This window comes from Perca flavescens, chromosome 4 (genome assembly GCF_004354835.1).
Source record: "Perca flavescens isolate YP-PL-M2 chromosome 4, PFLA_1.0, whole genome shotgun sequence".
NCBI lineage: Eukaryota > Metazoa > Chordata > Actinopteri > Perciformes > Percidae > Perca > Perca flavescens.
This window is the reverse complement of record NC_041334.1, coordinates 33,241,966-33,301,923: the sequence shown is the minus strand read 5'-3', so window position 1 is coordinate 33,301,923 and position 59,958 is coordinate 33,241,966. Positions and strand designations below refer to the sequence as shown.

The 59,958-nt window shown below is 40.3% G+C and overlaps 1 protein-coding gene across 1 annotated transcript; it reads left to right on the top strand.

The window, feature by feature from the left end:
• The first annotated feature begins 9,519 nt into the window (after positions 1-9,519).
• Positions 9,520-29,931, top strand: LOC114554966 (protein FAM19A4). Its single transcript, XM_075447422.1, is given in 6 exon segments — positions 9,520-9,634; positions 18,328-18,483; positions 29,547-29,696; positions 29,699-29,790; positions 29,793-29,854; positions 29,856-29,931. Coding segments are annotated over 6 exon segments (651 nt in total).
• Positions 29,932-59,958: the final 30,027 nt, after the last annotated feature.

Below are 59,958 nucleotides of genomic sequence, written 5' to 3'. Positions count from 1 at the left end.
AAATTGTCCTTCCTGTTACAAACATTGAGATAATGAAATTGCTAAATTTTGTTTTCTCAAAAATAATCATTATAATCCCAGTCCTAATAAGAAAGTCTGATATTGTTACTTTGGTACAGGTAACAAATAGTAAAGCCAGGATGTGAGAGACAACTTTACATTTGTATTTGTGCATGATCAGGGGCGGTTCTGGGGTGGGGGGGAGGGGAATAGTGGTCAAGGGTAGCCAGTGCCTCCATAACATTAAGCCCCCCTAACTCTGGCAAAAATTTCATTCATTTTTAACCCCACCTTTATCCCTAGAGAGGGGATATTATTCATGTGCAGTGATAAATACGATGTAGGTTACCCCTGAATGAGTATTCTTGTGTTTTTTGGTATATGTGTATCTTCAGTCTTTTGCAGAACCACATCTATGGAGGGTTGGTGATATGTAACACTTCAGTTTAACATATTTGGTACCCCGAAAATTGCATGTGGCCCCAGCCTGGCACCTCCATTTGAAATGGTCTAGAACTGCCACTGTGCATGATGCATAGTGTGAATAAAATGTGGGCTGGTATAAAGTCATTGTAATTGGAAATGTTGCAGTAGTCACAGGGAGGAAGACAGATCAGTTGTGGAGACAGATAGCATAACAGTACATAAAGATTGCGCTTCACCATTCTAAATCCCGGTGTTTACTTAGGTTGTTTTTTAAAGCGAGCCACAGCCAAGAAGGATAAAAGAGGTGTAACAATAGGAGAAAGGCATCAATATTGCAGATACCCAGTTTGTCTCGAGCAGAGAGGGCAGGAAAACCTGCCAAAATGTGTGGGGGTGTGAACAGCCATCTAAAAGTGTCTCCTTTACTTTCCACCTTTCCATCCATCTTCCAGTGCTGAGGGACACTGACTTTTAATGGCCTTTTATTGCTTTATTAGAGTGTGCCGGATTTACAGCCCGTGCCCTGCCTCTGTGTGTCAGTGGCTCTGAGGAGGGTTACTCTGATCTATGCTGGCCCAATGCTGGCTGTTTAGGATTTAAACAACTAACTGGGCCGCGGGCGCACTTGTTGTGTTAGCGAGCTAATGTTTATTAGCCTGTTAGTGTCTGTGTTGTTTCCCCCTCCATACAACAATTAACAGCCTACATCTGCCTCTCCCCCTCCTCTGCTTTAGTGGGAGAGGTTGTTAAAAGACTTTAATGAGGCTAGCAATGTGTGTGGCAGGTACATTAAGCAAAAACCCGGCTTTGAAACAAACTGTGTATAAACTGTGTAAGAGGAGTGATCTGTAGAGGTGTGTGTGTGTTTATGTGGAAATGTGTGTATGGGGGTGTTTGTCAGTTCACAGGTAGATAAGATGTGTACGTGTGAACTGTATGGGTTTACGTGTGGGTTTGTAAATTAGTCAGAAGGAGGGCAAAGACCAACCTTGGAAAATAGCAACATTTTCTGAGCACTTTGACAAACACGCACACAAACACATATATTTCGTGGTCATTGGATCGTGACACAATGGCTTGTGCAACAAGGTGGGATTTGGACTTAAGTGCAGGCCGATCAATTGAGCTGTAATGGTACCTTAGTGCCAAGGCCATTTTCTGAACTCTGCAGTCAATACCAGAGTCAGGCAGTGGTCCTGAATTCAAACCTTCCCCGCAAAACTTTCTCCCTTTTCTTTCTCCCAAACTGGCCATTTCACCAAACAGAGGATCCTCCATTTAATTGCTTGTTGGTTTATTGGAGAAAACAATACAGTGGTGGAGGTGTAGCGCTGAGGATGGATGGCAGTAAAAATGTGCGATGTTATTATGTGTCCCTCAGATGACTTATAACCTCTTCCTATATAAAACAAAACTATAGAATAATTATATACAATGATATAAATGTACAATTGCTGTGGACCTTAAAGAGGAACACAATGTAGTTTTTTATCACACACTTTATCACAACGGTATTTCATACAGGTGCTTTAGAAGATTGTGTCTGCTAATTTAAAATGACATTTATGACATGTGTGTCATAAACAGAACTATTATAATGCAACCAAACTACCAATGCAAAATATTGCAGTGTGTTAAAAGTATTGTATGTGACTGGTAATAAGTATTAGTATAGGGTTGTATAATATGTCAGCAAAAACATTGTCATTAACATGTTTGTACATACATGGCACTTAGAGAAATGTATTATAATTATATTTGAATTATAATTTAAACATATACAGTGAGGGTATATAAGAGTACATGCTGTATATTTTACAACTTACAGAGTAGTCCCGTGTGTCTGACTCACAATATGTCCACGATTTCTACTTCACGGCCTCTGTCTAATGCCAGAGTCACATGCATGTTCTGACACCGTTTTACATTGACTTTGTAGCCTACAGAAAACAGTGGGAGAGGAGAACGCAGAGATTTACATCTGCACACTGATAAAGGGAGGAGAGAAACAGCGAGACAGAGAGAGATAGACACACACGCACACACACACACACACACACACACACACACACACACAGAGGCATGGATACTGAAGAGAGCCATAAGGGCATAAGAAGAAACAAACAAGAACCAGTAAAATTGCATGCCGTGGTGGCTGACCATAAGGGTACGGAAAAATGGGGCTCTGGCACTGGTGTGTTAATTTAAGTTTGTGTGTCTGTGTGTGTGGGCACACACCCGTTCTATCTGCCCAGTGACCCGGAGGAAATGGTGAGAAGCTGCATGCTGTAATGGTTTAGAGTCGGAGGCAGACAAATATATAGAAACAGAACATTACACACCCTAACTGAATGTTAATACTCTGCAATTTTGGCAGAAATCTGAAACGCTTCACATAAGATTCCATTGGGCTTTGTGCTTTCGCCCGTTTCATTTTCAATATCTTTCCGCCTTAGGGAGATGCACTTTGTTTTACACTGATATGCTTTTTGTCTGCTTGGTCTGTGTCTGGGCACAGAATCAGCATACAGAGACAGTGGTGTGATGCTTGTGTGGTCTGCATTCTCACTGCCTTTCTATTTCTTACACATGCACATTGGAGTTCAACCAAAGCCCATGTGACAAAACCCATACTGAATTGTGTGTTCCTGTATTTGAGATTTTTACATTTTTATTACTTTATTTCATTTTGTATTATTATGCAAATCATTTAAAATACCAAACCAGCGTCATTGTAGCATTACCAAACTGAACTGCTGAAAATTCATAAAGTCAATGTAAAGAGAAAATTAAATTGCAGGTTGACTGTTTTTTGTTTATGTAACTGTGGTCAGGTAAAAGCCTTACCCTCAGAACAGGACCCAGCTGGCCGTATGTGTTAGTGTTACGTATCTGACATTTCATTAAGGTCCATTATTGTTCATTGAATCAGCCAGCAAATATATAAGTTTAACGTTAAAGCTCACTAAAGTGTGTGATAATAAGACAAAAAAATAATCAAGACTAAAGGACTATGGTGTGACACAGACAAACAGTACAGGATGTTTTTCTTAGAGCTGTATCAGTAATGGAACTAGAAATGCCAAGAAGGGCAACAGCATAATTCAAGTTTAAAAGAGTTGATTCTAATGAGAGTTATTAAATATGCTCAGTTTCTTTCCTGCTCATTTAGAGTTTGTTATTTCAGCTTTACAGCTGTGAAGTAGACAATGAGAAAGCTCAGGGAGTCACCAAAGTGTTTTGTCAAATACAGTATCATGCGAACTATCACACATTTCCAAGCAGCAGTTTTTCCTTTTTTTTCAACCTCGATACTGGTCAAAATCTTAAAATGTTGACATATTCATGTGTTAGACAAAAGATCAAAGGTCACCAAAGTCATCATCCTGAAGATCGTGAATGTCCATAAGAAATATGAGAATTTGGCCAGTAAACAGATCTTGCTCTGGACCAAAGTGTTGAATGGATCAACCTAATGCCCAACGTCATCACTTGGAGGCATCTAGTGAGGCAAAAATCAATCATAGTTTGATGACAAGACTATCTTGTCACAAAATCCGAAACAGACTTTTACGAATCATTCCATGTTTTTTCAGTGGAGTCTGATAAACAGCACTTTAGGAAATGCAATTACTCCAACAAGAGATAACATATCGATATAAGAAAGATAAAACAGAGACACAAAACTGGTGACACAGAGGTTATCAAGTAATGATGCTGTTTCTATTCTTCGCTCAGTTCTATTGAACAGGAACTTCCTGTACTGTCCTGACAAATGATACAATCTACGTGACTGACAAACAGCAGTGAGTTGGTAACATCCCCATCTTGCAGACTGTGTCTCACTCTTTGTTTTTTTGATACATGTTTCCTGGTTTTATGGATAAGGTTGCCGAGATGTTATGTAGAAGAAGGCTTTCATTTTGCAAATCCATGTGCGTACGTTTGTGATTGTGCATGTGTGCTTGGAGAGTGCTGGCAGATGATGGTGTTTGGATGCAGGGCACACAGATATATTTGTGGCCGAGGTGAGATTGTTTCATTGCATGTCAATGAGCCCCTGTGTCACTCCTGTGTGATTACTGCAAGAAATGACACAAATCAGCCCTTCAGCCCACAGAGACACAGAGTGAGAGAGATGAGGTTGGAGGGTGATATAGGAGGAGGGATGATTTTAGAAAGAGCAAGACTTGATGTTCTCAGATAATAATTAAGTTTGTTAATGTGTGTGTGCATGTGTGTGTGTGTGTGTGTGTGTGTGTGTGTGTGTGTGTGTGTGCGTGAGAGAGAGACCAAGTAGAGGTGACTGATGGGACATTTTGTCCCTGAAGTCCTGACGAGACTGAGCTGCATCTGGAGACCACACACACACACACACACACACACACACACACACACACACACACACACACACACACACACACACATATGCACTGTTGTGCTCTTTTAATGAGTGTATCAGAGAACAAAGCTGATAAAAAATGCGAGCCATGGCCCAGCCTTTAAAAAGAGAATAAGAAATGGGCTACAGTGCTGCCATGCAGCATGCCTAATCACACAGCACACACAGCACATGCACATTGCGTACTCTCCCATACTGTATGGGAATGAAAACTACACAAACAAATAAACACACAAATGCAAATTTCAAATGCACAAATTACAATTACAATTACAAATACAATTAAAAGGACATTCTTTATTAGGAATAAACCCTTGAGATGTAGCATCTCGTTTTCAAGGGGGTCCTTAAAGGCAAACATATACAATACATTCACAATTAGACAAAACAGTTAACAAAACAACTTGAGGAGACCTCAAGAAAAACATATATCAGTCATACATACTGACAAACAAAAGCAAGGCTCTCCTTTACACCAAAACCACCCATATCCTCCCCATTCAAACCATTACAGTTTTTTCCGATTGCTAAACGACAGTGGGCACAACTGGAGTCGTGTGCAAAACTCAAACTACAGTCTGCACTACCAAGAGTCACCTGAGCTAAACAGTTCACATCACCTGCAAAACTCATTCAAAGCAACACAACTCTTAACACACGTCTCAAAACAGGCTCAGTGCAGCCAAACACTATGCACAATCCTCACTGAGATAACACACACTGTCACTCAGAACACACTGAGAGTAAAAACACTAGCGTCAAACACCAATACAGAAATTACAAACTTTTTCATCTTTACAGTTTGAACAATTTGAGTGACTTGACACTACTCAACAGTTTATTTAAGGAAAAAATATAGATTGTATAGCATACCAATTTTTACATAAGGTAAACAAGAAGCAATGAAAATCAGCAGTTTTCTTCAATAAAGTATTTTGTCTCTAGTAATTTATGGAATTACTGGGGAAAAAAAACTAAAGGTACATACGTAACAGTACCAAAGAATAGTGTGACTAATCCTGCCTCTCTCCAGCATCATGTGGCAAGTTTTCTTCATCACATTGGATGTCTGCATCATCTCTAAATACAAATGAATGTGGTGTTTCTATTGCTTTCACCGCCATTACTTTCTGAAAAACAGTAAGAACACAGTTTTACTATTGTAAAGATATAGTGTTTTTCACTTTTTTTATAGCTGTGTACATAACCTCAGACATCTTACCTGGACATATTGGTATCTTTGCTCTTTTACCTGTTTTTCTCAAACGGTACAGTGTATAATTGTTTCATTCTTATTTGGTGTTTGTATATAAAAAAAGGCTTTCTGAGCTTTCTCTATATAAATACCGTATATGTTCACTAACTAGTCTAAAACAAGACAACTGCTTAGGCTTTCAGCTAAAATTGCAATCAGCAGTGTTTGATAGGCACCAGACTGAAATCTATTCTGTTTTGAATGCGTGGTTAACAGTTTTGACAGCAGTGTGTTAGCATTTGAACAAAGTGCTGTAAATCTACAGTGTTGTGTACGTTGTGGTTAAAGTCATGGGATAAGTGTGTAGAGTTTTGAAAACTGTGTTCAAGCAATGAAAAACGAACTAGAGTTTGGTCCACGTGAACTGCTGCTGTGCAGACTGGAGTTAGAGTTTTACACATGTGACTCCAGTTGTGCCCACTGTCGTTTAGCAATCGAAAAAAACTGTAAATATTAGACAATAAACAGTGAAGGTCATTCATATACAGTTGAAAATAAAAATAATAATAATAAAAATAAATAAAATAAAGTAAATAAATAAATAGATGAATAAATAAAAATGTCAAGCATGAGGAAAACAGTTGTATGCAAATAATTAAGAAGAGCCATCCTAAACTGGTGAAAAGAGGAGATAGATCTAAAACTAGACCTGGGTAAACCTTTCCAATCGGAAGGGGCTTTACATTTAAAGGCTCTCCTCCCAATTTTTTTGGATATATGTGGTACAGAGAAAAAAAAGGTGGTCAGTATCTCTTAAACTATATGATGATTGATATTATAAATCACATTCAAAGGTTTAAGATTGATTTTGGCTGTGTACTGATAAACAACATCCGCATTATCAATTATAGGCAATAATAGTTGAGTAATAATTTTTCATCTACTCTGTTTTGTTTTGTAATTAACAAACATGTTAGTGTGGGTACAACACTTCACTCCACTGTACAGTATGGCTTTGACATCTGCATTTCCATTTCACCTCTTCTGCAGGAGTGGCACTCAGAATACACAATCAAACACGTCCCCTACGTTTTGCAGTGTGTGTGTGTGTGTGTGTGTTTGTGCAACACAACATTAAATATTTTCCAGTATATGTTTAAAATGTTGTACATGTCCCCACTGCTTTTTTATTTCCCATAGTCTTACTCCACTCTGCATTTTCTGCCCTCTCATTATCTCCCATTATTTTTTCCCCTCCTTATGTCACTCCTTCATATTGTTTTGAAAGGTAATTTCTCTTTATAAATAGACACAAACCGTGCCCATGAACTTTGTCTCACTTTCGTTGCCCTGTTAGCTTTTCACTCTCAAATATGTGCTTGTTCCTGAGGAGTCTCTTCTCGATCTTTGACTCGTTCTTGGCTGTTGCTGTTGGTTTGTTCCCCACCAGGGGGCAGTGGCACTACACCGATGGCTCAGCGGAGGTATCAGGCTTGGATGGAGCTGACACATTCCCAGAAAGTTTCTGAACATAGCAGCAGACTGAGCTGCATATCAATGAGTCATGATGAATAATGAAGGTTCAAAGAGGAGAACATTTTGTTATTAATGTGAATCTGTTGTCTTTCATTTAGATTGCAGAATTAGTTCCTTTGTAAAGAGAGGTGTGTTGACACACTCTTATAGCAGGATGGTAATTTACTCTGTATGTATGTGTGTGTGTGTGTGTGTGTGTGTGTGTGTGTGTGTGTGTGTGTGTGTGTGTGTCTAGGAGTCCAAACGCATCAGAAGCTGTCACTCAGCTGTAATTAGGAAGAGTCTCTCCTGCTGACCTCCTGTGTGTGTGTGTGTGTGTGTGTGTGTGTGTGTGTGTGTGTGTGTGTGTGTGTGTTTGTAGAATGTCAACTTGTGTTTCTGACTTGTTTGATCATCTGATTTGCTGCCAGTGAATGTTTGAGCTATTCTATTTTACTTAGGTACACCCATTTTGGAATCAAAGTTGTATTGCATTATGTACACTGTTTTAGTGTGTCCATCTGTGTGTGTATGCTCATGACAGAGTATGAGGAAGCGTGTGTGTGTGTGTGTGTGTGTGTGTGTGTGAGTGTTGTGAGAGAGAGGGAGAGCTGTGTGATCTAGAGTGGGGATCACATTCAGCCTGGGGGTAGGTGAACCTTTTGTAAACAATGGATCTAACAGAATCTAGGCTTTCACATCTCTACCCTTGTGTGTATGTGTGTGTGCGTGTTTGTGTATAGACCTTCACACAAGGCCATTGAGAAACCTCAGGGTAGGCGGACCACTCTGACCGAGTGTCTTTGTACCTTCCTTTCTCCAGGGGCTTCTTCTGTTTGAGGTGAGGAAGAGGAGAAGCAGGAGGAAGAGGAAGTAGAAGAAGAGGAGGAAGAGAGGGTGAGGGCTGAGGTGTGAGTGAATGCAGCCATGGCCTGTACACCCTGTCCATAGAGAAGCTACTAAGCGGAAGACAGATCAAAGAAGATAGAGACGACCAACAGGTGACACCACATCCTGCTCAGATGCACAAGAAGGCAGGAAAAAAAACAAAAACATCTCGTGCTGCAACTAGTGATTATTTTCATTATCGGTTCATCTTTATTTTTAGTCATTAAATGATTCATTGCTTAGTCTATTAGAAATTCTTAAATGATGAATCCATTATCACAAAATATGAACTAGTCGTTTCAGCAAAAAACTGCAATACAGCTGAAATTACAGTACTTGTTGATCAACAGAAAATGAATCAGCAATTATTTTTGGTAATTGGTAATTAATTGTTTCACTTATTTTCCTAGCAAAATATGCAAACTCTTCACTTGTTCCAACTGCTCACATTACTTGCTTTCGTCTTCTTTTAGTTTTGACGGTTGGTCGACACAAAACAAGCAATTTAAAGACATCACCTTGGGCTCTGGGAAAGTGGAAGTTTGATATAAAATCATATATAATCAATTAATCAAGGAAACAATTTACAGAATTACCAATGAGGAAAAATACCAATTACTTTCTGCCCTAATCCAAATATTATATTGCTGAGCTTAGCCTCATGTTTCTTTGTAAATTTTCATGACTCCTAAAGTCAACTTTTTGTAATTATCTGCTGCCAGAATAAATTGGAAGAGTTTATCCTAATGTGATACTAATAGGCACGAAAGGATGCTGGTAGCATTCTGTAGTGGTACCTGTAGTTAGCTATACCCACATTATGTGTGTCTGTGCTGGAAGAATATTTTTCTTCCAGAAGGTTTATTCATTTATTCTGTTCTCGAGGTTATCATTTTTTCCTTTGACCTTTGCCAGCTCGCCTCTCACATTGTTTCTGCTCTTTTATAAAGCAATATTTTTGCTCTCCTGCCTCCTGTCTTCTTTTGCTTTTTTGGGGGGAGGGAGTTCTAACCTCTTCTCATGCTCTCTTCCTCCTCCTCTCCCCCCTTTTGCTTGCTCTTTGCCCCTCTCTGTCCTCTATCCCTCTCTCAGGATGAAACTGTGGGGGAGGTCAGCTTGGCCTGTGCAGGTGGCCTTCCTCGTTGCCTTGGTGATGCTCTGCGTTGACCCAGTGTCTGCTGGCAGCCGTAACCATCGGGGACCGACAGGTACACCAGGTCTTGCTCTGAACCCCTCCTTCCAACACCACAAGAGGTTAATTACACTGTCACTGCCAAGGTACAACACAGGTTCCCTGAGCCTGTCGCTGACTGAGGGGGCTGAGCGATGTGCTCTGTCCCTCAGTATGACATTATGTAATCTAGACGAGACCTTGTTTTGGGCTTGGATGCAAACACACCCCTGTTTGAATGATCGAGCCCATTCAGATTCAAATGGCACTTAAGCTGTCAGGAGCTGTCAACACAAATATATCAGTGTGGGTGTGATCTGATCTCTTCTGAGTGGTTGCAGACTTCCAGCAGTTCAGGACTGATGCTGTAGTTTTTAAGATAGTTTTAAAATAGGGGGTATGTCTCGTGCAGAAGAGGCCATATATAGGCTTGTGACTTCTAATCCACAGGCTCCTAATTGCCAGTGCCTACATTAAAATGCATAGCTGTGCAGTATCCCCTTTAACCAAAGCACCACTTCACTTCTTCCCTGAGAAATCCATGAAAAAAGATAGAAACCATAGCCAGTGCTGACTTAATTTAGGCCCCCGAGCTAAATCTATTCTCTATCCTTAATTTCCATAAGTCATGGAGACAGGCCTCCACTCAAGCAAAAATGACCAACACAGTCTTATTATTATTAATATTTTACAGGGGCTGGCTGAAGGGACAGTTGTGCTGAGTCACACCGCATCTTACTCCTCAACTTGTTTGGGACAACCTCCCAAGTCACCTCCTCCTCACACTTAATTAGGACAATTTCCTTAATTATCTCTTGGTCCCTACGCTCTCACTGCTTGTGTTTTGCAAGGTGACCTTTATGTGCCACAGGAATGCTACCAGCATTCAGTCTGTGCACTGAGTGATGGTATTAGTTTCCTTTTGGTGGAGAGGAGGCAGCCTGCTTACGGCAGGGACATTACTAATTGCAGGCCCTGTGTGTTGTGAAGGTCAGCATGGGTGCCCGCCCCCTTCTTATTTCACTCTTGCTGTAAAACAAGACGACTCGCTCCCAAACCGACTGGTGCCTTTTATTACGCTAATTGGTGGAAGTTAGGAATTGTGAATACCAACACGACACACACACACACACACACACACACACACACACAGGTTTTGAGGCTGAGAAATAATTGGCTGTACGTTATGACTGCTAGATACGTTTTCTGTGTTTTCTACTTAAGTGTTTTTACTGCTGTTCAGCTGGCAGGTCAATGAGAAATTGTTTGATCTTTGTTTCAGGGGATGTGCTGTTTGCTGCCACATGGGGGCTCTAGAGGTCAAAAAATGCTCCTTAAGAAAATTGTATTTCTTTTTTAGTCTCATGTCATTCTCAGAGGCAATCTGTCGTTTTACAGAAACTCACCTAAAAACAAATCTATAATGGGAATGGATGGAATGAATGTCAACTAACTATCAGACATGATATGACTGACAGCTGTCACTTTAAATAAATGTAGAAAAACAACATCTGTTTTTTTGTTTTGTTGCACATGACATGCATTTGGCAAGTACTGGATACATCTTAAAAATATATATATAAATAAAAACAATGAACTTAAACAAAACACATTCTGAGAAATCTCACAGGAGATAGCTTTCCCCTCAGGTCCATAGCTTAACACTGAAACATTCAGCACACACAAATGATCAACTAAGTATTCATTACCCATCCTCCTCTCACAGTGACCCCTCTCACAAATAGAACAATATGAAACCTATTGCCAAACATGCAGCAACACATTTAGCACTTCAGTACATCATAATATATTTAATTCTGTTCATTTAGCCTTTTATATCAATTACATAGATCAATTTATAAGCAGGTCACACAATATATTGCATTCCAAGAGCTGTCAAGGTAATACAACACCAACAATTATGCACTCTGAACATATGTGTCAGTGTGTAACTTTCTTTGCTGGTAAATTGATTGATTGTGCTCGTACCGTTCCAACCAACATTCTCCTGTATTTTGACAATGAAATCTACTCATGTACCGTTTTTCTTTTCTTGTTTGTATGCTTAAAATTTAATAATCTGAGACCAGCAGTTAAATCACAAGCTTGCTGAACTAATAGTGGGTATGGCCACAGCTTGTTATAGCATGCAACAATTTATTTTAGCTTCTAGGACCAATTGCTAATCTCTGTTTCAACGTATCGTTGATCACAAATGAAATCTTAAATTCCCAGAAAGATACATTTCTTCGTGATTTCATGAAGTGTTAGTGGGACCTCCTATTCTCTCCTTGGTTCTTTATACATGAAAAGGGCTACTTTCATGTGCACTTTAAAAGCAAGTTTGTTGTACGCACAACTGTGTGCATGTTCGTCCTTGCACTTCTATATTTGAGCATTCTGTACACCAGTCTGTGAGTCCTTATCTGAGGCTTCTTATAAGATGTCTACTTAGTGAGCAGGTTTTATCCAGGTTGTTCTCATGAATCATTCGTACGTATATAGCTACGAAAAGTTGTTTGTGTATTCAATGTACAGTACAGGCCAAAAGTTTGGACACACCTTCTCATTCAATGTGTTTCTTTATTTTCATGACTATTTACATTGTAGATTCTCACTGAAAGCATCAAAACTATGAATGAACACATATGGAATTATGTACTTAACAAAAAAGTGTGAAATAACTTTTTTGTTTGATTCTTCAAAGTAGCCACCCTTTGCTTTTTTTGATAACTCTTCAAACCCTTGGTGTTCTCTCAATGAGCTTCATGAGGTAGTCACCTGAAATGGTTTTCACTTCACAGGTGTGCTTTGTCAGGGTTAATTAGTGGAATTCTTTCCCTTATTAATAAAAAAGCAAAGGGTGGCTACTTTGAAGAATCTAAAATATAAGACATGTTTTCAGTTATTTCACACTTTTTTGTTAAGTACATAATTCCATATGTGTTCATTCATAGTTTTGATGCCTTCAGTGAGAATCTACAATGTAAATAGTCATGAAAATAAAAAGGAAACGCATTGAATGAGAAGGTGTGTCCAAACTTTTGGCCTGTACTGTATATATTACTGTATGCAGCACCATGCCTGCTGATGTATAAATGCAAAGCACAGGGCTTTCAAGTAGAAGAGCGGAGTTCGTGTCCCGGAAGAAGTAAAGGGGAAAACACAAGACTTTCACCCAGGAAATGGGTGTTCGTGTCCCGGGAACTGTCGCCGTCACATGACATTAACCTTTTGTCGTTTAAACTTAACTGCAATGGCTGCTTAAACGACCGGGGCCTCGCGGTCCTCCGTAGCTGGCAAACAGTTGCCTTTTGTCGGCTATATGACCAGTCGTCACGTGACCGGCCGGAGAGATCAGATATAAGTTTGTAGGATGTCATACGAATTGTTCATACGGAATTTTTTGGTGCGATATCATACTGTCATGGCTTAACCACAACCCTAGGGAAACTTCATACTATCGTTACTTCTCTAGGGGCTAGGGGCTTCCAGAGTTTTGGCCACCCGTGCTTATGAAAAGCTGAACACGTGGCTGCCAGGCTACAGGTAAAATGAATCGGCCTACCTGTCATCTCTTTGGCTCGGTGTTGCTTCGCTCCGTCACCCGACCAGCCCTCTCTCTGGTGGTCCGGTGCATGGTCGGCATCGGTACTCCCTTGATAGTTTATTTGTAGACATTTGAGACGCGGACAATAACATTAACACAACTTGATGGGGAAAAAAAGGATTCTCCGTCTCGACACTCAACAACAACAGCAGCTCTTCTTGAACTCCGAAGTCTCCTCTTTTCCAGCTGCTCACAATCTCCCCACTTTGTAAACTCCCAGCTCCCTTGCGAGCATGTGACCCACACTCACCTAGCTTGGCAACAGGCAGAACAGGGGTACTAAGTACTAACCTTTACGCGATTAGCATAAAGCCGGTGGGCCAGTTAAACACTGATAATGTCAGGAGGATTGATGGGCTGAGTTAGACCAGGGTGAGGAGGCGTTCGAGCCATTGAGTAAAAGGGTAATGAGTGAAATAAGAGGGCAAATGAAAAAAAAAGGAAAAAGGGTTGGAAATAAAAAAAATAGTGTTAGCAACTAGGTAATATGCAAATATGTTTATTGTAGTAAAAAGGTTATGGGAAGATGTTTGACATGGTTTCCAACCTTGTTCCACACGACTGATCACCATAATCTTGCTCTGTGTTCCTACAGATATGTGTAGTATTTCATCTCTACATTGACTTTGCTGCCTCTGACACATTTTCTAGATATCTGGCCTTTCATAGCCATGGACATGCTTGTCAGGTATTGACGGGGGAAAGACACAGCTTTTTGATAAATTGCATGATGCTCCTGCTTGCCTGTGTCTGTCAGAATACATCAATCGCCTGGCTAACCCATCAGTTCAAGGTAGCTTGGTTTGTTGGCTGCCCAGCTTCTGCTGCCACCCCCCACCACCTTACCTCCCACCCCACCTCCCTTTTGCCTGCTGCGGGAATAAAAGCATTTAGCCATGCTTGAAAAGTCTTTTCATCTCAGCGAGTGCTGGGCTCTATTACATTGAGATGGCCATAACAGAATAGTTTAAAGGCAACATTGAGACATTAGATACACTGTTATTATGTGTATATAGCTAGAGGCTGACTGCTCAACACATGAATCTTAAGCAGATGAGGGGTGAGAGGCAGCAGTGCTCTAAACAGGGGCTGGTGGAGGGAAGACAAATCTGAGAGTGCTCACAGTCAAGCTGCAGTACTTCAGTCTGCACTTTTTCTGATGTTTGTACTATTTCGATTTAGACTTCTTGGTTTTGGTCAAAGCTAGATATTGACCCAGCTTTATGCTGGTAACTCCTGGAACTCTGAGGATCTCCTGAAAACACACGTTTGTTTTAAATGAAACACACAGATCTAATCTGCGCAGCAATCTGAAAACTGAGACCATTTTTGACAACTTCCATTTTTAGTCACACATTTTTAGTGACTGTAGGGATAGTCTGTCTGTCTGTCTGTCTGTGCGTCGACCCACCACTTTGGTCCAGCTAAACATCAGCATTTTAGCATTGTCAGTGTTAGCATGCTTTGCTTACGTACAGACCGTACAGTCTATGATACAGACTTATATAGCTGCTGGCGTGGCTTCATGCTCCTAGTCTTGTTAAATTGAATGTGAAATGCTCCAGCCACATCTGTGTACTGTAATTAACAGAAAACAATACATGGAAAAATATGTTCATTGTGCACTAAAGTTGTCACTTACACAGTTCATTATGAAAGTCTTACAGGAGTGTTTTCTATAAAGACAATACATTGCTTTACACCTCTTGTTTCTGGCCAACAAGAGTGGGTGGTTTTGAGTTTATTTCTTCCACATCAAATAGATTTTGGCTGTAAACTCTTATCACAAATTGTATTTTCCAGCACATTATCATTGGTGCAGTATGATTAAACCTTTCTCTGCATGGGAGAAAATGCCAGCTGTCCATTATTAAAGCAAAAAAGTGATACGATTACAGGATTACAGGATGCCTGATGATTGATGTTCAACACTAATGTATCTAAGACCTTTATTACTGCTCACACCATGGTTTTATTCTTTACTCACATTTCTGTAACACCACACAGCAATTGTGCCACCTCATCACTGCACTGATGGCAGTTTTTCACTGTCAGATAGTTGACTTTGGTCTTGATACAGAAGCTGAGAGCAAAACCACAAACTAAACATACTTAACATAGTTAACATAATATTTCATTTCCTGAGGTTAAAGAAATCATCATAAAATAAAATAAAATATAATTAATACAATATTTTGAGATATTATGTAATTTTATAGTTGAAAGTAAGCTTGCACGTCTGAAGAAATTAATCATTTGTTGTTGCTTTAACATGCACACTCTGTTAGTGATCATGTCCGCACTCACACTTGAAAAGGCAACTGGCCTCTTTCACAGCCTTTTTATCTGCATGATATAATTTATGTGAACTTTTCAGGCTGATTAACTTCTTCACTAAATTGTCGTATGAATGTGTTCATCATCCATCATGTGTGAAGTGATGTGATAACATTATTTTGTAAACAATATTTTGTAAACTGCAAAAAGAACCACACCTTTTTCTTTTCTTTTTTTCATCATGATTTTATTCCAGTTAATGATAGTTACAATGTAACGAATTATCATCAATGCAGAAAATGTGTTTTTGCATGAGATTTGTTGTGCTGCTCCCTGAGTACACAGGCAACATCTGTACACACTGAAGTTGTTTTAGAATAGGCTTTTAGAATATTTGCTTAAAGAGCACCTTGGGCTCTCTTTTCTCATTAAGCTGCGACTGTAACCCACAAGAAAACCCAACAGCAGCCCTCCTCATATACATTAGAGTTCATATAGTTTTAAAATACAAACAGCCCTGGTCCAGGTCTGATGTAGGCAAAAATAAGAGGAGACCTGTGAACCTTCTGACCTCATTATGCCAGCAGAAGAGGAGCTGCTCTTTGTTCTCTCTGCCTGTGACATCACTTCTCCTCCTCCTGTATGACTCCTTCTCTCTCTCTCCTTCTTTCTCACTAACAAGCTGTCTATTTCTGAGATGGGGGCAGCCGATTGACCAGCATTACCCAGTCAGTGAAATACATTTTCAGTACAGAGTAATAAAATTGAGAGCACAAGTCTGATTACAGTAAAACTAAGGCAATTTGATTGTGTTTGAATCTGACTTTGTAACTCTGTGCTTTAATTGTGATTATTACAGTTATAATCACGGCTGCACTCATAGTTCTTGTTCCATTGAATTCAGTTCAATTTTATTATATTCCATATTTTTATCAGTAGATATGGGCTATATGTGTGTGTGCGTGTGTGTGTGTGTGTGTGTGTGTGTGTGTGTGAGTGTGTGTGTATCTGGCACCTGCTCCAGCCTCAGGAGAGCCTGAGACAGAAAAGTGAGGGAAATGAAAGTGGAGGGATGATAGCGGAGGGGCGCCCTCAGAGAGCCTGGGATCATTGATGGGGCTCTCTGGAGAAGAGAACAAACAAACTTTAAATCAGAAAGGATGAGAGGGGCCATGGCCTGCAGAAATGGAACCCTCTACAGAGTGTGTTTGTGCTCTGTGTGTACTGTGTTTGTGTGTTTGCTGCTACTGTGTGTGTGTGTGTGTGTGTGTGTGTGTGTGTGTGTGTGTGTGTGTGTGTGTGTGTGTGCGTGCGCGTGCCTGCATGCTTTTGTGTTTGCCTGCAAAGCTCATTCAGCTGAGCATGAAAAGTTTTGGAGTCTGGGTAAAGTCACGTACATAAATGAAATCTGGGCTTATGACCAAGGTTTTTCCAGGGCTGTAAAGAGGCTTATAGGTAGTAATGTCGCCAGCAGGGTCTGCTCTGTTCGTTAAACAGTGCCAGTGACTCTCAGGAGTGCACAACAAGCTTTGAGAGGGAAGATAAGGCGTCTGGAATCTGTTCGGAAGCCATAAGCAAAGATTAGATTTACTAAACATTTTCCCCAACATTTGTGGTCGGCACATTCTCCTTCAGGTGGCAAAACTCAAAACACGCCCCCCCCGACCCCCCCAAGAGATTCATATGTTTACTGTAATGTGCTGACTGAAATGTAACATTAGCATCGACATTGTACAGAGCACACTTCTAAACATTACCATACAACACAAGCCTATTCAGACATTATCCTCGCAGCATCCTCATGCTGTTGTATTGTATGTGAACAGACCATACATAAATACATGTGGCAGAAATAATAATGTGAAGATTTGAACTGCTACACACACCACTGTCCCTGCCTATTGTTTCAGTAACACACGCATGCACAAAGCTTTGGATTAAAATTTACTTTAAATTAAGCGTGCCCTTCTGTCCCATTACCGTCAAGAGAATGTTATAATTAACCGGACCAAGGTCCCCCGGGAAGTGTGAAGATAATCAAGGGAGATTAGACGCTGTGTGTATGTGTGTGTGTGTGTGTGTGTGTGTGTGTGTGTGTGTCGGAGGTGTCAGGTGAAAAGCAATTATCGTCATATAAAGTATGGCTTTCAGGATCACACAGACACAAATGGAGAGAAGAACACACACATGGAGATATAAACATAAAATGTGAAGATGTGTAAATACAGGTGCACACGTGCAGCCTTGCAGCCGTCACACACAAACACACACACACACACACACACACACACACACACACACACACACACACACATGATATTTGTACATACACACCCCCACTTGTGTATATTTAGACATGTACAGTGATGGCCAGAACCCAGACATACCCTACCAGTGGGTTGCTCTACCTCATAAAATGTGCATGTCTGTTCAACACTCAAGTGGTTTATTATGTCTGAAAGGAGTCAAAAGAAAAGATAATTTTTACAACATTACTTGCACTGTATTTTTCAACAGAGCCACTGTGTCTCAGTTAATGAGGGCACTGTGCTAAGAATAAAAGCAAAGTATCATTAAAGAGCGTTTACTTATGAATCAAAGAGTGTGAGACTGGAATAAATTGAGGAGTTTATACAAAAGTAAATAATTCGACAGATGTGTTTAATCCTCAGAGAAGCTGATGTGGTGTATATTTGATTGTTATTTGCAGCACACATTTATTTGAATTTAAACTCAATTTTATCGCTGCAACAAACCGTCAAAACACCAATAAGTCGTTTTACAAAAGTCTATGAATTTCTATCAAATAATCCCCCTCTCCCCTTTCTTTCTCTCTCTCTCAGTCTCATACCAGGTGAAGCAGGGGACATGTGAGGTGGTGGCCATCCATCGCTGCTGTAATAAGAATAAGATTGAGGAGCGCTCTCAAACCGTCAAGTGTTCCTGTTTCCCTGGGCAGGTCGCTGGCACCACAAGAGCCAGACCCTCCTGTGTGGAAGGTAAAAACTCCACAATCCTGTGTGTGTGTGTGTGTGGGGGTGGGGGGGTTGTGTGTGTGTGTGTGTGTGTGTGTGTGTGTGTGTGTGTGTGTGTGTATATTCATATATCTCAGTGACATATTGTTTTTACAACCCCACAATCCAGATAATTTCCCAAGGGTGCAAATGTATCCACTCAATATCACCATTTAAAGTATAGGGTTCCAACATGTGTGTTCATTTCTTGTAAAAATACTGTATATATTTGTATATGTGTGAGGAAAATCAGAAGTTTTTTGATCATATACTGACACTGTGTTATGAAAACAACAGTATATTACTGTAGAGGGAAACTTTTCCCTTGAGCAAATCACCTACATGGCAATGATTCTAGTAGAGCTGCTCATTGACCAACAGTCTACTGTAAGTCTGGTTCTACTGGCCAGCAAAGAGAAAGAATCAAGGTGTCTTGTTGCTTTTTATACACATTTCCCCACAATTCTTCAAAATTCTGCCGAACACGTTTGATATTTTTTAGAATCCTTATAGGAACATGCTTAAATGTCTTTATTTATTAATTTTTGTTTTATATGCTTGGCTGCACAACATGTTTTTGTAATGATCGACGCACTGCTGAATCTTACAGGGTCAAAGAGGCTAAAAATGTTTTTAATTATCCTGCATCATTAAATTGGCTACATGAATCACCTCACACAAAACAAATCATTACCAGATTCATTACAAGATAAATAAATGAGTCCATTGCAGGAAAGATGCTGCCAGGTTAGATTCCTGTGTGGTAATTGATTTTCTTATGGCACAAAACAGGACATCGCTTTTCTTCGAGCACACACAGAGCTAAACCTTTTAAAGGTGTTTGAAAACATGAAAAGTTGTAATAAAAAAATGACACCTGGCATTTCTATCCCTCTTAGCAAGGCCACACAGTAAAGAAACCCACAAGGGCTGAGACAGAGAGAAGATCAACAAATAACAAAAGGAAGAAACAATACAATGTTGTGACTGAGAACTAAGAAAATGAATAAATGTCCACTATGGTCTATTTTGTCTATGGTAGTTATACCTATAAGTCACCGTTAATTTGAAAGTTGTTTTAATACACATGTACCACACTTTTGAAAAGGGGTTAAATAGTATGTTTTACAGTGTTAGGATGACGAAAAACTGTATATCTCTGTCATTCTAGTCCAACAGTTTGTGGTTCATTATCTTTCAATGAGATCATGTAGCATATGCCACTAATGCAGGTAATAGAAGCCCATCCACCAGTGTCTCCTTGCCTCCTCATTCCCCTGTGCTGTATGAAAGGAGAAGCAAATACACGCTGTCAGCCAAGACTGCCTCGGCTTCAAGACTGGAAATTTAAACTGCTTTTTAAAAGGCCTGATTTTATTTGGAACAGCATTCCATTTCCTATCTAGATGGGCCCCTTGAGTAAACGACAGATGGTGATAGAGGAAATATTTTTTTCTGATTTCTTCTATATGTCAAGACAAGAAATTGACCTCAGGAAGCAACCATTCTGTGGTAACTAATGGGTATCCAACTAAAGAATAATACAAAATAAATAACATACCATTTGGGTGATAACCCAAGGATTGGCAAGAGGGATGTTTTGGGGGGGAAATATGGGTAAAATCATAACATCAAATCATTACGTCGTTCATGATGAGTTGAGTCAATAATTAAAAAAATACACGTTGAATGTATTTGGAAGCGAAAAGACGTAGAGGAAATAGATTATCCAAGGAATTCTGCTCACACATACACAGCAAACATATGCACGTTTGTGTCTGCTACTGCGTGCTGTGTATGTGTGTAGTGATGATAGACAGATGACAGCTGCAGGTTGTTTTCATAGACCTTTGTTCCACCCGTTTGTCTGCTCTGTGAGCTCCTGCCCAGCAAGAAACAAGCAGTGTCATTGACCCCTATCATCCACAGACGCTCTGCTGAGATCACAAACATACACATAGTGTCGGCCAACCCGAGCCAATCACGCTGTATTAGCCCCCTACCAGAGGAAAATACATTGTTGTCTCATACAAGAGTAGAGCCAGTGAATCTCCAAAGCACACGGGTTATTCAAACTGTTAAGGTCAGCCGGTGGGTGGGGGAGGGGGGGGTGGACACTGAATCCACGCTCACACAGAGCTGACTGTATTTTCTCAGACTTGGAACTTGATCAGCATTGCAGTTTTTGGTTGTTTTATTTCCAATGAAAAAAAGAGTATCAGCCCATTATCATGCTAATGCAGTAAACCAATGATATGGTAATTATGAAGAGGTATTGAAAACAAGGCAAGGCAAGGCAATTTTATTTATATAGCACATTTCAGCAACAGGGCAAGTCAAAGTGCTTTACATAAAACATTAAACATTAAAAAGCAAAAAACGAGTACAAAATTTAAAACAGATAAAATACGAGAATAAAATTCACAGCGCAGTGTAAGAAATTAAAGACAGGCAACATCAAAAAGAAGAAGAAGAGAGTTGCGGCGAACCTGCAGTTTTCTGGGAGTTTGTTCCAGATATGCGGAGCATAAAAACTGAACGCTGCTTCCCCCTGTTTAGTTCTGACTCTGGGGACAGAAAGCAGACCTGTCCCAGACGACCTGAGAGGTCTGGGTGGTTTGTAGCGCAGTAGCAGATCAGAAATATATTTTGGCCCTTAACCATTTAGGGATTTATAAACCAGCAGAAGTATTATGAAATCAACCTTTTGAGGCACAGGAAGCCACTGTAAATACTTCAGAACTGGAGTGATGTGAAACAAGACAAAAAGACCTCATTTACCCACCCAAGCTTTAGTTCCTTCACTCCTCTTGACAGACTCAATATAGTACGGTAACAAGAAGAAATTCAATTTATTTAGCTTGATAAATAAAAACTTATTTTACTTGAGGAAATGTAAAAAAACAACTACTAAGCATTCATGTTTCCTTTTTGTGTATTTGGCTAATGATTTAACTGTTGTGTTTTGTTGACATTAGCTTTACTTCCTCATTGTTAAAGGTCCCACAGACTCTAAAAAATATGACTAAAAATAATAAGAATTATTGCAAGATTTTTTGCATCATTTGTTTGCTTTTCTTCTGACCTTATTAAACACAATATGTAGAAAGGTATTTAGTGGTAACCTTTCTCTTTGGCCTACACATTTAATGAAGGTGACAAAATACAGAAATAACCAGAAAATATTGTTATTACACCGAACATATACAGTATATTTGTTGTTTTATATGTTACATGGTCTATTCTTCGTTTTGACATTTAGACTATGCTATCTATATAGGGACATTGCTTATGTTTGGGGGTCAATTAGACCACTAGAGAGGTCTAACTCTAGAGCTTTTATTAAAAACTCTAATAGAAATCCAAATAGACTTATTTTGGAATTTGGGAGAGGTATTGCTGTGTGAAAGGTACTGTCAACACCAATCCCAGATATAGAGAACATAGAATCTGTTGTATTTAACCATGTTTTATTTCTGGGGTTCAAAGCACAGCAACTATTATTTATTCTTCTTTTTCATTTCTTGTTTTTATTTCATTCATTTATACCCTAAACTGCACACTTTCACTTTTGCTTTTTGGTGAGTCATTTCATTCCTTTCAAAAGAAACAAGCAAAGCAAATCTCATGTATGTGAATTTCAGTGTGAATCACTTCTGACTTCCTGTACTGCAGGCGTGTACTCTAATTGTCCAAGCACCTTCTATATTTAGTATACTATCCATACAGCACCCCGACTTACCGCCTCCATCCACCATGTTGCCATTCCTGCATGTGGCCAGTAGACGGTGCTTTTCCCATTCAAATGACTCTGTCCCAAACATACCTGCTAGATCATTTCAGCACTATTTTCACCCAATAAAAAGTAGATTTGTTGTTTAACCTCTTTGATGAGTTCCTAGATGAGAACAATTGCTTGATAATGATAAAATCAGGCAACCATAGCACAGATGATTGGCTTTGTAATGAAAGTTGGGATAAATAAGGAATCATGTGAAGCTTTGCTAACCTCTCAGAATAGGCATTGCCCTGATGCTTTGCTTTTGTTTGTTCACTTCTCCTTAAATACGTGGTAGAGTTTACTCAGAGGAAGGCGTGACACTGATGAGAAGCTAATAGACTGACGGTTATATCTGTCACTGACAGTCATCCAATGATAAATTCCTTTTGATGGTCTAAATCATTTGTCCTCATTCTCCCTCACAGTTTCACACATACACACACACACACACACACGCACACTCACACAAACAGCGTAGTTCCTCCATCACATTAGTCATGAGGTTTTCTAATTTCCTATTCAGATCTCACCTCCGAGTCTCACCACCTCTCACTTCCAAACCCAGTGCTCAGCAGCACTTATCTCATGAGTCATGCTTGACCTCTGAGTTCACAGTAACAAAAGATCTCACCTTGTCTAACACTACACACTCACACATGCACACAAACATACACACACACACACACACACACACACACACACACACACACATGCATGCTACTATCACCTTTTAGGCTTGAGCACTGATGGAAAGAGACATACCCCTCTCAGTAGCCAGCCTTTGTAGCAAAGCCTAAGTGTAAATGGAGTTACATTATTGATGCTGGTTGAAAGAGGAGTAAATGGCAGCAGGTCCCATTACTGGCTGCTGCATGGTGTGAATAATAATAAAATAATAATAAAAAAATAATAATTTCTGTGAAACTAACCATTCCTCACAATATTTTTTTTTAATCATAAGATACACACGTCTTTTTGTTTTTATTTTCTAGAGTGTGAAGAGTTTTCAGAGGTAGAATTGATAATAGCTGATAGAGGTCAAGAGATTACTGTAATCCGTCTGTTGTTTTTTTTTAAGATCAATTTTTTATTTATTTTTTCATTTTAAACAACAACAGAACAGACAAACACACTTGAACCAGAACTACCACCCTCTCCCACCCCTCCACCCTCCGCGTTCTCGAGGAAAAGAAAGAAAAAACAAACAGACAAACAAATAAACAAAAACAGAAATCACACCTTGCCTAGTCGCTCTCCTCTAAACTGTCTGTTGTCTGAACTGGGTCCACTTGTATGTCTGCGTTTCATAGATTTCACATTTGGAGACACATTTTGGAGAAGAAAATAGCTTGTCTGAGTGCAGACAAAATGTGTGTCCAATGTTTTGGTTTTTACTGCAGTAGCATTCAGGATAAGTGAAATGTTTTGTGTCTCAATTGGGGTTCTGCCAAATTTAGTTAAGCTCACATGGCTGGTTAGGAATGTGTTGGTAAAGGCCTGGGCGTGTGTGCACCTCTACGGAATGAATGTCTGAATGAAGTCTGCGCAAAGTCCAAAAAGAAAGCTATCCTCACATAAAGTATGAGGGTTCTTACCTCTTGCTTATTTGTTGTGTAGTAGTTGAAGAAATACTAATATTTACGTACATATTCTTTACTAAATGTCATAATCAGTAAAACTATGTATACACATCTCTATTAGAAGACCTGCATTCAAAGTAGGCTAAGTAAGTTCGGAAGTTCTGTTCACATTCTTATTCTTTCTTTTTGTACCGAAGCGCGTAAGTGTATTTCTATTGTGATGTAAGCATTTTGTCCTCCTGGACTTTAAATCTGAGATGTGCTACCTTTTTAAATTTTTTTTGGAACATGCCAATTGGATTTTGGGTCCAGCACTCCACTGAGAAATCCATTGTTGAAGCGCAACCTCCTTCTTTTACATAGGCTGTGTAAGTATTAGCATCAAATGTAGTGTGCCAAATGTAAAAGTTCTCATTATGAGGAATGACCCCTTTCATTGTGTCAAATTATCAACGCATTACTGTAATATGTAAGGAGCATTTAATGTTGTAGATGATACATGCAGAGCTAAATGGAAGCACTTCATATACTGCTTAGTCGTTTAATCTTTAACGATGTGTGACATTAAATGAACCTCTAGGCTTTTGTCTGAAAAGTAGTAAATGCAACCGTTAGATAAATGTACAAAGGGTACAAGATTATTAAAATTTGCACTTAATGGAAATACTCAAAATTGCACTTACCAGGGAAGTACAGTACAGTACTTGAATAAGAGTAACGTGCCAGCTATGCATTTATGTGTGTCTGGGAGTTTTCTAAATATCAGCAAAACTTACTTGAAATCTTTCCAAAGACACTGTCATCAATAAAATGTGTTTGATGGTGGCGAAAGACAGAGAGCACAGCGACCTGATGAAAACGACAAATTAGTGGATTCAGTTTGGTGTGTTATTTGCTGAACTCCGCAACAGACAAACTATGTTTCATTACTTAGCAAAGAAATCTAGTTTAGTGTTTCAGCACACATCAACATGGTGTTGTTTACTGTAATTACTGCTCCATATCATGCTTTTGTCATTTTGACAGTCTGTTCCAGTCTGTGTGTCTGTGTGTAATTCTTTTCAGTGTATCTTTTGCTGACAGTTTTTTCCACTCCACTTTCCACTTGTATTTTCTCGTCATGCATACCTGGGTGTGCTGGCATGGCTGTGTGAGCCCTGGCAACAGAGATGCAGTGTGTTAGTAAATCATTGTAGAAAAAGATGGATGCCTCTCTACAACTGCTCCTGCACTCCAGGATCACTGAGTGGAACATTTACAATGCCTGAGGGTATCCATACCTCTGGGTCCATCCTTAACTTCCCATTTGTGTGTGTGTGTGTGTGTGTGTGTGTGTGTGTGTGTGTGTGTGTGTGTGTCACATTCCCTTTAAATAGTAATGCAGTACACACAACAGGAACGTGCGCACATGCAAATGCACACACACAAAGTAAAAGTAAACTCCTCATTGCAGTTTGTGTTGCTCCATAGAGTGAGTTCAGGCAGTGCCTTCATAAAGTATTAATGGGCACTCTAACAGACATACGCCTGACTGCACACATTGTATTAGTATGCCCTGCCTTACATCAAACAGGCTACATCGGAATGATACAATGGAATACGTAGTCAGTACAAATGTTTTAGATCCAGGTTATTCTATTATTCTTTATCATGGGATTTGACATGAAAGGGTTAGAGGTGAAGGAAGTCCCTTTGAACTTGCATATTTGGTGGCACATTCAATTAGGTCACATAAAATATATTCTCCATATTTTTGTTGGATGGTAGAGTAAGTTGGCTGATCCGATTCAACATTTAGGTGTGTTATTACATTATGTGTACTCACAGATGATATATTGTCATTAACATAAATTGTGAGCTATAACAGATTGGTTTAAGCCTGTTTTTTTTGTGTCTTTGACGCTATATATCAAGTTTAAAGTATTTAAGTGTATATAAGCTGAATTCCTGCAGTGGTGGAACACGTCACACATTCTCAAAGTGCTAATTGACCAATAAGGCAGTACATACGCAAATGTGTAACAATAATTTGGCATACAGGCATTATATTTGGTCACAGGAGTCTGAACATTCCATCAATTATGTGTTCATATGAAGTCACATGAGGGAACCTGTAATTTCAACTTTGTCCACTTGATGTCACAAACATTACAATGACAATTCAGGCGGCATTGCAGGAGAAAATGAGCAGAGGCTCTGGATGCTCATCTAGCTGACGTACTTGTTAACACACACACACACACACACACACACACACACACACACACACACACACACACACACACACACACACACACACACTACGATGAGTGACATTTATCAGGTGTAGATTGACGAGATCAGTAGGAGGAGAGACAGAGCTGTAGGCAGCCTCATAGTGTGAAACCTCCGCAAAACGTATTGAGAGAACCCCAGAGACTAGGTGAGAACCTGAGGAATAACATAGCCTCAGTCTCTTGTGTTGCCTAATCACCTGCACCTTAAGCACTGTCTAGACATTTGCCCTCAGCTGATCCTGCTCTGAAAATTTGAGGGAGAACTTAAAAGGGAGCCATTTTGATTGCAGATTCCATTGTAATGAGCTGATAGTAACTGTGTGTGCCTGAGCTCTAAACCTTTTGTACTTAGCATATGCACCTTTTGTGAATATAAATGTAGACTCTTAATAAGACCGATGCAATTAGAGTAGGTAGGCTGTGAGGTACTTCTACACATTTTTTTTCCTGGAGAATACACATCCTCTTTCTATTTCAAGAACTTGGCAATGATTAATTTTCACCTTTATGCGTTATTTCATGCATTTTAGTGGACATTTTTACAGGAAAGTGTGAAGCCAACAATATCAACTTAGCTCAAAAGCTTTAAAAACAGCTGAGCTAATAATGCTTTTCAAGTATTTTATATATGCTTTAAAAAGTATTTATTAACCATTAACAAGGTATTGTAATTAACAAGGTATTATAATTATCATTTGCAACTTTATAGTTACCAATATGCTCTCTGAAAGGATTAGAAGATTGATACCACTTTAATCATGTTTGTACAGTAAATCTGAAGCTAGCATAGCTTAGCATTAAGTCTGGAAACAGTGGGAAACAGTCTGTCCAAATGTAACAAAACCCACCTACCAGCATCTCTAAAGCTCACCAATTAACATGTTATATCTAGTTTGTTAATTCGTACAAAAATCCAAGTATAAATAAATTCTATTTTCCCAAAATGGTGAAGTATCCTTTGAAATAGAATTCAAGATGCCCTCAGAGTGGGAATCAAATGCTATAATTTCAAAAAGAGTCATGCAAAAACAGACTTTTGAAGGCCATCTTTAAGGTAGCTGATCTTAAAGGCATCACAGGGCTGAATCCAACTGGCTACTTACAGAAGAAATATGGTCCCAGAGGTGATGATCTCAGTATTAAGTCCTGAACACACTAAGTACCTCTGTAATCTTTTTATCATTGACCTGTTGAGGCCTGTCTGTGAGTGCTGTCCAACATCTGAACTATCCATGACATCACAGGCCTTTTACCGGCTCCTGTTCATATTCTGACATGACAGGCAGGTGCTTATGTGTCATGCCCACCCCGCCCTCCCAGTATAGCATGAGATAAGCGGCAGTGAACGTTTACTCCATAACACTCACAGGCCATGCCCATTAGCTCTAAATATCGCTCTTGCAGTGCAAATCACCGATGTCGACACCATAATGGCCACATTAACGAGCATTACACAGCCATTGGTTTTTCGAACCGCTTACTGCCACTAAGCTCATGCATCATAACAGTGTGTACAACATTACGTCCCGTGATAGCTGTAATTTCATTTTTGCGTCGACTCTGCAACTTGGCATTGGCTTCCTTCTTCTCCCTACATGTCTTCCTGTCTCTGTAGTTGCATTTGTGCTGACTATTTTCCACTCTGCTTCAGTCAGTTCCTCACCTTGTCTCTGTTCTATTTGTTTAATGTGTTCCTTTCTCTCTTGGACTCTGTGATAGTCATCCTCAAACAGCGTCTCTCCTCCCCACCCTTCACTCTCTGCCTCTCTCACTTCCCCTCGCTGCTTATGTCCACACTACAAAGATGTGCTCTTGGTAAAGACCTATTATTTTGCTTTGTCTTCCTCCCTCTCTTCCCTCTTCTCCCTCTTTCTCTCAGTCACAGTGTTTTTTCTTATTACATGATGCTTGAGAGGTTTTGTCCTCTGTTCTTTTGCATTATGCAGCCAAAAGCCAATTTTTCTGCCAATACCACCTCATCTCCTCCTTTTGTTGGAAAGAATAGTCACTAGAGATCAAAATCTCTTTCTGAACGCCAACAATCCAACAGTTTAATGAAGTTGGAGAAATGGGTGCACTCTTTTATCCCTCCTTGCGTGCAAATTTGAGACAGGAGGATGGATGGATGATGAGTTAGGAGAGAGGGAATTGAGTTATTCTCAGCTGTCGGGCTGTCTCCTGTCTAGACAGTGGGTCAGATGATCTCGAAGATTTGAGTGTCAGCTGCTAAGGCATGAGAAAACTTTAGGTTTTAACACTGGATTAACTGTAGGCCAAGTTCCCAAGCTGTGTTTTATCCATTTTCTTGCACGTGGATATACTGCAAATCATCACTTCATTTTAATTAGGGAAATTGGTTTTCAATGACTGGTTTTCAAAACTCTAGACTTCCCTTTTCATATTTTGCATTGCATGGAATGTAAAAGAAATGAGTGTGAGAAAGGGCTTTTATGCCTGCAAAAATGATACAATAGATCACAAACATTACTGTCTCTTTTCTCAAATACTCGAGAGAAGAAGTTTTAATATATAGAATTGCTTCATCATAATCGGGTTCTTGCTCTCTGTATTATGCAATTTGAATATTACTGATTGTCTCATTGTCTAAATGTGCCTTGTGCTTTGCTGATTAAACCAAAAACAAAAGTTTGAGGATAAGCAGTCAATACATTTAAATTATAGGAAGTTACTCACACATCTGCACAATGCAAAAATACACACAAATTCAGTGACAATACAGTATCTTATTCAAATACATCTTCCCTGTTAGAACATCAGCATTATAGGGTAGCCACATCTAATTGGTTACATCCAGTATAGTTTAAGGACTTTTATTAGTCATTGCTAGTGAAATATTGTGTCATATTTCCCGTCTTTCACTTTTGTCTCCTGTGGGTGCCAGAACTCCCCATCCACGTAGGCTTTAAGATCCCATGTTGAGGGATTATATTAATCTGATGAAAATGAAAAAAAGGTAACTGCTATACATTTTAGCTCCTCAGAGTAAATATATTACAGATGAAAAAGCACACATCTGCTCAGAGATACTGGTGGATTGAAAAGAACCAGTCAGAAGTGCTATCCATGGTGCTGATCCTTCTGCAGTCCAAGCTGTAGGATCAGCACCATGGACAGTGCTCATCGCATTTACATTGTAAAAAAAAAAGCTATGGGTGCCTGCATTATTATTATTTTGGCCAATAACAGTTCATGTTGGCTGTGTATATACAGTAAATCAGAACTGTGGAGCGTTACTAAGTTATTGTGTAGGTAATGGCTGGTGTGTTTGTGTTGTAAATACCACACTATTATGCTTTTTTGTTATTAATTCAGTGCTCTTCTTCATATCATAGTATCCATTTAGTAACCTGCAGTCCTTCTTTTCCTCTAAACCTGCATTTACTGCTCCAGCCTCCATCGTAGCCCAGAAGTGGTGGTGCCAGATGCATCCATGTATGGACGGAGAGGAGTGTAAGGTCTTGCCTGACCTGACTGGGTGGTCCTGCAGCACTGGCAACAAAGTCAAAACCACCAAGGTGAGAAGAATGTCTTTCTGTGTTTGTATTTTGTTTACATGTGCAGGTGTGGGCCTGTTTGCATGCCTGTCTTTCTTTCTGCCTGTCTCTCTTTCTCCCGACGTCCGTCTAAGTGTAATTACTGACACTGATCAATTGTATGTACATTTTATGCATATGTCATCTCACACATTCTGCTCTCTTTATGTGTTGCCTGTGCTATTTGCACAGTGTCACCTACATGTGTACCTAGCCAACTCCAATTATTGCAGAGTCTTTAATAACTTCCAATTTGTAAGCAACATCAAACCTTATCAGTGTTTACATTTAAAAATGTCCCCTGAGATATGATATAATGTCCAGAAAGAATAATACAATATACTACTGAGCATCTTCCAGCTTGAGTAAAGTTGATGTAGCTCAAATTGATCTTGATCTTCAATTGATTTTTCTTTCTGTGAATCATCTTGCATCAATTAGTGTGTAATGTTTTTCATACTGTATATAACTGTATATGAAAAGAAAGAACTCCAAGTGAAGTGAAGTGAATACCAAGCAAATAAAAGATAATCTTATAAACAAAAGTTGTTTGGATCTTCAAGATGCCTGTGAATGTAAAGACTAATCTAAAACATCAATAAGAAATTACAAAGGAACAGATACAGAGCTAATCAACAATCAAGCCCCCCAGTGTGCATATTTGTTAATCTGCTGTAAATGTATCTCCTCGGGCAAGGGTGACAAAAAAACTGATGAAGAAAACACAAGACCTTTGCACACTCTGTACCCTAGAGAACCACTGTGTGATGCTATGTAAACTGACGATATTCAGATGAGATACATTGATTCAAATGAGAGTCCTTCATGGCCCTTTGTAAGCTGTTGAAGTGTGAAAGTTAATTTGCGGGACTGACGACTGGGGTGTGTGTATACACGTGCCAGAGTGCTTGTCATGGGATAGAGCAGGTGCGGTTTATTTACAGGTGAAATATAAAAAAAGAAACAGTTGTGAGAGACGCGGCGCAGGTGGCATAAAAGTAATTGCTTGAGAGATGACATAACAGCACAACATCTGTCGCATTCATTAGAATGCATTATGGCTGTGGCCTTCCATAGAGGCTTTACAATTAAGAGTCATAATTAAATCGGTGAGTGGGATAGACTGAGGAACTGAGGCACTGCTGGGCACAGTCACAGGCAGTGGAATTAATGACCCTGGGCCTAACACCAACTCTGGGACTGGTAGGTGCAATAATCCTCATTCTGTTGCATAGTGCCATCTCTCTTCTTCTTCTTCTTCTTCTTCTTCTTCTTCTTCTTCTTCTTCTTCTTCTTCTTCTTCCCTTTCTCTCTGTTTTGTCTCTTGTCTTACTAGCCTACCAGCTGAGCGAGGAATGAGGAGCCAATGGCTGACTGCATCAGTAGACATTAATTGTGCATTTGCAAGGTGCTTGGGGACCGGGGAGCAGTTACTTGGAAACTTGGTGGCAGATTTCACTGAAGATGGTTGCAATGAGACATCGATTCCCTGGCAACTGCACACACGGCCCTGCTCTCCTGTTCCCTCTGTGTCTCTTTTCTTTATCCTTTGCTTTCTTTCTACCCATGACCTCCTTTTACCATTTCAGCATCTCATTCACCCTGATGATCTCTATCTGTCCATCTCTTTCACTCCCACGCAGCGTAGGTGTGCTGTAGAAAGATGCATAGATTGCCTGACTGAGGAACCAGAACACTGTTTAACAAGGAACAACAAAGGCGCCACACCACAAGACACAACTTTTCCCATGTCCCATTTAATATGTGTGGCTTTATGGTACACATTCACATATGGTACAGCATTCTCAGGATTCAGGAGTTTTTAATATATGAACATATTATAAATGCACATTGGATGGGGTTTGTTAATGGAAAACAAGCACGTCTTTAACTTAGTGTAAACAAATCATTACAGCTCCAAGACGTGAAATCCAACTTCAGCAGTTGAGACACTGTAGGTCCCTGCAATCAGTCACCTGGCCAGACTCCAAACAAACATTTTCAATCCATTGAAAAAGATATAGAGCCAGAAATAGAGAGGAAATGGTTTGATTTGGAATATTCTCCTCTGACCTCTGATTGACTCTTTCAAATGGAAACATTCATTCAGCGAGTGTGAAGTGGGACACTCCATGTAATAACATGTCTCTGGGACACTGATCCTCTTGTCTTATCTGTGGTATTTTTTCTTTTTTAGGTCACACGATAGCAAGAGAGCCACTGAGCGACGAGGAAACCTGAAACTCTCCATGTGGAAAGGATAGATGACTCACACATATTTACCGCACAATGGGGAAAATATCAAGGAAAGGACTTCTGTCAGGCCATCCATCATAAAACAATGGGATAAAATGTACTCATCACAAACTATGTACACTTGGCTACACGGAGCCACACAGCATACACAGTATATATGCTGGTTGTTGAGACCAATGGACTTCAATCATGGACAACCAGGGTAAATCTGGACATAAATGGACTCTTGTTTTCCTATAATGGAAAAAATGTGGAGTGATAAAAAAAGGTTGATTTCAAAGAGTTATTAAGCATTTCAAAGTATATATTTCAACAAAGCATTTGTGGATGAGTGTAAGATGTGAACTAAAAGCTGTGCTTTAGGTGATGCTGGACTCAGTCCAGACCTGTTGTCAATATGTAGAAGTTATACTGGAGACAGTGGAGATGATTTGGGAGAAATTAAAAAGATAGCAGCTCATAACTAGCAAATAGCAAATTAGCATCCAATTGCTCTTGTGGGTCAAGTCACTATCATGAAGACTGTTTTACGGGAGTCATTTCGCAGTTCTAATTAGGAATTGCAGCGTAAGATCATAACAACATGTTAAAAATTCATGTAAGATATTTGCACTAGTTGAAACCATTTGGAAATGTTTTGTTTTTCTAGATATCTCCCAATATTTTGCTGTAGATGTCACATGAAATTGAAGGTGAGCATTTTGTAAAATGACACTCAAAGTAGATAAATATATATATATATATATATATATATATATATATATATATATATATATATATATCATGCCCCATTATTCCTGAATAGTTATTGGTTAAAAATGGCTCTGACTATTGAGCCTTACTTACAGCTTGGTACAACATAACCTAGCAAAGTGTGATTCATCTGTCTCATTTTTGCCCAGAAACATTTCCAAGCTCAGCCTTCAAAGTTATATATATCTTTGAAATATTATATTCAGTCTGTGACATCTCTTATGTTAACTGTTAAAAGGAGGCCCATATAATGTTCAAACAATAAAAACAAGTTGTATTTATGTTGTTATTTCACTTTATTGGGAATGCTTTCTTTTTTCTCCCTCTAAATGTTCAGTTTCCTAATCTTTAAAAGTGCTGTAAATACAATTTTTATTTTAATTGGGGTCTTTTAAACTACCTTTATTAAGAGATATAGTATGTTTTTGATTGCACATTGCCCACTGATTGCCTTCAGAACCCCCCTCGTCAATGCTTTAGTGAGATATCCTGAAATAATTGCCATTGATAATGGCAGTTAAACCCTTTGCAAACATGTTTTTCCCCACCGGGCTCGATCATTACTGCTCTGAATACAACAGCGTAGAGCTCTAAACAACCACCTTAAATCTCTCAGTTTTCTTTGTCTATTCTTCTCCATCTCACATTCACCTTATCTTTGAATCTTCTGTATCGTCTCTATCATACAATAGATGGCACAGTTAAAATAGCTTCACACACTATAATATCTATATTTCTAAGCTGTTTGTTCCAGTGTGCTGCTTTTTGCTCTCATGCTTCCCAAATTCTTTTTTTTCTCATGTAGACACATCCAAATCTTCCTCAAACTGCATCTGTCTGCCTCTCTGATATGTGATTGTGTTGGGTCAGTGTGCCCATGGGTTTGCCCGCCGGGGGCTGCTCCTCTGCGAATAAGAGCCTCTACTTTCAGACATGCTGCTTTGTGAGCTATGATAAATCTGTGGGAGCTGAGCCGCTGACTCTCCAGCTCCAGTGCTGAGCTCTGAGCCAGAGGGAGCTGGGGGACAGCAGGGCTACCAGTGGCAGGCAGCTCCACTCTCTCATTACTGAGAGGCCTGGATAGCACTGGGCTTCTCTCGGGACCACTGACATGGAATATTTTTAGGCCTATAGTGCAGCACTGCAGTTAGGCCAGTCACACCACAATGCCCTGTTTCCTTGAACAGCGTCTCAGCAACAATGGTCCATTTATAGTGGGAATAGGATGACATTCTGCAGCCACATTTGCCTGCATGATTCACCTACATTCACACAAAAACTTTCACAAGCCTCCCAACCATTCAAACCCACAAACATAATGTGGGAGAACTGGAATAAGCAGAGAAAGTGGCAAGCCTTAATTACACCCAACATAATGCAAAATGTCTCCAGAGCTGTGCAACATGAAACCATATGAGGGTTTCCTTTCCTCCCCCTCTCTCCTCCCCTCTCTCTCCAGGTCTCTTTCTCCACCCCAGAGGTTTGGTGTTCTGTAGATGAGCCTGGCGCCTTGCTCCCTACATGGCTCTCTGCAGCAAAATCAATATTTGAGGACAATTTGCGCTGCGCTGCTCCCTGGTGGCTGGAGTTTGACGCTGCAGCTCCACCCTCGGTTCCAACAACGCTTACATAGACAGGGAAGAGCTGCCAGGGAAAGATTTACTCGTCTCAGGTCACCGCTACTCAACAAGAAAATCTGCAAAGTGCACTGTACATATATTTACAACTGCTGTACAGGCTGGCCAGCCCTGCAGCAGTGCAGAAGCACACTCCTCCGCCTTTGCCAATTTATGAGAAGGAAGACAACTGAACTTGCTAAGAGGCCTTAAGGTATCTTGGAGGGATTTTGTATTACCATATTCACCTTTAATGAGATGTTACATAGCATGCAAATTAAGCAGGCATCAGTACCTATCTGTCTATACATTGTCCGTTCTTTGTATAAAAAAAACAACCAAACCCACTTCTAACATCCTTGTTACCAACTGGCATTAAAATAATGAAATAATTCAGAATCCATTCACTGTATAAGTTCTGCTTACAGACACATTCTCTAGTGTAAAAAATAATAATCTTGTTTTTAGCTTGAAGGGAATGTGTCTGTAATGTGTCAGTAGGGGTCTAACCTCCCAAATGTCCCAGGGAGACTGGTTGCTTTAATCTCCGGTAGGACTGGTGGGACCCAGAGAGCAGGACCTACAGAGGCAAACAAACCACATGGAGGACATGACTGCAAAATAAGATGCTAATGAGAGAGGATAGGCAGCTTTGAGTGAGAATGGAAAACAGAAGAATAATGAGCTACCTAAAAGAAAAAACAGAGATAGAGAGGTATTGCTATAGTGTTTAAGAGAGGACAAGCATGTGAAGAGTATTTTAAGTATGTCTTTGTTTATACGCTAAGCCTGGGTGGTTCCCGAGAGGCCACTTGCATCGTCAAACCAAACGCCTCCAATAGTCCATCACACTCGTTGGCAATTTACACAATCGCTACCTAGAGAGGGAGAAATAAAGGGATGAAACACTGTTGTCTTGGCTTATGCATCATCTTTTGTCGAGTCCAATTTGTATTAGCCTCCAGCCATATCCAGGAAATATGGGTTCAGGATTCATGTTCAGTGAGAATGGTAATCTTCAGATGAAGTGAGTCTGTCGAGGCAGAAAGATGTGTGACATCTGAGTCAGCTCTAGGAAAAGAGAGTTTTTTGCCATTGTAGAGGAAACGGGCTCCACCTCCTGCTGTCTGAAACTGACATTGATTTAATATAAATCAGAGGGAGATTAGCTGATGAAGAACATCTGATCAGTGTTATCAGTGCCGGATGGCAGTCGCTGGTCTTGTCACTGTCACTTTAAACGGAACAAATCAGCTCAAGCCAAAATGTTTCCTTCAATAGATCAAATATTTTTTAGCGCAATCACTGTGACATAATTACTCAAAAGCTCTCAAAAATACATTATTTAAACCCCATCTAATTGCATTGAGGCCTTTTGTCATCACTCAGCTCACTCAAGAACACAATGCAGTCAGTCCCCTTCACTCAGTATTCTGGTGCAGCACGTTAGATTAGTAAACATGGTCACATGAATGTATTGGCTACCACAGCTGGTTAGCCGTAGGTGATGGTGTGGGGATTAATTGCATTAGCTCCACTCTCTTACCCAGCATAGAATATGTGACAAAAACAACACACCACAACACATCCCATTAATATTTAATGAAACCAAGCAACAACAAAAAAAACAGCAAACAATCAAAAGTGTCTTTAATATTCATTTTGCGGCAGGCCTGCAACGGCCCGATATTGACGGTGGAGTGAATGAGGGATTCGTTAACATCTTCTCCCTCGCTGCTTCATCTCGCTGAGCCGTTCCTTGCTGCATCGTCAAACCCACTTATCTCTCTGAAGCAATTAGCCACTGGAGGCTCCATTGACCTGAGCCTTTGTTAGACTAAACGGGCTGCATTAGCATGGCCATAGCCTGGCTGTCTTGGCAATGCATGTGTCGGTGCCAATGTGAGCAGCACTGATAAAGAGGAGCCCTGCGGTGTGCATGTGTGTATTGTGTGTGTGTGTGTGTGTGCATGTATGTGTGTTTGGGAAGCTACAGGAGCTACATACATGCATGCATACATATTAACTAACCACCATTATGCCATTTGTATTGAGCACCCACTTATATACTCTTTTTATGTATGATACTGTATGCGTGCGTGTGGGTGTGTGTGTATGTGTGTGTGTGTGCGTGTTGCACTCCTGTTTGCACAAAGGGGTGTGAATAACTAAACAGTCAATGTAAGCAATTTACTGTATATCTATGTTATTTTGTCTGCCTTTATGCTACGACATGCAAAAAATTCAAGAGCTGCTGCTCTGTAACACTGGTAGTGTTGACAGCAGCTATCCGACACCAGCAATATACATTTCGAGACACAATACAATCTAATATAATTTTGCCTACATAGCTATAAGATTACACATAGTCACACGCATATACACATGACAATAATGACAATATGATGAGGTGCAGTGCTTGCAGGAGAAAAGTCTCGTTGGCTGGCACTGCTGAGCATATGATTATAGAGACCATAGTGTGGTGCGTGGCCTGTGGCAGTCAGCTGGCGAATATGGTATGGTAACAGTGCTATTTAAAGCCTGTTTCTTATTTGAAGAAATTGCATTTACTTTACTGTCACACTGTATTACTGTATTTCCACCATGTATCAAGTGAGAACACAACAACAGCGAGAATCCACATTAAGATTATGCATAAATATGAATATAACTGTCAGACAAACAGCCCCCATTTATGCTAAGTAGAGAAATGGCCTACTACTAAGTGTTTTGGTGTTTACACCAATGACAACAACAGCTAAGTATGTATGCATTATTCATAATTAATTACCCAAATGTGCTACTCCTTCCTTATTTACCAAACTAATGGTTTGTTTTCCTGAGAAATGTATCCTGTCTGGTACGTTGGGTGGAGACACAACGTCCTCATACATTTTCCTGTCAGGTGAGGTATGGAGAGAGTGATGAGACAGAACAAGGGAGGATCAAACACACAGAAACCATTAGTTCCACTGTCTCTGTGGCCCGCTGCTACAAATTTAAAATCATTACAAGCAGAGACCTCACACATTTTACAATGGTATGTTTTTTGTAGTATAATTGAGAGCCAAACTCCTGCCCCCTCTACTAGCTAGCCTCTGTTCCCGCTAACATCTGTAAGTCAGTAAGGTTTTCTTTTATTCATCTTTCTTCCTGTGGTTTTCTGTCCACATTCTCAGCTAACAGGAACTTCTAGGTTCTATTCGAGGAGAAATAAAACCTAATTCAAAATAGCACTGACTTGTGTAAAAATGCAAATTACAACCAGCACTGGATCATAATTTACTTAGTCTCGCTTTGCCAGACCTTCCTCCACAGTGATGCAAAGGAGGATCTGGCTAGTCCACATAGCATTCCGGGATGGGAGAAAAATATGCTCTGGTTTATTGGCATTTCCTTAAACCAATCACAATCGTCATGGGCGGCGCTAAGCACCAGGCAGAGCCATGGTGCTGCAAAATAGCCTCGGGAAGGAGCTTGTTTTGGTGGATCATGTGTTCTTTCAAAAGTTGTTTTAGTCGTGCAACAGAAAACTCAGATTGGACAGGTAGTCTAGCTAGCTGTCTGGATTTACCCTGCAGAGATCTGAGGAGCAGTTAACCATAGTCCTCATATATCGACCGTAGTTTGAAATTCCAACACAAAGAAAGCGGAAGGTAACGGACATCCGGCCGAAAAACGTGAAATCCGGCGGAATTTCCGGCGGCAATGGAACAATCCCGGAAGTGGAACGTTGTGGATATAGACTATAACTTACTCAAAACTCTGGGATGCGTTTCACACATTTGTCTAGACAGAATAGGAAATGTTTGAAATAATGTAATTAATTTTATATTTCACTTTTTTGTGGCCTTTAACAACCACACAAGCTGTGAGAAGGGACAGGGCCAGGGCTGGAAAGTTTGTAACTGTCCCAAAAGCCCCAGGTTCACCTAATGTCAGTTGGGTTGTATTAATTTAATTAACTGCAAATTTGTTTCAGAATTTGCACCAGTTTAGTATAAAATCAATAGCGCCCTGTATTATTAGCTGATGTTGTGGCACTGTCCTATAGAAGGGCCCTGTGTCACGTTTTGTCTTTGGCTAAAGTTAACGATCACATGACCGGTCAGTGGTCACCATAATTCTGTAAGATATCATACGGAAAAGTTTTCATGCGATATCATATGAAACCGTTCATGAGAATGCACTGATATCAGGGTCTCTGTGCACAATATGATGTAGCTGCCATCTATAGTTTAAATTGGCCATGGGCAGGGCTAATGGCAGTTGTTTACACAGCAGAGAGTAAGAAAGTTGGACAGGTGTTTGTAGATCTGGTAGAGCTGTAGTTTTTAACAAATTAGTTGTTGTTTGCGTTAGAACTACTCGCTTAAAAAAAAACTGATGAAAGAAACCCTCAATAAGAGACTGCATTAGAAGAATAACTGAGCTTTGAAAATAATGGCTGCTTAAGGTTATCATATAGTATAGTAGTAGATACCCATTTAGCTAACACTAAAGACAGAAAACCTGAGCTACATGTTCAAGCTTTTCAGGAAGACTGATGAGAAAAATTCCACTATGAGAAAATTCAATAAGAAGCTGCTGGAATGTTGTCTCTTTATATATTAAAGGCATGCCGTAAATAAAGACACTCATCATTTCTTTCCACCAGCTATCCTAAAGCAGGCTTATATTCAGACACATATTTTTAGAGCCTCCTGAGCGTGGCTGCACATCTGCTGGGACTGGCAGCCAGATGCTGTGCCCTCAGCAAGACCTCAGCCCAGACGACAAGCTCCACAGGCGGTGACTGGCGTCTCTAGTCATCCCGCTCTACCCTGTTTGCCCTCAGAGCTCAGGGCTATCCGCCTCTGTGGCTGCCTCTGCGCCCGCCTGACAGATGCCCCGTCAGCACAGATGTGAGTGGAGTGGGGGCGGCGAGGGATGGCAGAATTGAGCTAAATCACTGTGTAATCAACATGTGTGGTTGGGAGGTGATGGAGGCTCAGCAGGCATACAAACATTTACAATTGGCCAGGCAGTCCTTGTAAACAGGAGTGGTTGTACAAAAGAGGCAGGTTGAATAATTGATAGGATGTAAGAGGATCTGGCTTTGGGGGATTTTGGAGCATTGATTCTGGCGTAAAGGGAGTGAGCGGTGGGGAGAGAGAGGGAGAGAAAGGCTTTCCTGGTGCTAGCCTTTATAAATGCTTTTCTCTTTCCTTTAGCCCTCACCCGGCCCAGCCGTGTTGATTCTAGGCATGCCAGGTGTAGTTTTTCATCTCTGCCTCCATTCCTTTTTTTGCGTCTCTCTACGTTATTCTTTTTGTAATGCTTTTCTGTGTGAAATGGTGGGTAAGCCATCATGTCAGTGCATGACAACAACATGGCCAGAGTGAAACAAAAGAGCAGATGGCCGCAAAGAGCAAGAGAGAGAAAGAAAAGAATGGAAAAGATTATGGACAAATTACAGATGAAAAAGAAGAGTGAAACAAATCAGACAAAGAGGAAAGGTAGCAAGATAGAAAGAGGAGACAAATGTGTCAGTAAAAGGTTAGAGAGACAACTTTTATTAAGTATGTGAGATTTCCACCTTTTTACCTGAAAGAAAGTCATGAATAATCTCACACACACACACACACACACACACACACACACACACACACACACACACACACACACACACACACACACACACACACATAGCCTATGCTGTGGTAACCCTTTCATCTTGCCAGCTGCAGGGCTCATAAAACAAACTGATATAAATAAATTCACCAGCCTGGTTTCAAGCCTTAGTCTGCCAACAAACACACATTCAAATAAACACAAGCACGCCCTGTTTCCCAGCCTCTTTTGACTTTGCACACTTCACATTCACATCATGTCCGCAGACTGAGAAACAAGCTTATCTATGGTTGTTTCACTTGAGCTGCACTTTGCAGAAGTAGGAGAAAATGTTGTGAAGTCTTATTCTCGTCTCATCAAACAGAAGAGGTATGAAGATGTGACATTTCTCAACACTGGTCACTGGTAAAAGCGCTGCTGCCTTATTATTGTTGTGGAAATGATGGCCACTCGCTCTATTCAAATTCAAATTTGTCTTTGAACAAAGATGCACAGCTGTACCATGAGGTGCCTTGACTGTATATTGTCTGTTTTTATCAGAAAGCATCACAAACATTGCGCTCGCATATTGTACAGTCAGTACAACATCAGAATAATTTCTATTTTAAAGTTATAAACATTCACATTTTTCTTCATACCCAACTGACTGCAGTTGCTGCAGTAATTTAAAGTCCTGGTCTTGCCTTACAGTAAGACTTTGCAATTAGCTATGATGGCTATGCTAATGTTTTCCCTACTCTTGGCAATTCTCTTTGTTTTCCAACAGAGTTCATGTGTCTGGGGAAAGAGAGAGAGATGAGGACTTTTTTTGGACTTTGTCTTGCTCCGGGATTGCTTTATCTTTACTTCAAATGAGGCCTATTTTGTGCATGAAGTAACTGAGAACAGTGGGTGGCTTCTCCTAGACAAGAGACATGTGTTTGTTTGGCATTGGGTGGGTGGGTTACATCATCTAGCTGTCCGCCTCATGGCCATGCACTCCTCTGTGCCGACACAAAGACAACGCGCTAAGACCATCATCAGAGGAAATTAGCTCAGTAGCGTTGAAAGCACTCGCTTCTCACAATAGCCAGTGGCCATGCTAAATCATTAGCCTGTCACATCGTTGGGGTTGAGTCCAATTATTCTCTCAATCCGCCTCCAAACCAAATTGCATTATTGCAATTATATCCATTGCATGACATTGTCACGGTGAGGGTGTGTGAGATGGGGAAAAGAGGAGATAGACTGAAAAAAAAAAAAGATGGAGATAGAGGGGGAAAAGAATTTTGGTGGCATTATCAAGCACCAGGCATCGTCTCACTGTTCGCAAGCTGGCTCTATAAAAGGGCATATCGATTATGTTTTCTGTTGTTAAGGACGTTTGTATTTACAAACATAAACATCTCTCCTTATCACCCTTTCTCTCACTTTCATTTATAGATTAAAATGTTTCCATGTCAGACTTTTTTATTGGACCTACAGTATTCTTGTTATTGTTAGGCTTTCTTGTCACTCTCTCTGTGTCTACCTAACACTTGCCCTGTCTTTCTTTCACAGGGTCTCTCACAGTCTCTCACAGCTTTTGCTGTCACAGCACTCTTGTCATCAGGCTTCCAGTGCTGATCATTGTGCATCAGATCATTATCCAGACCTTCCACTCTGATGAAGTCTGAGGTGTAATACAGTGTGGTCTTGTCAAACCCTGCTGCCGGTTCTGTTGGTATCCCTGCTTGAACTGTAGATCACAGTTCCTGCCAAGGGAGTCAGCACTGCCACTGGGATGTGAGAGCATCATGCTGAGTTTTTTTGCAGTTACACTGACTGACTTTATCCTACTGCACTTCAATCTCTATCTTAATACACATATTGGCCCTCAGTTGTAACAATGGACTCCAAATGATGTCAGAAAAAGATATTTCTACTTAATATAAGATTAGGATCAGTACTCCAAGGGGAAGGAAAGTTAATATTTGTTGTAATAGCTTCACTGTGCAGTTTCCAATTCTCCAACAATCAGTTTAAAAGTTTACCCTTTTAACCATTCATTTAAGGTAGTCAAGGCTGTTTTTCTGCCTGTTTCTTGCACTGGACAACTGTGCGTATTGTGTTTGTAAGTGTGCCCTTGTGTGAGTGCCAGCAGTGAGACCTTGGACCCAAATGTAATTAGACTTGGTAATGATGGCCTGTTTACAGCTTAAGCCCTTTGCTAATGATAAATTCACTTGACACATGTAGTCCAGACTACACTTCAAAAAGAGAGTGTGGACAAGCTCCATGCCAGTTAGTCAGCCAGCAGTAATGTATCATTTATTTAGATCCTGGACCTCATGCACAGATACCCATGTCCTCAGAGATGTTTTGTAATGAATACAGTTTTGACAGCTGACTAATCACTCTGGAATTATGCAAACTGCAGAAAACCTAGTCTATTTTGACGACGTTTCATTTGCTGCCGGAGGATCTGCTGGATGTCCATCATTTTCGGCCGGATGTCCGTCACCTTCCGCTTTCTTTGTGTTGGCATTCTAAACTCTGGTCGATTTATGAGGACTATAGTTAACTGCTCCTCAGATCTAATCCAGATAGCTAGCTAGACTATCTTTTGAATCTGAGCTTTCTCTTGCACGACCAAAACAACAAAAGTAATTATTATTATACTTTTTTTTTTGTTTGGCATTTTAGGCCTTTATTTGATAGGACAGCTTAGTCATGAAAGGGTAGAGAGAGGGGGGGAATGACATGCAGCAAAGGGCCGTAGGTCGGAACTGAACCCACGGCCGCTGCGGCAAGGACTGAGCCTCTGTACACGAAGCACACGCTCTACCAGGTGAGTTACCCAGGTGCCCCCCAAAACAACTTTTGAACGTACACGTTCCACCAAAACAAGTTCTTTCCCAGGCGCACCATCTGACCAATTGTGATTGGTTTAAAGAAATGCCAGACCAGAGCATGTTTCTCCTATTCCGGAATGTTGTGTGGACTAGCCAGACCCTCCTCCACAGCACTGTGGAGATAGGTCTGGTAATGCAAGACTAGAGAAAACCTAAAATTTAGTGAGCAATCGGTTCTAAATAATACAGATATAATAGTAGGTTTTTTGCTCTGCCCTTTACTGATAAAATGTTTTTACTCTGTAGATTGTACTTGTCCAGCTCTTTAAGTTGTTGGTTTAAATTGTAATACACATCATTTTATCCTGGTCACACAGAAATGTCTTGGAGACAAGCGCACTAATGGACTATGCATTTCACACTGGCAGAAAGCCATGAGCTTGACATTATAAAAGAGGGATATATATATATATATATATATATATATATATATATATATATATATATACATAAAGAGAGCATGCAATTCTACCCCTGACCACCTGCTCTCCCTCCTTGCTCGCCATCCTGCCTGGGGGTCACCGTGGACACACTTAGCAGACCTCCACTTAAACTCCTCAAAATCTGACTGAAATGCATGTTCCCCCTCATTAATCCATTTAGCATGTGTGTGCGGCAATGTGTGCACTTATGTTATTGTGGTAGTGTGTAGCCAGCAGTGTATGTATGGTCCTGTGTGTGTGTGTGTGTGGGTGTGTGTGTGTGTGTGTGTGTGTGTGTGTGTGTGTGTGTATGAAGAAGCTGGTCTGGCCCCCCCAGGGGGTGAGATGGTGGGATGGCCGGGGCTAGGTGCGTGTTGATGTGACAGCGCCGGGGCAGAGCAGGGCCGGTTGGTGCAGCTCCATCTGTGGCCCTTCTGTTCCTTCACTACCTGACCTTTGACTGTCTTTAGGTGTTACATGACAAGGATATCTGAGCCACAGCCCTTTAGGGCTGCTAGTGCTACAGACTCAGTATACACAGAGGTTAGATTGGAAGTAGAAATGTGCATAACGTGGCTCCAGAATAAATCACACCTCCTGCCAAAGGCCAAATAATATTTGAATTCAGGAGTCCATGTGGGTTTTTCTGAATAAAGCGGAGAGGGGATTTTGTAGAGGCTTTGATTCACACTTGACACTGTGCTAATGAGAGAAAAAAAACTGTCACTTCACAGTACTAATTTGGGTGTAATATCCCAAAGTCAGCCAATCCACTGAGGAGAGGAGAAGGAGAAAATTAAGCATCTGCTTCATTTCCCTAACTGGCCGTAGCCAGACTCATTAACAAGAACTATGCCCATACAGAGAGGCTCCATTGAAGCTCGGCTCCTCATATAAACATGCACACAGCCAGATAAGTAAAGCACGTAGCAGACTATAAAGTCTGTATCACTGTTCCTCCATTTGCAGACTCATAGCATCAGAATGACAATCTCATAGGGAAATCACACTATGGCAGCAGATTAGTGACAACCAATGACCAATTAACTTGAAGGAACCCTTCATAATATCAAAGGGACTGATGTTCCAGACATTGCTGCTGATGTGTGTTTCCAATGTGTACGAGCATCCTTCATTAACCTCTGTGGTGATGATGGTGAGCTGCAAGGCCAGCTTAAACAAAGCTGCCTATCAGGCTGCTGAGCTGCCTGGAAACATTTCTGGGTCACTGAAAGTGAGAGCTGAGCTCATAACAAAATGGAGGCTATTGTCACTGTGGAGCAGCAGAACAGATGGGATGCAGAGACTGTTTACGGCCACAGCAATAGCAACATTTTCGTTTTCAGTTAAAGAGGTTAGTGAGAGTCAGAGGAATCAATTAGCTTTTGATGGGGCGAGGTTCTTAAAATTCATTAGTGCCAACCTAATTACAAAGGAACAATGGGTTGATAATTACATCGGCAATAATTAATACACTTATTGTAACAAAAGGAGCGTTGAGAACACAATTATCAGCTAATAGCTTATTACTGAGTTGATATAATCAGCAGTTTTGTAATGAGAGGTGGCAGAGCTAGAAAACTTAGGCCAAGTGAAGCGAGGATAGGGTCTGTTGTTACAGATGTCATACATCAGAATGTATTCCCAAGAGTCTGAATGATGGCAAAGAACTACATTGTCGTCAATGAACTAGCATACTTACCTAAGTTATTATTATTAGTCTGTGCTAGCAACGTGGTTAGCATTTATCAATGCATTTAGCATTTTAGTTTTACTCAAAGCTACCACATCATTGTAGCCAGTGTTGTAATGTAACAAAGTACAAATACTTTGTTACTGTACTTAAGTTTATTTATCGTTTATATTTCTCAAACCTTCATTCACTTTTACTCCACTACATTTCCTAAATAAAACGTATACTTTTACTCCTATACATTTTCCCTAAGCATCTTCATTACTTGTTACTGCAAAATTAAATCAGAAGAAATTTGTTAGACTGCAAAAAGCAGGTTTTGGAGAATCATTGCTCCCAGATTGCAAGTTAATTCATGCTCCATTCCAGTTGGTGATGTAATGACTGTTTGTTGCCAAGTGTCAAGTGCCAAAACCATAGGCCAAAACTAAAGAATCTATAACTGATAGTGTCATGGAAGCACCTGCTGCAGGCTCTGCCCTCAACATAACAGACGATGACCACCCCGACGACAGTGATGAATGGGGTGGGGATGAAGATAATGTCACACACCTGTGGCCGTATTTGCAAAGACATTTTTTGGTACGTTGGAGTAAAAGATTCTTTCTCACAAAAAAATTTAAAATTAGGTTTTTGTTTTTCTCTTAGCTGATGTCAGCTCTCTCAAAATATGCAGTGTTTGATTCTTTAACTTGAGTGAATTGTGCCTGAAAGTCCTGGATTTGATGTTTAAGAAGGTGTGGAAACCATGAATATTATGTTTTACCATAAGACAGCCACAATAAAGTTCATAATCAAAGTTCTATTTACTTTTACTTTTAATAAAGTACATTTAAAACAGAAAATTACTTTTGATACTTAAATACAGTAAATATCAGATACTTTAAGAATTTTACTCAAGTAATATTCTAAAAAGTGACTTTAACTTCTACCAAAGTCATTTTCTGGTAAGATACTTGTACTTTTACTCAAGTATTGCTTTCAAGAACTTTATACAAGACTGATTGTAGCTAACAGGAATATGAACACAGCTAACCTGAGCTAAAACACATAAAGATATTGAGGGCTGAGACAAAACAGGGCAAAAACTTAAACTTAAACTTAAAAGTATATCGCAATACAGAGCTTTGTTGAAGGAAGCGTGACTGCCCTACCTTCACAATTCTGTCCTCTGATGATAGACAGGGCCGCAATGGGGACGGTGGGGATGGCAACGTCTGGAACGAGAGCTCTATGTACGTCAATGATCGCACACACCCATCGTAAGACCTTGTCAGGGAGGTCCCTGTTGAACTGAGGGAAGTGTTCATCAGTGCAATACCCTGGAGTCGCCTCAACGCCAACGCCGGGTCCCAAGTGGATATCATGGAAGACTTGGGCAGGAGACAAGGTCATCCTTTAAGTCATCTTAGCTATTGTGTTACTTTTTCAGCTGTAGGTGTGACAGATGTTTACACAACTGGTACTCTTTGGGGGTTTGTTGGGTTTGTTCTGATTGGCCAGACAAGTACATGCACATTTCTAGTCTTAGCACCGGTATGGTTTGGTGTTAACCAAACTATAAAATTTGTTTGGGAGTGAGCGTGTTCTGCTCCTTTATTTTGAATTGGTAGGTGGTGGGGCTATGTTTACATTTGGATAATAGGTTGTGCCTTTAAAATATTTATTTTTAAGACACAATTTAAATAAATACCAAAAGGTTCTTAATTGAACATTAGGCCTACTTAAAAATATATAGCCTTGTATTTCAATACCATATATCAGCACCTGCATGTGGGCAGGAACCGCAGGAGGTCAGATCACCGTCTGCACTCAGCTGATCACCGGAAGAGATACATTTCAGCGTGGCTGAAAGGGTGCAACCAGCGGCCGGGCTAGCAGAGTGAACAGTACAACAAATGCACAACAATGCAATTAAATTAAGGATCCGTATGTGGTATGGTTAGCATTAGCCTATAGTTAAAAAAGGCTGCATCTGCCTTAATCACTTTAATGCACCACCCGGCCAGCAGCTAAATGACGCAAATCAATCACACCCACGATGTTACGTGAACAGGTGCACGCTTTGTCTAGCTAACATGATACGCTAACATGCTGTGGTGGATCCTCCAACGGGACTTGTGCGTTCACGGAGGAAAGTTTACTTTCAGTGAGGTGTGAGGCCGTTCTGCTGTTTGTTGCTGCAGAGCTTTCTTCAGCTCAACATGTTTGAACGGTCCGAGGAGCACAATGGGACAGAGAGACAGAGTGGACTGGTTTTATTATGCTTTGAGAATCAACAGCAGAATGCCGTTTAGTCAGGTGAGTGCAACAACACACTCCCTGAACTCATTCTTAAAATGAGTGGAACAACCACGCGTTGCGTGTGCACGCTACATGATGTGTAAAACTGTGTACTTTCTCCTTTTGCTTTGCTTTTATGGGCTGTGGAGTTTGTGTTGTTTGAATACACCTCCCTGGTGTCTGCTTTGGTGATGTTTTATTCTATTGTCAATTCTATGAGAAATAAGAAGCGCCGCAGGGTCCCATTTTTATTTATGTTTAATTGCCTAAGGTTTGTGACTTTTCTGGTTAATTCTAGTGAAGCTACAGTGAGCAAGAATGTTGTATATTTATAATTAATAATCAGCTGTACACACAGGCTGCAAAGTGCCTAGGCCTAAATGGAATGTTTTGTTGGTTTGGACATCAGGCCCCTGATGCATACAACGGTGTATAGATTCACCATTCGGTGTACATAGTTATCATTACCTGCAGCTGTGGCTATTTATAGCGTCCATACCACTAATCCATGGCATGTTTCTGCGGTAAAATCTCATTCATCATTTATTATTATTATTATTATTATTATTATTATTATTATTATTATTAAAATGTCAGAAGGATGATAATGATTCATTTCATAGCGCTCATTGAAACAAAGTGCTTCACAATGCAGGATACAATTAAATAATATGATAATAATGTTATTAATTACCATGGGGATGATGGCTCAAATGTCAATAAAAAGTGATGAACTTCATAACTCATTAACAATTGAAGATTATTTTTATAAATGTATTTACATGGCATTTTAAAGGTCCAATGTGTAGGAATTTTTCCTATCTAGCGTTGAGATCATATATTGCAATCAACTCTCTTGCACCACACAGTTCATAGTACATATTACAGCTACGGTAGCCTTCACGCTTCAAAAAGCCAGTGTCTTGCTCTTTTCAAAATGCTGTTTCTTTTTCTGACTGCTGTTCCTGAAATTTGGATTTTGAATACGTGTGGTCCTCCATGTTTCCTTCTTCAAACTTGCCGGGGCCGGGAAGGTACGATACCCATTAGCAGCACCTGTGAGATTATCATGTGACCGCAAAAACGCAAAAGGCTGAGCAGTATGTCCTGTATGTCCCTTACTGGCTAACATATTTCAAGATGGTGCATGACTTTGGAGCGTCTACCCCAGTTCATGCCAATGTAAAATTTCAAGCCAAAAGGAATACTTGGACTTGATGGTGGTGGTAAATAGTCATGGAAAAAGGACAAATTTGTGAATGGGCAACACAGATTTTGATAATGACAACTAAACACGTTACACACTGGACCTTTTAAAGAATGGTGTGTAGACTACAAAATAATAATTATTCGCAATCAGTGAAATTGGCAAATAACCTAGAAACAATGTTACACGTCTCTCAACTGTTCTCACCCCACATTCTTCCTTTTATAAAAAGCTTTGTGTGGGAAAATGCGTATGCATTTTATTTATTTTTGTGTGCATATGCTTTGTTTATACATCTGGCCCCTCTGATGTTGATCCACTAGTTTATACATTGACATTTACGTATACATTTATTTTGTAGCCTGGCTAAAGGTGTTCTTTAATTTTAACAGTAGCATCATATATCATAATAACAATATAGTACTCTTTTCATCTCTGTAGTTACAGCATTTTTCCTAGTTTATTGTTGAAGCTTCAGTAGGTAAAAAGCAAAAGTAGAGTGAAACCTCTTCCTGCAGCTCTCCCTCTCTCTCGTACGGGCATATGCATGCAGAGAACAGCCAATAGGAACGCTCTCTCTCTCTCTCTCTCTGAAGTATCTGTGGTTGGCTAGTCTCGCATTGCCAGACCTTCCTCCAAAGCACTGCGGTGAAAGGTCTGGCTAGTCCACACAGCATTGCCGGATGGGAGAAAAATGTGCTCTGGTTTGTTGGCATTTCTTTAAACCAATCACAATTGTTTTGGGCGGTGCTAAGCACTGGACAGAGCAATGATGCCTCTGCAAAATAGCCTTGGGAAGGAACTTGTTTTGGTGGAACATGTGTACGTTCAAAGGATGTTTTAGTCATGCAACAGAAAACTCAGATTGGACAGATAGTCTAGCTAGCTAGCTGTCCAGATTTACCCTGCAGAGATCTAAAGCTAAATCTAACCATTGTCCTCCTAAATCGACAGCAGTTTAAAATGCCAACACAAAGAAAGCGGAACGTGGCTGAAATGACGGACATCCGGTGGAATTTCCGGCAGCACCTGAACAATCCCGGAAGTGAAACGTCATCGATATAGACTAGTGATTGGCTCCTGTCACGGACTAGATTTTCTTAAGCCTGAAAACAGAGCCAAGAGGAGGTGCAGAAGTCTAGTTTTCTCTCTGACCACTTGAATTACAATATGCTGAAAGGTTATCATAAAACTTCTTTGCCCAATAACGCTGAAAATAAAAAAACCACATTTACATTAATTGGTGGAGTTAAAGCCAGGATCATGTACATTTTTACAGATGCCCCACATTTATCACAATCTAATTAACCAGCTATTCCAGACAAGATTTTAAAGACCACATAACAGCATGACAGGATGTCTCTAAATGAAGTGGAAAAATGAATCCCAAAATAGATACCACTAATTATCTTATCAATTTTACCATTTCTTCATGAATCCTACCATTCCACTATGCAGTTTCTGACTTGCTGGTAAACCAATGGGAGGAGGGTCCTTTTTTAATTGATTTTTGTATACTTGGCAGATAATGCACAGGAAACCCTGGACCATGATCAAGGGAACTATAACTGCTCATGAGATAATGTAATAGCATAAGATGTCCACAGGAAAAGTCATAAACCATCTCCTCATTATTACCTCTACACACCTTTGCTTGTGTGAAATGGTGTAGTCTGCAGCAATGTAAATGCACAAAAAGCCCACGAGATCAGACTGTCTGCCCTTTTCTCAGCTGCCTTGACAGATGTCAACATGTGAATGATTGTCCTTGGGTAAACCTCCAGTGGGTTGGGGGATATGTTGCTATGTATGATGTAAGATGAAGAAAATGAAGAATCCTTGAGGCAGTTTGAGGTTTCATTTGAAAAACATGTCATGTTTGTTTGTGATCACTAATGTAGTTTTGAACATTCAAGGGGGAAACACATCAATGTCTAAAGTAAACCAGCATATTTAATGCGTAACTTTTTTGTATTAACGTCCGTTACATTGTGAGGGGGGCGGGATATATAGTACAGACCGATGCATTCAGCCCTGTACCACTAACAGACTGCAGACAGTCTGCGAAAGTAGAAACACAGCAGCAGGGAAGACGCTTACTGTCAAAAGGGTTCAAACTGATGCTGTCTTTTTGAATTATGTCTCCCTGTAATCATTAGGCTTCTCTCCTGCCCATGGAGTTTGGGGTGAAGCAGATGTAGCACAAAGTTTAGTTTATTTTCACTTCCTCACATCCTCATTTGAAGCGCCGGTGCTTTTTACTGCAATGAAATGAGTAGAAGTCATTACTTATATTGACCTTTGAGTTCCTGCCAGCACATCTTGTTCATCACTGCAAGAAGCTGTTGGAGGCAGCGGACTGAGTCATGGCTAGGTCGGACTGTGTGTCTGCCAGTCCGTCTGTCTATCAGACAGGTATATTGACTTTCATTCATGTGACATATCTCGCCATTTGCTCAGGGTAAATGTTAGAGCTATGACTATGCTTGACTGATGCTGGAGATCTCCATCAAACTAAAGTAAATATTCCCCTCATGAGCAACCGTGGCCAGGTAGCTGCTGGCTGTCAGCGGCGCATTCGCATCTGTATTACAGCTGACAGGGCGCGACACAACTCGGCCAGATAGCCTGACTGCTATTTACACCTACTCACATTCTACATGGCTGTATTTCTGACAGCTAGAGCGGTTTCACCTCCAGCTTCATCCGTTTCTTGGGGGAAATATGTGTACAGACTTACAGTATGTATCATCATGTCTGGCCGATACAGTTAATTGTGTCCATCATTTTATTCAATTATAATTTTATAACCTGACCCTTATGTTTTTTACAGTTCTTGCCATCATTTCTAGCCTGTCAAAACCAGCCCACAGTTTTTCCTCCTAGGTAAATTAGCTCACGACAGATAATTTAAAATGGGTTGTATACAAGGGCGTAGCACAAGACCCTGGTCCCTATGCATAGGCAGTCCTGATGGGCCCCCATGTTCCTCAACACCCTCCCCCACCCCCAAAAAAAAAAAATTAGAAGAGTCGGGCCTCTGTACACATGAATCTGGAGGCCTAGATTTATTCTCAACATTCTCTAGCCTACTTTACTGTGGTTACTACTACATTTTGTTTGTTTTCTCTGTACCTTTACTTGCGTACTATGGTGTCTCTCTGATCATCTGTTAATTTATCTGGCCAAAGTCCTGGATCTTCTGGCAACTGGTCTGCACTGCTCTGCCTACTTTCCAGTTTCTCTCATTTCCACACTGTACTCAGAGCTCCCTGCTGCTCCTTGCTGCCATCCTCCTCAATCAGATGTTCTCTATCATCTTTCTCTATGAAGGATACATTTTATATCTTATCCTAATTGTAACCTAATATAATAAAACACACTAACATGTTAGTGTTACTTAACACCTTTCAGTCAAAATGGCTAAACATGGTTTGCTTTTGATATAAGCTCACCTTGTCTCAAATCCAACAAGGAGGATGAAGGGTCTGTTGCTACTCCACTCCCTGGTGTGACAGTTTCTGAAACTGAGCGCCATGTTTTCCACAATGTTAACATCTGCTTCTACTAAATCTGACATAACTATAATGTTGACATATGTATCTACCAATGAGCTACCAAGCTACCTATGACACTGATTAGCCTATTATTGCTAATTATAGACATTATAGCCTATTCATTTAAAATTAAATGTTTTAAATTAGGCTATTACAATGGTGTGTTGTATGCAAACAGCATTGCTAGTGTAGTTTATTTATTTAGCCATTACCTCAGTATAACCAAATTATCATTTGAAAGTGTATGTTCTGCTCTTTCAATGGGTTGTCTCAGTCCGTTTTTAGCACTAACAGTCACGGAGATATTCGAGCTGTTTAGCACCATGGATTTCGTTTACTAGTTTGTGCTCACCTTTCTGCGAAAAGAAGTCAGTTACCAATTGTTTCCCCTCCTTTTGTTTTCTCTCCTACTCCTGTCTTTCCTTTCTTTTTTGGTAGCCTGATTTGACTTTCTTTGAGAAAGACATTTCTAGAGCAGAAGTTTGCGCTCCAACAGGTGCTCAACTGATCTAACGTAAACAAAATGCGTGCAGGTGGACTAAACAATTTGGTGCATTAGCAAGGGGTGGGTGAGACCTTAGTCTTCTTTTGTATACAAAATGTAGTTAGTCAATCAACAAAGTTATTCAGCCAATACACTAACTTTACATTTCATCTGACATGCATTATGAAATTTAATTAGGAAATGAAAATATCCAGGTGAAATAAAATATATTCCAGACTTTTCAAGGGCCCTCTCTCCCCTTGGGCCTTGGTAATCAGTATTGGTTTTACCCCCAGTCCGACGCCCCTGGTTGTATGACAGGTGAATGATACTTTCCGCTTTCAGACAGACAAATATTCGGTACAGAAAACCTTTTGTTTGCAATTACAGAGATCATACATTTCCTGTAGTTCTTGACCAGGTTTGTGCACACTGCAGCAGGGATTTTGGCCCACTCCTCCATACAGACCTTCTCCAGATCCTTCAGGTTTTGGGGCTGTCGCTTGGCAATACAGACTTTCAGCTCCCTCCAAAAATGTTCTATTGGGTTCAGGTCTGGAGACTGGCTAGGCCACTCCAGGACCTTGAGATGCTTCTTACGGAGCCACTCCTTAGTTGCCCTGGCTGTGTGTTTTGGGTCGTTGTCATGCTGGAAGACCCAGCCACGACCCATCTTCAATGCTCTTACTGAGGGAAGGAGGTTGTTGGCCAAGATCTCACGATACATGGCCCCATCCATCCTCCCCTCAATACGGTGCAGTCGTCCTGTCCCCTTTGCAGAAAAGCATCCCCAAAGAATGATGTTTCCACCTCCATGCTTCACGGTTGGGATGGTGTTCTTGGGGTTGTACTCATCCTTCTTCTTCCTCCAAACACGGCGAGTGGAGTTTAGACCAAAAAGCTCTATTTTTGTCTCATCAGTGTAGTTCTGGGCTGATCCCTCACCTTCCTCATGATCATTGATTCCCCACGAGGTGAGATCTTGCATGGAGCCCCAGACCGAGGGAGATTGACCGTCATCTTGAACTTCTTACATTTTCTAATAATTGCGCCATCAGTTGCCTTCTCACCAAGCTGCTTGCCTATTGTCCTGTAGCCAATCCCAGCCTTGTGCAGGCCTACAATTTTATCCCTGATGTCCTTACACAACTCTCTGGTCTTGGCCATTGTGGAGAGGTTGGAGTCTGTTTGAGTGTGTGGACAGGTGTCTTTTTATAGAGGTAACAAGTTCAAACCGGTGCAGTTAATACAGGTAATGAGTGGAGAACAGGAGGGCTTCTTAAAGAAAAACTAACAGGGCTGTGAGAGCCGGAATTCTTACTGGTTGGTAGGTGATCAAATACTTATGTCGTGCAATCAAATGCAAATTAATTATTTAAAAATCATACAATGTGATTTTCTGGATTTTTATTTTAGATTCCGTCACTCACAGTTGAAGTGTACCTATGATTAAAAAATACAGACCTCCTACATGCTTTGTAAGTAGGAAAACCTGCAAAATTGGCAGTTTATCAAATACTTGTTCTCCCCGCTGTACTTTCTATACTTATAATATACTACAAACATAAGAATCAGTTTTTAAATAAATTGATAGATTTTTTGAGTTTTTTGAGTTTTTGTGCAGGTTAAGAAAGAATGTTACTCTGTCTCTATTTCTTCCATGGATGCCTAAATGTATATTTAACTATAGTAAATCTCTTAGATTCTATGTTATTAACACAAAGGAATTGGTTTTTATTTAAAGCAATATATGTTCATGTTTTGTTTGTCTGTATCTTGACTTTTTCAGTGATGACCTGACATGAATCTGTGCACTTAAATGCATTTAAAGGTCCAATATGTAATATATTTACTGTAATAAATCCAAAAATGACCCCAATGCGTCATCAGATATTAAGGAAACACGCTTAGTTGAAATATTATCTTTTCTGACAATAATGCTAATGCCAGTATGTTCTCCTTTTGAAATTTCCGATGGTCGGTCAGTTGGGTGGAGAGGACGGCAAGGTTGTGGTGTTTTTAGCGGTTCCTACAGTAATTCTAAGCTGAAAAAGTGTGTCTGTCAGTTGGATAATGTACAGAGCTCCGCATGAGCACAGGCTTTTATGACAATAAAACAATGTCAATATAGCCAGCCTCTAACAATGCGCTACTCCGCTGTGCTGTTAAGTAATGTCTGGCTATGTGAGACAAGCGTCCAGCAACATTGTTCTCAGCCTGGCAACCAGCGTGAACTTTGAGTCTCCCCTCCTCAGGGGCCGAGGGAGAAAAACGCTCTCCAGTATTTTGAATTTACACTTGAGTAACTATTTTAAACATTAGCTGTCAGTATAACATATTTCACCTTTAAGGAAAATGCCATTTATTTTCTTACAGTGGCCAGTTACACTGGTCTGTCATTTTCATTCAAATAATTTCTTATATTTTCAGTTAAGTTATGAAAGAGTTCCATTTCTAATAATGAACACACACACACTCTTGATCACAGAAGGCTTTGCTTCAACCTTGATAAATGTCCCTTCTATAAATACCCATGAACATGCAATTGCAAATCACTGTAGGCATGTCTTAGCACATGCATGACATTCTATATATGAAATGGATAAAGAGCTGGAATTGCTGTGCATAATGCTCTCCGCTTATGACATGTTAATTAGCAGCATCTGCACTGTGATCACTGCAGTAGCGTGTATGACAAACTCCCCAAGTCACCAGAGTCTACAGGGACTTGGTTCTAATGGCTGTTGACTATTTCTCATTCTGTGGCTGGTCTCACTGCAGTCCTCAGAGGGTTGGTTTCCCCACGTGCACACTCCCGGGTCAGGCCATGAACCCGTCAAGGCTACCCACCTGGGAGATTAAACGGAGGAGGGAATAGTGGTTTGGACACAATGGGAATACTCTGGCTCCTGGGAGCGAGTGTAATCATGTGTTTGCTGTTTATAAGTGTGTCTTTCTATGTGTGTACTAGGGCTGTCAAAACCATAAATGACATTTGAATATTCCTTCTAGAAAAAACACACTCATTAGGTCCATAAGAGTGCAAACCAATACAACGAAAGACATAACTATCTGTATAATAGGAATATACAACAAAAAAGATCTACGTATCTACATACAAAATAAACAAATAGAATAATGTCCTATACAGTAAAACCTCTCTCTCTCTCTCTCTCTCTCTCTCTCTCTCTCTCTCTCTCTCTCTCTCTCTCTCTCTCTCTCTCTAGAGCATGCAGGAGACAGGACATGACGCAGATTTCACCGCAGTCACACAGCTGCGTCACAGGCCCACCACGGGGGTAAGCCTCTGCCCAGAACGCGTAGCTCCTATGGCGCCATTTTGATGCTACCAAGCCATCACCTGCCATTCATTTTGACGTCACTTTGACAGCGAATAACTTTACATCTGAAGCGTTTAAAGACTCTATTTGTCCATTGTTTATTTCTAAAGAAACACGACAATGTATAAAAGGCTCCATTACCTTGTATCTCACGTAATGGCTCCGTAGCAGGCGGTTTTGTAAAAATAGGCAATACAATAACGATTTACTGTCACACAGTTGAGAAATTACAGTACAGGAGAAGCTTGCAGGCAGTTTCGACTCACATTAGCTGTTTTAGTTAAATTACTAATGTTAACTAGCATGTTAGTGATCAATAATGAGCCTGTGCCCATGTTATCTCCTTACATATACCTACGCTCTCTGTCTCTGCAAGATTCGGAATGACTGAAATTTCTCTTGGCACAGCTACCAGAAGACTTATAACTTTCAGACAGGTTGCTCATGTCACATCTACGTCTTCAAGCTCAGTTGGAGGCTGCGCAGTAACACTCAGCCATCACGGGAAAAGTGCTTCTAATGTCCTTCACAGTGTTGGGAAGTAACGGAATACATGTAACGGCGTTACGTATTCAGAATACAAATTATGAGTAACTGTATTCCGTTACAGTTACAATTTAAATAGTTGGTATTTAGCATACAGTTACATTGTTGAAATCAGTGGATTACCTGACAATACTTCTCTGTTTCACGAGTTTATTCACTCTGAATAAAAGGCAACTCTGTCGCATTTTCCAGAAGCTCCGATATGAAATCGAAAAAATTAGCTCCGTAATCAGTCACAATGGAGTCGGAACCGGCACGACAGAGCCAGGGCAGGAATAAGTTTCTATCTTGGAAATTCAAACAGCATTTCACATTAAAGAAAGAACAGGGAGAACGAAATATAAATGTGCAGTGCAGCCTCTGCTTGCCAGCAACCAGCCTTCTTTCAGCGTCCAAATTACTCTCCCTCCAACCTGAAGAAGCATCTTAAAGTAAGTTATTTTTTTAATTAGCCAAGGGTAATCGTCTGCTGTAGTTTTACTGGTCACCTTGCTATTTTATCATTGACGTGGGACTTTCCATTCTCCATGCTCCCCAGCCGTTTAAAGACTGACAGCCCCATTTGACATGCTAGCTAACGTTAGCTAAAATAGCTTAGCTTAGACCGCGGTTAGATTTTTGTAGTATGCAGTTCGGGACTACCAATACAGTAATCTATCTGCTTGTTCAGGTACACATTCAGGAACGTACACACGTTCAGGTGTTCACACCTAGGCTTTTTCACGTGAATTTGGCGGCGCGTTTACATACACAGTAAATGCAAAGATGCGAATAGAGCAAACTCGCACCAGGCGGCGCGAATGACTCCAACAGAGTAGCAGTAGTGGCAAGAAATAGACGTTGGTGCCTACAGCTCTACACTTGGGCAAGTAACGTCAGTAGCCAATTAACACGCGTAAACACAAATAAACCCAATATGATCCCAAGACCAAACTCACGTGAGTGGAGCTGCAACTATTAATTGAATAGTTAACTATTAAATTAATCACCAACTATTTTGACAAACGATTTATCGGTCATTTTTTGAATAATTTTCTTTTTAATTCTCTGATTCCAGCTTCTTAAAAGTGAATATTTCTTGGTATTCTTCAGTCCTCTATGACAGTAAACAGAGTATCTTTGAGTTGTGGACAAAACAAGACATTTGAGGATGTCACCTTGGGCTTTGGCAATCCCTGAAAAACATTTTCTGTCATTTTATAGACCAAACAACTAATCGATAAATGGAGAAAGGAATTGACAGATTAATCGTCATGGAAAATAATTGTTAGTAGCAGCTCTACACGCTAGTAACGCAATGCAAATATTCCTTTCGCCTGGGTCTGAAAACGCCACAAGGTGGGGCATGACACAGGGTTAGATGCAACATAATAAAATATTTATTTAGGAAGTGATAAAAAAGGATAAAATTATCTAAAATTAAAGGAAAACAATAGCTAGTGTTAAAAGTTGGCTCCTGCTTCTAACAAACCGAGGAAAATATAGAATGTAATTACTCCTGCCTGCATTTCTGTGTGCACATGCACGCAGGCGATAGAATAACAACATATTTACAGTAGCACTACCATATACTGTACTATGGCCTCATATATTACCATAAAATGTGTTTAATACTTCCAACACCTCTATTTGTGGTAGCAATATATTGATTTGACATCTGTAAGGCAGAGGAGTTGAAGCTCAAAATCAAACATTGTATGCTTCTCAGCAATAGAAGTTACAGTAATATGAAGGAATGCATCATGTTATACAGGTGTTCCTGTTATTATGTCTACCCTCTGGAGGGGTAAACACAATAACAAACAATATTTTATATACCGTCCCCTCCCACGTACCTGCCCAAATATGGGAGAAATCTATTTGAATTCACTAGAGAAATGAAATACACACAGTTTGCTTGCCTCCACTCAGCTTTTCATTCAGCATCACCTGGAAGGAGCAGGAGGTGGACTGTGTCCTCTTACTATGACAGCATAGCATTAGACAGGGCATACTTTTCTTTTATAAACCTTAATCTCCATGCTTATGGATGTCCTAAGATTTTTTTTTACCTGTTGAGCCATGGGGCATACTCTTTGTGTCCATGAAAATGGAATTGTACCACCAATTGTCCGGTGGCACAGTGATTAATGCCCTATCCTTATTTTTTTTTACTCTTTTGCTGCTTGGATCTGTCACACAGTGTTTCTCAGCTTCCTAAAAATTCTCATTATGTCTGGAATGCAGTTTGGATTTGCCTAGTCTTCACCTCCCATAAAAGAATGTTTTGGTCAACGCTTGTCCAATTATTACATGTTGAGTCCAGTTTTTCAGTGATAACAATAATGTAACATTATGTGATTAACTTCCAGTCACTCCCCTGTCAGTGACTTTGTCACAAGGCTATCTATCCAAAGTCTTCTTTAATCTGATCGCTTCATGTGGAACGCAAGTGGATTTTCGTTCCTCTCGGAGTGCCCACTATTCATGTTTTATTAATGTCATATGCTGTCGAACTGGGCTCTCCTAACTGACTTACCAAGTCATCCCTTTCCTTGTCACAAATCAAATTAGCCCAGGCTGTGATTAATCATCAGGCAGAGCACCCACTGAAAGGGGGCTGGCACCTTATTAATTTCCTTAATTACGTCTTGTATTAGGTTTCAGAATCGTCCTGTCTAATTATGCCGCCTTTGACTGCCAACTCTTTCAACCTGGCTACACAAATTATTTGTGCAACTAGGGGTATTTAATTGGATTTCATTTAATATAGGTGCATGATTAATATAATAATGAGGGGGTCTGTTCAGGTGGAAGGTTTTCAGTTCAGTTCAGCCACACAACAGACAGTCAGGGATAGGCTTGAAAATGACATGCTATGTTACACAACATGGTTAAATAGGCATTATATCATCTTGTGAAGTTTGAGTCAGTATTACATGGAATTATTGATTACTTTAACCTTGACTTTAGCTACATTGAAGTGAATGATTTGTCGTAATAACAGCTGAAATATTCTAAGGTGTATTTGAGCTAGATTTTAAAGGTCCCATGGCATGAAAATGTCACTTTATGAGGTCTATGGTCTCCAATTGGCTTGAAATGGTGATAGGTGTAAACTGAGCCCTGGGTATCCTGCTCTGCCTTTTGAGAAAATGAAAGCTCAGATGGGCCGATCTGGAATCTTGCTTGTTATGAGGTCATAACAAGCAAGGTTACTTCCCCTTTCTCTGCTTTGCCCGCCCAGAGAATTTGGCCAACCCATGAGAGAGAGGCATCATGGCTTTCAAATGAGCAAAGTGGCAGTTGGTCAAGGCCACACCCCCACCCTCCACCTTGCCCTCTCCTTCTCTCCTCCTCAATAGCTACAGGCACAGAAATGGCACATCCTAAGGAAAGCTCATTGTGGGACTGGCTCTAGTGGCTGTAGTTCTGCACCAAGGCTGAATTTTGGGAAAGAGACTTCAGGTATAGTATTAGGGGACCACTAAGGTCTATAGAAAAGCATCCAAAGAGCACCACGTCATGGGACCTTTTAATGGTACAATTTCTTGTTGGATATTGAAAACAGACAAAAATGAACTGCTTTAGACTTTATTATGTGTCAGTGTCTCTACACAGTTACACAATATCTTCTGAAAAGTAT